The sequence below is a fragment of the Chlorocebus sabaeus genome, chromosome 12 (genome assembly GCF_047675955.1).
Source record: "Chlorocebus sabaeus isolate Y175 chromosome 12, mChlSab1.0.hap1, whole genome shotgun sequence".
Classification (NCBI taxonomy): domain Eukaryota; kingdom Metazoa; phylum Chordata; class Mammalia; order Primates; family Cercopithecidae; genus Chlorocebus; species Chlorocebus sabaeus.
Window position 1 is genome coordinate 112,936,192 of NC_132915.1, and position 67,164 is coordinate 113,003,355.

Here is a 67,164-nt window from a genome sequence, read left to right on the forward strand (position 1 = left end):
CAGCTGTCCAAGGCAGAGGCTGGGCAGTGCCCTCTCCCCACCGGCTCCTGCAGCTCAGCCTGGGCTCTGGGAGTGGGGGAAGGGGTTAAAGACCCGGAGCAGAGGAGAGACTGGAGAGGGGCTAGTTGGGGAGAATCGGCCTCCAGCATCTTCCAGCAAAGCGTCTCCCTCCCACCCACACTGGCCTGCGGCCTGCGGCCATTCCCTAGACACCCACTGCCACCCACCGGGCCAAGTGGAGGCTGGGTGTGGGAGAGCTGTAGCCCTCAATGCCCTGGGGGGCTCAGATGAGGAGGGGGCTGAGAAGGGGAGGGGCCCTAGATGGGGAGAAACAGAGAAGCCCTGTTAGACCAGGTACCTTGAGGAGGCTTGGTTCACATGCGTACACATGCTTGTATGAGCGTGCACACACGGGCAGACACACGCACATACACACGCACACATTCTAACACACACATATGCACATGATTGCACACATGCATGCATGGTCACACACACATGCATGCATGGTCACACACACACACCCATGCTCACACACTAGACTCCCGCATGCTCACACATATACACATGCACATATGATCACACATGCAAACATACACACGCACCCATGTTCACACGCATGCTCACACACATACACACGAACACATGCTCACACATGCACACATACACATGCATACATGCTCACACACATGCTCACACATGCATGCATGCTCTCACAAATATACACACACATGCATGCTCTCACACACATACACACTCATGCATGCTGTCACATACACACGCATGCATGCTCTCACAAATATACACACGCATGCATGCTCACACACACATACACACGCATGCATGCTCACACACATACACACACATGCATGCTCGCACACACATACATGCTCACACATGCACATACACATGCACCCATGCTCGCACACACATACACACACACACATGTATACACACATACACACATACATGCTCACACACACGTATACACACATACACACATACATGCTCACACACACACATGCACTCATGCTCACACAGACACACTCATTCACTCTCACACATATGACTGTTCCTGGGGATGTGCTGCCCCCCTGTGGCTGCTGCCAGCTCCACGTCCAGCCTGCTCAGCTGCCTGGTCCCAGGAGGGCCAGTAGTGATGCCTGGGGCGGAGAGGGCACTCAGCCACCCAGGGCCTGGGGCACCAAGGTCTGGGTAAGGGCAGAAGCCACCGAGCCCCTGGTTTACTCCTCCCCTCAGTCCCCAGCACAGTCTGGGCTGGGACCCAGAGCCCTGGGTTCCCCAACAAACCTGCCCGTAGAGGGAACCCAGGCCCCTTTAGGACAGAGCTCGAGACCCCACCAAGGACTAAAGAAGGAAAATTAAACATAAACGAGGAAGAAAAAATAACGAAGACACCAGTAGACAGAAATGAAGTAGAAAGCAGACAAACAACAGAGAAAATCAAGGAAAGCAAGAGCGGCTGATTTGGAAAGATCCATAGAACCCACAGATTTCCACTTGGACGAATCAAAGGAAACGAAGAAAGGAAACCAGAAATCAGCACTGGCAGGAAGCAGAGGAGGCGCCATCTCACCTTCCACAGACACCGAGAGAGTGAACGTGTCAGGAAGAAGAGGAGGCGCCATTTCATTTCCCACAGACACTGAGAGAGTGAACGTGTCAGGAAGGAGAGGAGGCGCCAACTCACCTCCTACAGACACCAAGAGAGTGAACGTGTCAGGAAGAAGAGGAGGCGCCATCTCACCTCCCACAGACACCGAGAGAGTGAACGTGTCAGGAAGAAGAGGAGGCGCCATTTCACCTCCCACAGACACCGAGAGAGTGAACGTGTCAGGAAGAAGAGGAGGCGCCATCTCACCTTCCACAGACACTGAGCAGTGAACGTTTCAGGAAGGAGAGGAGGCACCATCTCACCTCCAACAGAGACCGAGAGAGTGGACGTTTAAGGAATGAGAGGAGGCACCATCTCACCTCCCACTGACACCGAGACAGTGAACATTTCAGGAAAGAGGAGGTGCCATCTCACCTCCCACAGACACTGAGAGAGTGAACGTGTCAGAAAGGAGAAGAGGCGTCATCTCACCTCCCACAGATACTGAGAGAGTGACCGTTGAGGAATGAGAAGAGGGGCCATCTCACCTCCCACAAACGCTGAGACAGTGAACATTTCAGGAACGAGAGGAGGCGCCTTCTCACCTCTCACAGATACCAAGACAGTGAACGTGTCAGGAAGGAGAGGAGGCGCCATCTCACCTCCCACAAACGCTGAGACAGTGAATGTTGCAGGAAGAAGAGGAGGCGCCATTTCACCTCCAACAGAGACCGAGAGAGTGAACGTTTAAGGAACGAGAGGAGGCGCCATCTCACTTCCCACCAACACTGAGACAGTGAACATTTCAGGAAGGAGAGGAGGTGCCATCTCACCTCCCACAGACACTGAGAGAGTGAACGTTTCAGGAATGAGAGGAGGCGCCATGACACCTCCCACAGACACTGAGAGAGTCAACGTTTTGAATTGAAAGGAGGCACCATTTCACCTCCCACAAACACCGAGACAGTGAACGTTTCAGGAAGGAGAGGAGGCACCATCTCACCTCCCACAGACACCGAGAAAATGAATGTTTCAGAAACGAGAGGAGGCGCCATCTCACCTCCCACCAACACTGAGACAGTGAACGTTTCAGGAAGGAGAGGAGGCACCATCTCACCTCCCACAGACACTGAGAGAGTGAACGTTTCAGGAATGAGAGGAGGCGCCATGACACCTCCCACAGACACTGAGAGAGTCAACGTTTTGAATTGAAAGGAGGCACCATCTCACCTCCCACAAACACTGAGACAGTGAACGTTTCAGGAAGGAGAGGAGGCACCATCTCACCTACCACAGACACCGAGAAAATGAATGTTTCAGAAACGAGAGGAGGTGCCATCTCACCTCCCACCGACACTGAGACAGTGAACGTTTCAGGAACGAGAGGGGGCGCCATCTCACCTCCCACAGACACCAAGACAGTGAACGTGTCAGGAAGGAGACGAGGCACCATCTCAACTCCCACAGACACTGACAGAGTGAACGTTTTAGGAACGAGAGGGGGCGCCATCTCACCTCCCACAGACACCGAGGCAGTGAACGTGTCAGGAAGGAGATGAGGAGCCATCTCACCTCCCACAGACTCCAAGAGAGTGAATGTTTAGGAATGAGAGGAGGCGTCATCTCACCTCCCACAGACACTGAGACAGTGAACGTGTCAGGAAGGAGAGGAGGTGCCATGTCACCTCCCACAGACACCAAGAGAGTGAATGTATCAGGAACGAGAGGAGGCGCCATTTCACCTCCCACAGACACTGAGAGAGTGAACGTGTCAGGAACGAGAGGAGGCGCCATCTCACCTCCCACAGACACTGAGACAGTGAATGTGTCAGGAAATAGAGGAGGCGCCATCTCACCTCCCACCGACACTGAGAGAGTGAACGTTTTAGGAACGAGAGGGGGCACCGTCTCACCTCCCACAGACACTGAGAGAGTGAACATTTTAGGAACGAGAGAGGGCGCCGTCTCACCTCCCACAGACACCAAGGCAGTGAACGTGTCAGGAAGGAGATGAGGAGCCGTCTCACCTCCCACAGACTCCAAGAGAGTGAATGTTTAGGAATGAGAGGAGGCGTCATCTCACCTCCCCCAGACACCGAGACAGTGAACGTGTAAGGAAGGAGAGGGGGCGCCATTTCACCTCCCACGGACACTGAGAGAGTGAACGTGTCAAGAACGAGAGGAGGTGCCATCTCACCTCCCACAAACGCTGAGACAGTGAATGTTGCAGGAAGGAGAGGAGGCGCCATTTCACCTCCAACAGACACCAAGAGAGTGAATGTTTAAGGAACGAGAGGAGGAGCCATCTCACCTCCCACCAACACTGAGACAGTGAATGTGTCAGGAAGGAAAGGAGACGCCATCTCACCTCCCACAGACACTGAGAGAGTGAACGTTTCAGGAATGAGAGGAGGCACCATCTCACCTCCCACAGTCACTGAGACAGTGAACGTTTCAGGAAGGAGAGGAGGCGCCATCTCACCGCCCACAGACACTGAGACAGTGAACGTGTCAGGAAGGAGAGGAGGCACCATCTCACCTCCCACAGACACTGAAACAGTGAACGTTTTAGGAACGAAAGGGGGCGCCGTCTCACCTCCCACAGACACCAAGGCAGTGAACGTGTCAGGAAGGAGACGAGATGCCATCTCACCCTCCACAGACCCCGAGAGAGTGAATGTTTAGGAATGAGAGGAGGTGTCATCTCACCTCCCACAGACACCGAGACAGTGAACGTGACAGGAAGGAGAGGAGGTGCCATGTCACCTCCCACAGACACCGAGAGAGTGAATGTATCAGGAACGAGAGGAGGCGCCATCTCACCTCCCACAGACACTGAGACAGTGAACGTGTCAGGAAGGAGACGAGGCACCATCTCACCTCCCACAGACACTGAGACAGTGAACGTGTCAGGAAGGAGAGGAGGCGCCATCTCACCTCCCACAGACACTGAGACCGTGAATGTGTCAGGAACGAGAGGAGGCGCCATCTCACCTCCCACCACCGACACTGAGAGGGTGAACGTGTCAGGTTTATTAACAGTTTTATGACCACAAATTTTCCAACTTAGATGACATAGAAAAATTCCTTGAAAGACACCAATGTCAGATCTGGCAGAAAAAGTGCTCATCACCAGAATGGCTGTAGATCTAGTAAAGAAATTCTATTTATAGGCCGGGCGCGGTGGCTCAAGCCTATAATCCCAGCACTTTGGGAGGCCGAGACAGGCGGATCACAAGGTCAGGAGATCGATGCCATCCCGGCTAACACGGTGAAACCCCGTCTCTACTAAAAAATAGGAAAAAAAAAAGCTAGCTGGGCGAGGTGGCGGGTGCCTGTAGTCCCAGCTACTCGGGAGGCTGAGGGAGGAGAATGGCATAAACCCAGGAGGCAGAGCTTGCAGTGAGCTGAGATCCGGCCACTGCACTCCAGCCTGGGCGACAAAGCAAGACTCCGTCTCAAAAAAAAAAAAAAAAAAAAAAATTCTATTTATAACTAAAACCATCTCACGAAGACAATTCCTGGCCCACACGGCTTCCCTGATGGATGCAACCAAACATTTAGGGAAGAAATAATATCCATTCTACACAGACTCTTCCCAGAAATGCAAGTTTCCTAGGTCACCGTTACCACAAACCCAAAACCAGAAAAGATATCACGGGAAAAGAAAATTACAGGCCAACTTTCCTCATAGACATAGACACAAAACAGTTTCTAGAATACTTGCCTTAAAAGTAAATAGAGGCCAGGTGAGATGGCTCACGCCTGTAAACCCAACATTTTGAGAGGCCGAGGCAGGCGGATTTATTGAGGTCACGAGTTTGAGACCAGCCTGGCCAACATGGTGAAACCCCGTCTCCACTAAAAATGCAAAAATTAGCCAGGCGTGGTGGTGGCAGGAACTTGTAATCCCAGCTACTCGGGAGGCTGAGACAAGAGAATCACTTGAACCTGGGGACAGAGGTTGCAGTGACTGAGATTGTGCCATTGCACTCTAGCCCAGGCAACAAAGTGAGATTTCGTCTCAGGAAAAAAAAAAAAAAAGTAAATAGAAAAATGTTTAAAAAGACAGACACAAAAGTTGTAACGAAATCTTAGTAGATCAAATTGCACAGTGTACAAAGAGGATAATACATCAAGACCAAGGGGAGTTTATCCCAGGAAGTCAAGGGATCCAGCTTTCTTTTTTTTCAGACGGAGTCTCACTCTGTCACCCAGGCTGGAGGGCAGTGGTGTGATCTCAGCTCAGTGCAGCCTCTGCCTCCCGGGTTCAAGCGATTCTCCTGCTTCAGCCTCCCGAGTAGCTGGGATTACAGGCACCTGCCACCACGCCCAGTTGATTTTTGTATTTTTAGTAGAGACAGGGTTTCACCATGTTGGCCGGGCTGGTCTTGAACTCCTGACGTTAGACGATCCTCCTTCCTCAGCCTCCCACAGTGCTGGGATTTGAGGTGTGAGCCACCGTGCCCAGCCTGGTTTGTTTGTTTGTTTGTTTGTTTGTTTGTTTTGAGATGGAGTCTTGCTCTGTCGCCCAGGCTGGAGTGCAGTGGCGCGATCTCGGCTCACTGCAAGCTCTGCCCCGTGGGTTCACGCCATTCTCCTGCCTCAGCCTCCCGTGTAGCTGGGACTACAGGCGCCCGCCACCACACCCGGCTAATTTTGTGTTTGTATTTTTAGTAGAGACGGGGTTTCACCGTGTTAGCCAGGATAGTCTCAATCTCCTGACCTCGTGATCCGCCCACCTCGGCCTCCCAAAGCGCTGGGATTACAGGCATGAGCCACCACGCCTGGTCGCCTTTTGTTGTTTTAACACCAGTGACCCTATATTTATTCCGACAACTTTCACATTCATGTTAACAGAATAAGAAGAAAATCCATGTAATCCCCTCAGGAAAAACCATAACAAAATGCGTCATCATTCATGGTGCAAACTCTCAGCAAACCAGTAATGGAAGGGAGCCGACTAAACCGGCAAGACCATGTATCTGAAACCATCGCTGAAGTCATGCCTGACGGTGAAAAGCAGAAGGCCCGGCGCCAAGGTGGGGAACAGAGCCAGGGGGCTTCTCTCACCACTTCCCTCTGCACCGTGCAGGAAGTCCCAGGGCAATAAGGAAGGAAAGGGAAAGGAAGACGTACATGATCCGGCATGTAGAAAATCCTTTTAAGGCTGGGCACCATGGCTCACGTAATCCCAGCACCTTGGGAGGCCAAGGTGAGAGCGTCTCTTGAGCCCAGGAGTTGGAGACCAGCCTGGGCAACATAGCAAGACCCTGTCTCTATAAAAAAATATATATAAAAATTAGCCAGGCATGGCGGCACGCACCTATAGTCCCAGCTACTTAGGAGGCTGAGACAGGAGGATTTCTTGAGCCTGAGAGGTCGAGACTAGCCTGGCCAGCATGGCGAAATCCTGTCTCTACTAAAAATACAAAAATTAGCCAGGCGTGGTGGCACATGCCTGTAATCCCTGCTACTCGGGAGTGGAAGACTGAGGTGGGAGGATCACATGAACCTGGGAGGTGGAGGCTGCAGTGAGCCGAGATTGTGCCACTGCACTCCAGTCTAGACAACAGAGAGAGACTCTGTCTCAAAAAAAAAAAGAAAAAAGAAAAAAATTGAACCTTAACTTTATTTCACTCTGCACAAAAATGAAATCAAGATGAGTCACATAGACTTAAACATAAAATCCAAGACCTTCTGGAAGAAGGCGAGAGAAAATCTTCACAATTTGCGGTAGGCAAAGACTTCTTTCAGGTCACAAATCACCAGATGTACAAGAAAAGAAATTGATAGCAAAGTAAATTTTTTTTTTTGCTGATCAAAAGACACCATGAAGAAAATGAATAGGCAATCCAGAGACTGGGAAAAAATATTAATTGTAGATATCTCTGAAAAAAGATTTGCATTCATGGCCGGGTGTAGTGCCTCACTCCTGTAATCCTAGCACTTTGGGAGGCCGAGGTGGGCGGATCACCTGGGGTCAGGAGTTCGAGACCAGCCTGGCCAACATGGCAAAACCCTGTCTCTACTGAAAATATCAAAATTAGCTGGACGTGGTGGTGAATACCTGTAATACCAGCTACTTGGGAGACTGAGGCAGGAGAATCACTTGAACCGGGGAGGCGGAGGTTGCAGTGAGCCGAGATCTTGCCACTACACTCCACCCTGGATGACAGAGTGAGACTCCATCTCAAAACTAAATAAATAAAAAATAAAAATAAAAAAACATAGAAAAGTGCTCAACATCTGTAGACACCACAGAAATGCAAATTAAAATTATAGTGAGATGCAGCCAGGGGCAGTGGGAGGCCGAAGCAGATGGATCACAAGGTCAAGAGATCGAGACCTTCCTGGCCAACATAGTGAAACCTGTCTCTAAAAATACAAAAATTAGCTGTGAATGATGGCACGCGCTTGTAGTCCCAGCTACTCGGAAGGCTGAGGCAGGAGAATTGCTTGAACCCAGGAGGCAGAGATTGCGGTGAGCCGAGATTGCGCCACTGTACTCCAGCCTGGCAAAAGAGCGAGACTCCGTCTCCAAAAAAAAAGGAAAAATTACAGTGAGTTGCCAGTACATACTGGTTCGTCAATGGTAGCAAACACATCTCACAAATGTAAGATGTCAAATAATCAGGGAAACTGTGTGCAGGCTGTTTGGAACTGTCACGAGACAACGTTGCAACAAATGAAGTTTAAAAATCTTAACTAGCTTTCATTCATGATTCTAAAATTGGCTCAGAACCAGGACAAATTTGAAGACCCCGGGGCTGCACGTTTATGGAAACGGAAGTGACGCGCAGAGGCAGTTTCAGTGGTGGCCGCTGGGCGCTTTGCCTTGAAATCAGCGGCCACTGGCAACTGACAGGATGGCAGCTGTGGTGACCTGGACCCAGTCCCTGTGACTTCAGGCCAGGCCAGGCTGCAGTCTGCAGTAAGGACTCATGCCCCAGACCTCCTCGGTGAAAACTTAACAGGACTCTAGGGTTCATTTTGAAAGCTTTATGTAAAAAATGGTGGCTCACGCCTGTAATCCCAGCACTTTGGAAGGCCGAGGCAGGTGGATCATGACGTCAGGAGTTTGAGACCAGCCTGACCAACATGGTGAAACCTTGTCTCTACTAAAAATACAAAAATGAGAGGCCGGGCACTGTAATCCCAGCTACTCCGGAGGCTGAGGCAGGAGAATCACTTGAACCCAGGAGGCGGAGGTTGCAGTGAGCTGAGATCGTGCCACTGCACTCCAGCCTGGGCAACAGAGCAAGACTCTGTCTCAGAAGCAAAAAAAAAAAAAAAGAAGAGAAACCTTTATGTAAGTCTAAATGTATTCTGAAATTAAAAGTTGATGGACAAATCTTTAAAACGTAGCCTGCAGGCCAGGTGTGGTGGCTCAAGCCCGTAACCCCAGTACTTTGGGAGGCCGAGGCAGGCGGATCACGAGGTCAGGAGATCGAGACCATCCTGGCTAACACAGTGAAACCCCATCTCTACTAAAAAATACAAAACAAAACTAGCCAGGCGAGGTGGCGGGCGCCTGTAGTCCCAGCTACTCAGGAGGCTGAGGCAGGAGAATGGCGTGAACCCGGGAGGCGGAGCTTGCAGTGAGCCGAGATGGCGCCTGCAGTCACGTGGGGGAAGCCAGAGGAGGAAGATGAGTGAAGCCCAGCTCCGCTCCTGGGAGCTGAAAGCACAGGTATCAAAACCCCAGCCCGGAGCTCGGCGGCACACCTGGCCCTGCCTTCCCCAAGTGCTCAAGACAGGATTTTCCATCTGTTTTATTTTTTAAATGTTTGTTTGTTTGTTTGTTTATTGAGATGAAATCTCTCTGTGTCGCCCAGACTGGAGTGCAGTGGTGCCATCTCGGCTCACTGCAACCTCCACCTCCCGGGTTCGCGCCATTCTCCTGCCTCAGCCTCCGGAGTAGCTGGGACTACAGGCGCCCGCCACCACGCCTGGCTAATTTTTTATATTTTTAGTAGAGACAGGGTTTCACCATGTTGGTCAGGCTGGTCTCGAACTCCTGACCTCAGGTGATCCGCCTGCCTCAGCCTTCCAAAGTGCTAGGATTACAGGTGTGAGCCACCACGCTGGACCCATTTATTTATTTATTTATTTGTTTTTTGAGACGGAGTCTCGCTCTGTCGCCCAGACTGGAGTCCAGTGGCGCTAACTCAGCTCACTACAACCTCCACCTCCCAGGTTCATGCTATTCTCCTGCCTCAGCCTCCTGAGTAGCTGGGACTACAGGCACCCGCCACCACGCCCGGCTAATTTTTTGTATTTTTAGTAGAGATGGGGTGTCACCACGTTAGCCAGGATGGTCTCGATCTCCTGACCTCATGATCCGCCCGCCTCAGCCTCCCAAAATATTTATTTATTTTTTGAGACGGAGTTTCACTCTGTCGCCCAGGATGGAGTGCAATGGCGCCATCTCAACTCACTGCAACCTCCGCCTCCCGGGTTTAAGCGATTCTCCTGTCTCAGCCTCCTGAGTAGCTGGGATTACAGGTGCCCATCATCACGCCGGCTAATTTTTTATATTTTTAGTAGAGATGTGGTTTCACCATCTTGGCCAGGCTGATTTTGAACTCCTGACCTCAGGTGATCTGCCCAAAGCGCTGGGATTACAGGTGTGAGCCACCCACCCTGGGCCATTTATTTTTTTAGGAACTGTTGTACTGTTTCCCACAGTGGCTACATCATTTTACATTCCACATCACACAAGGGTTCCCATCTCTCCACACCCTGAACAACATTTGTTACTTTGTTTTTGTTTTTGTTTTTGAGACGGAGTTTTCCTCTTGTGGCTCAGGCTGGAGTGCAATGGCACGATCTGGGTTCACTGCAACCTCCACCTCCCAGGTTTTGTTTTGTTTTGTTTTGTTTTGTTTTTTTGAGATGGAGTCTTGCTCTGCCGCCCAGGCTGGAGTGCAGTGGCCGGATCTCAGCACACTGCAAGCTCCGCCTCCTGGGTTTACGCCATTCTTCTGCCTCAGCCTCCTGAGTAGCTGGGACTACAGGCGCCGCCACCTCGCCTGGCTAGTTTTTTGTATTTTTTTTAGTAGAGACGGGGTTTCACCGTGTTAGCCAGGATGGTCTCGATCTCCTGGCCTCATGATCCGCCTGTCTCGGCCTTCCAATGTGCTGGGATTACAGGCTTGAGCCACCGTGCCCGGCCCACTGCCCAGGTTTAAGCAATTCTCTTGTCTCAGCCTCCGAGTAGCTGGGATTACAGGCGCCGCCACCACACCCGATTCGTTTTTTGTATTTTTTAGTACAGAAGGGGTTTCATCATATTGGTCAGGCTGGTCTCGAACTCTTGACCTTGTGATCCACCCATCTCAGCCTCCCAAAGTGCTGGGATGACAGGCGTGAACCACCGCGCCCGACCCTGGGGTGCTTTCGATTACATCATTTTTCTCATCATAGGTTCCATTCTCCTGCTCCTCCGCATGTGTGGCAGGTCCTCTTCCTTTGGACGCCAGCCCTTGTGAATTTCACCTGCCTGGGTGCCGGGGACTTTTCTCTTCCCGGAAATCTTGAGCTTTGTCCTGGACGTGCGGTGAAGTGATCTGGAGGCAGTTTGATCCTTTCTAGTCTTGCTTTTATGGCTTGGTAGGAGGGCTCAGAGCAGAACTTGGGCTCAGGCTATCGTCCCCCACCGAGGTAAGCACTTCCCAAGGGCTTCACCCAAGGCCCCGTGAGTTAAGAGATTGTCCTGCTTGGCTGATGGGGAGAGACACTGTCCTCAGCCCTGCATGAGACGGGTCCTGTTCCCTCTCATCCTTCCAGATGGTTTTTAACCAACCCTGGGGAGTTTCCTTATGGGAATCCACAGGGCAGTCCTCTTCTGGATACTCCAGGGGTCCTGTCCAGGTCTTCGGGGTCCCTCCCTGTGCGACGCTTTCCACTCTGGTACTGTCTGTGAACTCGAGCCACCTTGGCCTCTCCAGCCTCGGGGGTCCTCTGGGACCTGTGTGGGTTCCTCCTTCCCACCCGTAGCCTGGACTGCCCTCCAAGGCAGTGAGCGCAGGTGACTAGAGCACGGCTGTTCCCGTCACTCAGGGTCACCGTCCTCTAACGCCTAGTGTCCCGTGTCTTGGAAGCCACGTGTCTGCGTTTTATCTGGTTTTGTTTTGCTTTTTGGCTGTTTCGGGTAGGAGGGTAAGTCTATGACAGCTCACCTCAGCTGGACTGAGAAGTTTTTCCTAGAGTAATGGAAATATTCTCAATGTGGTTTTGGATGGTGGCTCCGCAGGGTCTGCAGCGGACATACTCCCTGACCTCATACGATCCGGCGATTCCGCAGCAGATCCTAGGACTCGTGGCCTCCACCATCGTGGCAGCCAGTCCCTGTAATAAACCGCTTTCTCTGCTTACACACATCCTATTGGCTCTGCTTGTCTGCAGAGCTCTGAGGAATACAATGAGGTCCCCAGAGTGCCAGATCCATAGACGGAAAGTAGGAGGGAAGGTGCTGGGCTGGGGTGGGGTGTGGGGAGCTGGCGTTTCACGGGGACAGGGCTTCAGTTTGTGAAGACGAAGGCGTTCTGCAGATGGGCGGTGGGTCACACAGCACTGGGAAGGTGCTTAGTGCCACTGAGCTGTGCACTTAACCATGGTCAAGATCATAAGTTATGTGTATTATTTCTGTGATTTTTACCACAATAAGAAAACACCCAGCTGGGCATCTTGGCTCACGTCTGGAATCTCAGCACTTTGGGAGGCCGAGGCAGATGGATCACCTGAGGTCAGGAGTTCAAGACCAGCCTGGCCAACATGCTGAAACCTTATCTCTACTAAAAATACAAAACTTAGCCAGGCGTGGTGTCGGGCGCCTGTAGTCCCAGCTACTCGGGAGGCTGAGGCGGGAGAATCGCTTGATCCTGGGAGGCAGAGGTTGCAGCAAGCTGAGTTCGTGTCACTGCACTCTAGCCTGGGTGACAGAGCAAGATTCTGTTTTGAAAAAAAAAAAAAGAGAGAGAGAGAGAAAGAGAAAGGAGGGAAGGAAGGGAGAGAGGGAAGGAGGGAGGGGAGGCTCATTGGCCGGAACTCCTTGGCTCCTGTGGCTGGGCCGGGGTGGCTAGGGAGAGACCACAGCAGGCCTCAGCCGCATCTGGGGGTCAGGAGTTCTCTCCACTGCAGCCGGAGCTGCCTGCTGAGGTTTGCGAAGCGGCGACTGCCTAGCGGATGCTGCTGCAGAAATGCCAAGTGTCACAGCAACCGGCAAGATGGCTCCATCCTCCTCATTCTCCCACGAGGCGGTACATCTGGCTGCCTGAGCTATCCCGGACTTGAGCTCTGGCTGCAAGGGAGGTTGATAAAGGACATACTTAGCATGCCAGACTCCTCAGTAGGAGAAGGGGCTCCAGGAAGGGGTGGGACAAGTGCTGAGTGCCGAGTCCCTGCAGCGGCTCCGTGGCTCCAATGGCTGGATAGGAGACCAGGGCTTAGTGAAAGGACACGCACCAAGGTCAGAGTGCCAAGGTCAGAGTGCCACGCCAAGGTCAGAGTGCTGATAAGATGCAACCCCCGGATTTTTCCCCTGGAGCCAGGGGCTCAGCCACTGCTGCCCAGAAAGCAGCACCAAGGGGGCCCAGCAGGTGATAATTTTCTGTAGAAAAGAAAGAAGTGGCCTGATTGGTTCCTCATGCCTAAGATTGGGCCTCCAGGCCCCTCAGCCTGGTGCCCTTGAGCATCTGTCCCTGCCTGACCTGGGGCTGTCACTCACCCACCAGCTCCTCCCTGTCTGCTGTGCTGCACACGCCTGCCCCACACACCAGACAAGACCTCCTCTTTTCCCCACGTTTCCCATGGATGTTTGCACACAAAGCTCAGTTCAGGGCCTATTAACTAAAAAAAATTAAATTATTTTATTTTATTTTATTTTATTTTAAGAAAAGGTCTCACTCTGTCACCCAGGCTGGAGTGCAGTGGCACAAACACGGCTCCCTGCAGCCTCCTCCCAGGCTCAAGCGGTTCTCCCACCTCAGCCTCCCAAGTAGCTGGGACTACAGGCAGGTGCCACCACACTGGCCAATGTTTCCATGTTTTTGTAGAGATGGCGTCTTGCTTGCTGCCCAGTCTGGTCTCAAACTCCTGGGTTCAAGCGAGTCTCCCCCGTCAGCCTCCCAAAGTGCTGGGATTCCAGGCATAAGCCATCACACCTGGCTGTGTTTTTTTAAATTTTAAAAGCAATGTGTGCACCTAGTTTAAAAGTTTCCCCAAGACAGAGAGAAAATAGCAACTCCAACTCCAGAAGTGATCACTTAAAATTCTTTTAGCCGGCCGGGCGCGGTAGCTCACGCCTGTAATCCCAGCACTTTGGGAGGCCGAGGCAGGCGGATCACGAGGTCAGGAGATCAAGACCATCCTGGCTAACACGGTGAAACCCTGTCTCTACTAAAAATACAAAAAATTAGCCGGGCGCGGTGGTGGGCACCTGTAGTCCCAGCTACTCGGGAGGCTGAGGCAGGAGAATGGCGTGAACCCGGGAGACGGAGCTTGCAGTGAGCCGAGATGGCACCACTGCACTCCAGCCTGGGCGACAGAGCCAGACTCCGTCTCAAAAAAAAAAAAAAATTATTTTAGCCAACTTAGCTCTTCTAGCCAGCATCACCTCCCTATTGGGAAATAATATGCTGATCGTGCAGGTCCTTGAAGCCTCCTGTTGACTTCCTACCAGAAGATGAGGATCTCACTGTCCCATCTTTCCCAGACCAGTGCATGCACTTCTCCCCTCCCACCTGATGACAGATCCCAAATTCTTCACACAGGTAGTCAGCGCTTGCATTAATATAACTATGTAATTGTTCACACTTGAGCCAAATACTATATGATAAATGCATTTCCTTTTTACAACTTTTTGTTTTTTCCTGGAATTCGTAACTACTTCCTTTTTCACTTAGTTAGAATATTGGTTAAGTTACTGAGGCAAAGAACCAAAACGCCAGGAATCTAAACATGATACAGCTGGTTTCTCACTCACATGAAAGTCCTGAGGCTGATGGGCTTTCCTGCCACTCTCAACACGCAGCTTCTGGCTCAGGATCCAAGGGGCTACTCCACCTCTCACCTCTCCCTGCCTGCAGGAGGGAGGGAAGGGTCAACAAGACAGTGACCCTGGCCGGGCACAGTGGCTCACGCCTGTAATCCCAGCACTTTGGGAGGCTGAGGCAGGTGGATCACAAGGTCAGGTGTTCGAGACCAGCCTGGCCAATATGGTGAAACCCCGTCTCTACTAAAAATACAAAACTTAGCGTGGTGGCAGGCCCCTGTAGTCCCAGCTACTCAGGAGGCTGAGGCAGGAGAATCGCTTGAACCCAGGAGGTGGAGGTTGCAGTGAGCCGAGATCACACCACTATACTCTAGCCTGGGCGACAGAGTGAGACTCTGTCTCAAAAAAAAAAAAAGAGAGAGAGAGAGAGAGAGATTCTTCCTTTTTTTTTTAAAGTTATGGGACCAGGTTTGTTAACAACGTATGTTATGAGAACAGTTGATTGCAGTCTCACCGTGAAGGCAAAAACAAACAAAAAATGAAACCCAAAGGATATACAGAAATAACCCTGTCCACCAAATAAACTGAATGGTGTTCATAGCTATATAACCCAACTAAGTAATCTTTCTCCCCTCTTTAGCTTTTATGCACCACCTGCCATTCTAGATATTATCAATCACACTAAACAATATTAATAATAAAAACCAAGGCTGGATGTGGTGGCTCACACCTGTCATCCCAGCACTTGGGAGGCCAAGGCAGGGCACCTGAAGTCAGGTCAGGAATTCGAGACCAGCCTGACTAACATGGTGAAACCCCGTCTCTACTAAAAATATAAAAATTAGCTGGGCATGGTGGCAGGCACCTGTAATCCCAGCTACTCGGGACGCTAAGGCAGGAGAATCACCTGAACTTGGGAGGTAGAGCTTGCAGTGAGCCGAGACTGCGCCTTTGCAGTCCAGCCTGGGCAACAAGAGTGAAACTCCATCTCAAAAAAAAAAGGAATAAAAGAAAAAATAAATAAAAACCATCCACTTTCAATCTGATAATCCTGGGCAGAAAACTAGACATAGTTTGGACCAGATCTTTGAGAAAAATTCATATACACCAAATTAACTAGTTCTGTTACAAAACTGCTGTAAAAATACACATCATCACGAAACATACAGAACTTTAGAATCCAGCTAAGAGTGGAGAAATACTGAATTTCTTAATTTATCTGGAGGGGGCTGTAAATCCAAAGGTAGAAAGGCGTTTCAGCATTCTGGCGTGTTCAGAGATTCTAGTGTCTAGTATCCCTCGAACACACAAAGACCATTTTGAAAGTGGTTATGGCCAGCAAACCTCAGGGTGGGTTCTCCCGGAGAAGAACCCTTTCTTTTCATGGGAAGATCTGGAAGTGACAGCTCCCGCTCCTGCCCTGGTCCGATTGGCCAGAACGTGGTCACAGGCTAAGTCAGAGGCTGCAAGGAGGCTGGGAAACATGGTCTTTAGCTGGAGAGCCTTGAACCCGGTGAAACTCCTTTTACCGTGAAAGGGGAGAGTACAGCTTGGGTGACAATCAGAGGTCGCCGTGGCATGGGTGGTCCTCCCCCAAGCTCTCCCACGGAGCCACAAGGCTTGTCCCCGTATTCCCTCACCCATCAGGTCACCACTCCTTTCCATTTCTTTTCTCGAAGGCATCTCCTGGCCTCCTGGAGACCTTTGCCCCTACCCCCCTCTCCTCTGGACTGGCCACGCTGAGAGCCTCCCCTCAGCTGTGACTCTGCCACTTCTTCTTCTCAGTCATCACGGGATGCCCCCTGTGCATTTTCCACCTTTGAATCCCAGAGATTAGGGAGCCGGTCCCTCTGCAGAAGAGCAGGGGGGCCTACCGCCCCTGCAGAACCCCCTCACCAGCCGCAAAGCCAGCAAGCAAACCCTCACCCCAAAGCGTCTGGCATCCCCTGGTCGCCTCAGGGCAGCCCAGGAACCATAGCAGTGGCTGGGACAGCCCAGCCTGCCTCCCTCCCCAACGTGCAGGCCATGCCACTGTGTGACTCCAAGGATTCAGGAGTCAGGGGGCCAGAGTCAGCAGCAGGGCTTTCCCTGGAGGCTGTGCCCAGAGCTCCCCAAAAGGTGGAATGTGGTGACAGCAGTGCCAGCTGGCTGCTTTCAGGACCCTGGCAGTGACCCCGCAGGCAGGGCCCCCGGGACAGCCCCTGGGGAGCGCCCAGCCTTGCAAGTGGGGAGGGAGCACAGGATCCCAGGGTCCCAGGCCCCACTTCCCAACCAAGCCTAGGTCCTCTCCCCGCCCCTCTCCTCCAATCTTAAGCGCCTTTGGAGAGAAGCCACGCAGGGCGGGATGCACAGACTGTCAGGGTGGGAGGGATGGGTGTCCCAGGGAACCCGGCCCAAGGCTGGCAGCAGCGGGGGGGCGAGGCCGCCGGTCCGGGGCAGCGTCCGCGGGGAAACACTGCCACACTGTGGGCATTGGGGGAACTGCAGTCGCCGCCCCATGTGCCGGCTGCAGGGGGGCGGGGGTGGGGCCCAAGTCAACGGGCACGGATCCCCGGAACCCCTCAGCCTTTGTCCCAGGGGAAGCTCCTCACATCCCTGGTGCCAGGGCCCTGAGAGCCTGTGAGACCAGGGTTCTCCCTGCCCAGACTCTTCCTCCAGGCTAGAGGGAACAATGGGGGTGACAGGCACTGACCACCAGGCAGGCAGCAGCAGGGCGGAGCCTGGGGTATGAGGACGCAGAGGTGATCGGGTGCTGAGCCCTCCCGATGAGCTCAGCTCGGGGGTGGGAGCCCCTGACCCTTTCCCAGGACTCTGAGTCGGCCTTGGAGAGTGTGGTGTTGGGCCCAGCCACAGAGGTCAGCAGATGGCGGGCGGCTGGCGCTGGGGCCCCGACTGTGCAGGAGGGTCAGGCCCCGGCACACCCTGGCATTTCCTGTGCAGACCCAAATGGGTGAGGTCAGCTGAGAAGGGAAGAGGCCACAGGGGACTTCCTCCATCCTCTCAAATTAGTGGAGGCAGGGCCCCAAGCCAGGCCAGGGCCTAGGTGGACGTGCTCTGGATGTGGCAGCCTCTCCTCTCCCAACCCCCAGGGAAGCAACTCTCAGCGACAGCCCCAGCCCCGGCGGATGGGTGGGAAACTGAGGCACAGCCAGATCCACAGATGACAATGGGCCCGGTCAGTGACCGCGGGTGGCCCTGCGCTCTCCCGCGTGCAGGTCACAGGCTCCAGCCACGGCCAACAGAAAATGACTCTCCCGGCCTGGCTCACCCACTCTCAGTCAAGGACGCAAAGGTCCCTCCTACAGCAGGGCCAGGACCTGAATCGAGCCACTGGGCTCCGGGAAGCCAGAGAGAGCCCTGTCGCCACGGAACAGGTTAGAGGGGCGCAAGCCTCTGCGGGCCTCTCCCACGTCCCCCACCCCCCGTGCTTCTGCAGAAGTGGGGGTCTTCTCGGGCTCTGGTGCCTTCCCACAGCAGGTGTCATCAGGGCAGGAACACAGTCCCCACCACCTACCCATGGGTTTCACATGCTGGGGGCAGTCATCACCCCAACCACGACAAGCCAAGAGGACTGGATGTGGCCCCAGCACCCCAGCAGCAGCCGTGTCCTCCCAGGGAAGCAGCAGGGAGGTAGCGTGACTTACGCCTGGAGTGGAACAGGCTGCAGGGCCTGCTGGGAAGCCATCCCCAGACCCCAGCTCAGTCCTCCGGCAGATTCACTCCGAGGAAAGTGGTGTCGGTGACCTGGCCGGTGCTAGGCCCCCACGCCCGCCCACCAGCATTCTTCAAGTCTGCACGTCCGAGGGCAGGAGGGAGCATGGACCCCGGCAGCCCCGCCCTAACTGGGGTGGCCCCACATCCACCAGTGGGCAGCTGGGCCCAGTCCCAGCCATCCCCTTCAGGAGCCAGCACAGCGGGAGGCCCCCTTGTCAGCCAGAGCCTGGGAGGATGGCAGAGCCCCAGGGGCCGCCCCTGGCCTGAGTTTGTGTCTGGCTCCTCACCTAGCTAGAACCTGACCTTGAGAGGTCACTGTCGCCCTGGGCCTCAGTTTCCCCATCTGACAGGTGGGGAGAGCGTTAGCACCCACATCACAGCGGCGCCACAGGGCAGTGCAGCGTGAAATACTCAGCTAACCCTCCAGACCCCAGAGGCCAGGCCTCCCCGCCCCGCTGCCCCTGCCCCTGCCCCATCCTGCACATCTGCCCCCACCTGGCTCCCCTCGCTCCCCTCGGCGTCCCGCTGGGTGGGGGCCTCCAGCGCCTCCGGGCTTCCAGGCAGGAAGGCGGCCGAGAGGAGCGTTTCCGCGCAGGCTGCTGTGCTGGGAGTGCAGCCCCTGATAAGGACACGCATGGCCGGCTGCACGTCCGCCTTTTGTCCCTGGCTCCCACCAGCCCTTCCTGCTCTGGCCTGCAGGGTGGGGACTGAGGGCCCAGCTGCAGCCCTCCCCCCACCCCCGCCTCCACTCTGCCCCTGGCTCCACAGCCCGTGGGGTCCTGGCTGCCCTGGGGGAGTTTGAGGCCCCCAGTAGCAGCAACGGCTGGGGCCCTGGACACACTGGGGGTGTAGGAGCTCTGGGAAATCAACCCCGCGGGGCTGCTGAGGCCAAAAAGATTCAACAGCCCCAACCCAGGAGGGCCAGACGTTCTACTCTCCCTCCCCCAGTTTCGGCTGCCAGGAGGGTCCCCACCCAGGGTCCCTCGGAATCCTGCACAGGCCTAGGCACAGGCTCCCTCCTGGGCTGGACCGACCACGGTCCTGCTTGAGGTCCTGGAGAGGCGCTGGCCTGGCCCAGCCCATGTGCCCCACGGACGCCCCTGGCTGCTCCTCCGGCATCTGTCTTGAAGTGCCAGCCCAGCATGAGCCCAGCATCAGTGACTGAGGGGCATCCATCCTTACCCCTGACTGCCCATGGTGCCCAGGCAGCAACCTCACAGCCGGTCTGCTGAGCTGGGCTGAGGAGAGGTTCCACCCACCTCAGAAGGAATCCATTCCCATCCCCTAAACTCCAGGAGCTGCCCTTGGCCGAGGAAGGAGGGCACGGGGCAGCCTGAGCCCAGGGTGGCAGGGGCTGCACGGTGCCCAGGATGCCTGGCAGGAGAGAGACCGCAGCCCAGAAGGCTTCCCCTGCAGGACTGGGGGCCCCTCAGTGCTCACACCTCCCACTGGCTCCCAGGGCCCCCTACAACATGGCCCACGTCTCAAGGGATTGGAAGGAGCCCCCACAGAGGCCATCGGCAGGGACTAGAGTGCAACCCAGTGGGGCGTCGACCAGTGTGATCAAGCACTCAGCCAAGATGGTGGGAAGCGTTCAGGTCTGAGCATTTCTTCTTTTTTTTTTTTTTTTTGAATAACACCTTTATGGCCGGACGCAGTGGCTCACACTTGTCATCCCAGCACTGTGGGAGGCCGAGGCAGGCGGATCACCTAAGGTCAGGAGTTTGAGACCAGCCTGGCCAACATGGTGAAATGCTGTCGCTACTAAAAACACAAAAATTAGCCAGGCATGGTAGCAGGCTAATTCTCCAGCTACTCAGGAGGCTGAGGCTCGAGAATCGCTTGAACTCGGAACGTGGAAGCTGTGGTGAGCCGAGATCACGCCACTGCACTCCGGCCTGGGCCACAGAGTGAGATTCGGTCCAAAAAAGACTTCAGAGGAGACCCTGCCCCCTGGTGCTCTGTACATTCTTCCCCTAAACTGGGATCAACTTCCTTGTTTTAAGTAAAAGTTGGGCAGATGGAATTAAGCCCTCAGAGCATTCAACTTATTTCATAATTTTCAGAGCCAGCCGGGCGTGCAGGAGGGAGAACTTCCCTGTGGATGTCCTGTGTTCTCAGGATGTAGAGAACCCTCATCGGCCGAGGGGGAAGTCACTTCCGGATCCACAGATGGTGTGTGAGTGCATGGCGAGCGCCTCCAGGACACACTTACTGTTCTTTCTCTCTGGCCAGACGCCAGCCAGACCCTGTGTGTGCACAGGGTGCTGCTCTCTGCAGCCACCTGCGAGGGGTTCCTGCGAAGGCCAGCACCTCAGTGAAGAGCCGGGGGCTGAACTTGAACTCACGGCTACCGGAGTCAGGCAGTGCTTTTTCACCTCTGCCCATGATGTCAGAGCTTTTCCCTAGCAATGTTTAAAAAGTTACTTCTGCCTGGAAAAAAAATGGGAAAAATGGCAAATTATATTACGTATAATTTGATAATTTTAAAGAATTAATGATGTCATTATTACTCAAACCCATTGAATTGTACGTTTTATTATTATTATTTTCCTTTTTCTTATTTTTTTTGTTGTTGTTGAGATGGTGTTTCATTCTTGTTGCCCAGGCTGTAGTGCAGTGGCGTGATCTCGGCTCACAGGTTCAAGTGATTCTCTTGCCTCAGCCTCCCGAGTAGCTGGGATTACAGGCATGCGCCACCACACCAGGCTAATTTTGTATTTTCAGTAGAGACGGGGTTTCTCCATGTTGGTCAGGCTGGCCTTGAACTCCCGACCTCAGGTGATCTGCCTGCCTCGGCCTCCCAAAGTGCTGGGATTACAGGTATGAACCAGCGTGCCCTGCCTATTATTATTATTATTTTTTTTTATTTGAGATGAAATCTCCCTCTGTTGCCCAAGTTGGAATACAGTGGCGCGATCTCAACTCACTGCAATCTCTGCTTCCCAAGTTCAAGAGATTCTCCTGCCTCAGCCTCCCGAGTAGCTGGGATTACAGGCATGCACCTACATCACCTCCCGTGCTTACCTTTGTTGTGATGAGCAATTTTCTTTCTTTTTTTTTTTTGAGGCAGAGTCTAGCTCTGTCGCCCAGGCCATCGTGCAGTGGCGCGATCTCGGCTCATTGCAAGCTCCGCCTCCCAGGTTCACGCCATTCTCCTGCCTCAGCCTCCCGAGTAGCTGGGACTACAAGCGCCCGCCACCATGCCCGGCTAGTTTTTTATATTTTTAGTAGAGATGGGGTTTCACCATGTTAGTCAGGATGGTTTCAATCTTCTGACCTCGTGATTCGCCCGCCTCGACCTCCCAAAGTGCTGGGATTACAGGTGTGAGCCACCGCACCCGGCTTTTTTTTTTTTTGAGATGGAGTCTCGCTCTGTTGCCCAGGCTGGAGTGCAGTGGCCAGATCTCAGCTCACTGCAAGCTCCGCCTCCCGGGTTTACGCCATTCTCCTGCCTCAGCCTCCCGAGTAGCTGGGACTACAGGCGCCTGCCACCTCACCTGGCTAGTTTTTTTTTTTTTTTTTTTTTTAGTAGAGACGGGGTTTCACCGTGTTAACCGGGATGGTCTCGATCTCCTGACCTTGTGATCCGCCCATCTCGGCCTCCCAAAGTGCTGGGATTACAGGCTTGAGCCACCGCGCCCGGCCTGTGATAAACAATTTTCAAGAGCACAGTGTCTTTATTCACTAGAGTCGCAGAGTGTCCCATAGATCTCGGCATGGACTCCTCAACTGAAACTTTGTATCCCATAGATCTGGGCAGCCACTCCTCAACTGAAACTGTGGCCTTCAGCCAACGTCTGCCCACCCTGTCTCCGCCCACCCCTGGGAGCCACTGCCCACTTTCTGCTTTTAAGTTCCACTATTTCACACTCCACATATGAGTAAGAGCCTGTGGGATTTGTCTTTCTGTGCCTGGCTTATTTTACTTAAGATTGTGACCTTAGGTCAGGCACAGTGGCTCACGCCTTTAATCCCAGCACTTTGGGAGGCCGAGGCAGGAGGATCACCTGAGGTCAGGAGTTCAAGATCAGCCTGGCCAACATGGTGAAACCCCATCTCTCCTTTAAAAATACCAAAAAATTAGCCGGGCGTGGTGGTGGGTGCCTGTGGTTCCAGCTGCTCAGGAGGCTTAGGCAGGAGAATGGTGTGAACCAGGAGGCGGAGGTTACAGAGAGCCGAGATTGTGCCACTGCACTCCAGCCTGGGCAACAGAGTGACTCTGGCTCAAAAAAAAAAAAAAAAAAATTGTGACCTCCAAGTTCACACATGTGATCACAAGTGACAGGGTCTCCCTGCTGAAGGGCGAACGGTGCCCCGCTGTGTGTATCTGCCACACTTATTTATCCATGCGTGCACTAACTTCCTTTCTTGGCTATTACGAAGAGCACACCATGCCCGTGGCCTGCAGGCGTCTCTTAGACACACCGATTTCATTTCCTTTGGGTCTAAACCCAGAAGAGGGATTGCTGGGTTACATGCGATGTTTAATGTTTTGAGGGGCCTCCACACTGTTTGCTGTGCCACTCTAGCCATTTTTAGGTGTCCCTCAGGGGAATTCTATTCACAATAGGGTGCAATCACCACCACTATCTATGTCCAAAACTCGTTCGTGCTCCCAAATTGAAACTCCATGCCCCTCAGGTGCATATCCCTGTTCTCCCCTCCTGCGGCCCCTGGTAGCCACTAAGCTGCTTCCTGTCTCTATGGCTCTGCCCACTGTGGACATCTCTTGTCAATGGAATCACTCAGGGCTCATCCACGCCACAGCTCCTGCCACGGTGTTATTCCTTTTATTTATTTATTTTGAGACAGAGTCTTGCTCTGTTGCCCAGGCTGAAGTGCAGTGGTGTGATCTCGGCTCACTGCAACCTCCACCTCCCGGGTTCAAGCAATTCTTGTGTTTCAGCCTCCCAAGTAGCTGGGATTACAGGTGCAAGCCACCATGCCTGGCTAATTTTTGTATTTTTAGTAAAGACGAGGGTTCTCCATGTTGGTCAGCCTGGTCTCGATCTCCTGACATCAAGTGATCCGCCCGCCTCAGCCTCCCAAAGGGCTGGGATTACAGGTGTGAGCCACTGCCCCTGGCCTAGTGTTAATTTTTTGTTTGTTTGTTTGTTTGTTTTGAGATGGAGTCTCGCTCTGTCACTCAGGCTGAAGTACGGTGGTGTAAACTCAGCTCACTGCAACCTCCGCCTCCCAAGTTCAAGCGATTCTCCTGCCTCAGCCTGCTGAGTAGCTGGGACTAAAAGCACACACCACTACACCTGGCTAATTTTTGTATTTTTAGCGGAGATGGGGTTTCACCATGTTGGCCAGGCTGGTCTCAAACTCCTGACCTCAGGTGATCCACCTGCCTTGGCCTCCCATAGTGCTGGGATTACAGATGTGAGCCACCGCCCCAGGCCTCGTTCCTTTTTTTTTCTCTTTTTAATACTTTTTGTCCCTTTTTTAATATTTAATTGAGACAGGGTTTTGCCAAGTTGCACAGGCTGGTTTTGAACTCCTGAGCTCAAACAATCCACCCTCTCGGCCTCCCAGAGTGCTGGGATTACAGATGTGAGCCACCGCCCCTGGCCAGAGCTTCATTCCTCTTTACCACTGAGCAGCGTTTCACCGTGCCGGTGGGCCTCGGCTTGTCGATGCACTCATCCGTGGATGAGCATCCGGGCGTATCCGCGTCTTGGCTCCTGTGAGCCTGCCGCTGTGTGTACACTGCACGTCTGTTTGAATCCCTGCTTTCGGGGAATGTACCCAGCGGTGGAGTTTCGGAAAGTGTGGTAATCCGATGTTGAGTCTTGTGAGAAGTGGGAGAACCTTTTCTTTGTTTGTTATTATTTTTAATTTTTTTTCCAAGCTCTTCTCTCTGAAATTAAAACGTGTTCATATAAACTGTGGCCCTAAAGTCGGGCGTGGTGGCGTGTGCCTGTAATCCCAGCTACACGAGAGGCCGAGGCACGAGAATTGCTTGAACCACAGAAGTGGAGGTTGCAGTGAGCTGAGATTGCGCTGCTGCACTCCAGCCTGGCTGATGGAGTGAGACCCTGTCTCAAAATATCAATAAATAGGCTGGGCGCGGTGGCTCACGCCTGTAATCTCAGCACTTTGGGAGGAAGAGGTGGGCGGATCACGACGTCAGGAGATCGAGACCATTGTGGCCAACATGGTGAAACCCCGTGTCTACTAAAAATACAAAAAATTAGCCAGGCGTGGTGGTGGCACCTGTACTCCCAGCTACTTAGGAGGCTGAGGCGGGAGAATGGCGTGAACCCGGGAGGCGGAGCTTGCAGTGAGCCCAGATCGTGCCACTGCACTCCAGCCTGGGTGACAGAATGAGACTCCGTCTCTAAATGAATGAATGAATGAATGAATGAATGAATGAATGAATGAGTGAATGAACGAACTGTGGCCCACCCAGACTGTGGACTCCTATGCAGTAGGACCAAGTCACAGACACACACAGCACAGACCATCCCTAACCCATTGCGGCCACGCGCGGTGGTTCACGCCTATAATCCCAGCACTTTGGGAGGCCAAGGCAAGCTGATCACCTGAGGTCAGGAGTTCGAGACCAGCCTGGCCAACATGGTGAAACCCTGTCTCTACTAAAAATACAAAAATTAGCCAGGCATGGTGGTGCGCACCTGTAATCCCAGCTACTCAGGGGGCTGAGGCAGGAGAATCACTTGAACCAGGGAGGTGGAAGTTGCGGTAAGCGGAGATTGTGCCGCTGCACTCCAGCCTGGGCAACAGAGTGAGACCCTGTCTTTAAAAAAAAAAGCCATCGTGCTGGGCACAGGGCACTGGCCACTTGGCTCCCACAACACAAAGCTCCCAGGAGGGCACATCAGGGCTGCCGGGGGCCAGGCAGAGTATGAGGGGCTTCAGAGGGGTGGGAAACGTTCTATCAATCCTTTGCAGTGAAGATTACATGGGGGGGGTGCTCATTTGCCCAAATGCATTAAACTGTCCACGTAAAGAGGGTGCCTCTCAGAGGACTTTAGGGCAGAGATGTCTGTGCCCGATACTGTCCTGGCGGCCACGTGCCCTCATACACTTGCCCAGACCCTGAATGTGCTACACTGAGTGACCCCAGTTACACCGTGGGCCCCGGGTGACTGTGACATGTGAGCGCAGGTTCACCCACGTCACAGACGGACCGCTCCGGTGATGGGGGGCGGTGCACGTGGGGGCGGGGGCTGTGGCGTGGGACCTCTGTACCTTCTCTCAATTTGGCTGTAAGCCTACAACTTCCCTAAAAAATAAAGTCTTTTTATTTTTTTTATTTATTTTTGTGCAGCTCTCTTTTCCTTAAAATAAAGGCTCTAAAAATGTGTGATTCCACCTCCCCAAGGCTGAGCGAAAGCACCGCGTCTGTCCCTGTCTTTCCCGGGGGCCGGCAGGGAGTGGGTGCCCGGCAGTGACTCAGCCCTGCAGCCTCCCAGCTCTTCCCCGTATGCCGGCAGGTGACGTGGATACCTCCGTCCCTCGTGGGGTTTGTGGAGAGCGTTGATCAGCGCCAGCCCTCGGAACAGAACCTTCGCGAGGCCCCGCAGATGCCGGGCGCTGGGCTGTGGTCTTGGTGCTGCTTCTCATCAAATCCACTGGCTCTTCGAGAGGAAGCATGTCACAGCCCAGGTCAAACAACAAGCAAGAAAATCACTCTTCGTTTTGGAATTGTAAAATAAAATAGAAATTATCCTCAGGGTAGAGTGACCTTGCTGTCCTGCCCCAGCCACCCCCCACTTCCCAGCACCTGCACACCCCCCATACCCTCCGCCGAAACCCAGCCCACCGCCCCCGGGAGGACTGTGGAAGAGGCCGGAGAACGCATCCCCTCTGGCTCCCGGGGTGGGGGCCTGCTGTGGGTTGGCTGGAATCAGCCCCCCTCCCCCACGTCCTGGGTCCCTGCAGCCCTGCAAGGAAGACACCCAGCCACCCCTCATGCCAGGGAAGCCGGGGCCAGGCCAGGGAAGGGCCCAGGAGGGTTCGCTCTTCCTGTGGCATGTTGTTTAAAAATCCCTGCTGCTGGCCCGGCACAGTGGCTCACGCCTGTAATCCCAGCGCTTTGGGAGGCCGAGGTGGGTGGATCACGAGATCAAGACCATCCTGGCTAACATGGTGAAACCCCGTCTCTACCAAAAATGCAAAAAATTAGCTGGGCGTGGTGGCGGGCGCCTGTAGTCCCAGCTACTCGGGAGGCTGAGGCAGGAGAATGGTGTGAACCCGGGAGGCGGAGCTTGTAGTGAGCTGAGATCGCGCCACTGCACTCCAGCCTGGGCGACAGAGCGAGACTCCGTCTCAAAAAAACAAAAAGAAAAATCCCTACTGCAGGAGTGGTGGGGGGAGTTGGCTGGGGGTGTGGACTGTGGTGCCACTGTGGCCAAATTTGTGCCACCTGGTGCTCAAATTCCAGTACCAGGGACAGGAGGTGGGGAGGGCAGGAGCCAGGCTCCCTCAGAACGAACCAGTTGCCCTCCTGCTCTGCCATGGGCCACTGCGGGGGTGGGCAGCCTGTGGCCCGTCTGAGCTGCAGCTCCCTCCTGGAGCAAACGGACCCACTTCCCAGTGTGTTGCAGATGCCCTGAAGGACCCAACACACCAAGTGGAATGTGGATGTCCTGGATAGAGTCTGGGCACAGATTAAGATTTAACAAGGAGGACAGAGGCCCAGAGAAGATGGAGGCTTGTCTGAGACAACCCAAGAAGCTGGGACCCATTTCCTGTACCCAAGGAGAACCTGGACCCTCAGCCCAGGCCGGAGTGCGGATGTCCGCCATGCTGGCCAGGGCTGGTGGGCGGGGCCTGGCCTTCCTGGGCCTGGTCCAGTTGGGGGCTGGGTTCAGTTGGGGGCTGGGGCAGGAGGAGGAGGCCTGGCTGGGGCTGCAGGTGCTTCCCAGTCATGGAGGCCAAACGAGGATGTCCCAATGGTCGGGCAGCTGCCTGCCCCCTGCCCCATCCACAGGGCCAGCAGCCCCAGGAGGAGGAGACAAGGCCCCTCTGTGGTCCGACCCCTGGCTGGAGTCTGCAGAGAGGTGCATCTAGCCTTCTGTGGCCCCTTGGACAGAGGGGCAGAGGCTGGCACAGCTCTAGACCCCTGCCAAGCCTGCACCCCAGGTCCTGGCCCTCATGGCCCCTCAGAGAGGAACCGGGACAGCTGTCTCAGGAGCTGGGAGAGGTTGGACTCTAGCCTGGACCCCTGCCCCCATCTGCTGGCCCAGCCGGGGACACTGGCTCCTCAGTGCTGGCACTCCCACCTGGCCGCTGGGCACTTAACTGCCTCTCTCTCCACCTGCGGCCTCCTATCTGGGGAAGGCACCGGCCTGGCTCTGGGGTCAGACAGCCTGGGCTCGAATCCTCACTCTGCCTCTCACCGCTGGGGGGCCTCAGGCAGCCCCCACAAAGTGCCCCTACCTACAGAGGGCCAAGGGACCTGCCCATAGGCTGTGCAAGGGTCCAGGAGAGTCTAGGGGAGCGGAAGCCGCTCTGGCCCAGGACACAGAGGGTCCCTCGAGTTCACCACTCCATCCTCCCGCGTGTGGGGTCCTGGCAGGACCCCGGATGTCTCTGCCCCTCCCCACCAGCTTCTCCAGCCTCGCTGGGGTTGGAGCAGGCATGTGAGCAGAGAAGGTAAACGGGGCAGCTGTTGCGGAAAACAGTCCACAGCTCCTCCAGCGATGAAGCATGAAGCACCTGGGGACCACAAGACCCAGAAGCCCCGGGACCAGCTGTCCACCCGGGAGGAAGGTCACATCTCCTCACAGACACATGTACACGCATGTTTGCGGCAGCACCATTCCCAGCAGCCAAGAGGCAGACACATCCCCCGTGTCCGTGGACAGATGAGTGGGGAGACAGGACGCATGTCCACACCATGAAATGTTCAGCCACAAAGAGGCTCAAAGTCCCAACACACATCACAACACGGCTGGGCCTCAGACACATGCTCAGTGCGAGAAGCTGGACACAAAAGTCCACACGTGGTGTGACCCGTCTACGTGAAATGTCCCGACCAGGTGAATCCAGAGACAAGTGATAGGTTAGTGATGGCCAGGGCCGAGGACAGGGACAGAGGGTGACGGCTAGGGGACGGGATCTTTAGGAGGTGGGAAAATGTTCTAAAATCCACTGTGGCAATGGCCACATAGCCCTGTGGCTCCACGAAACCCACTGAGCTGTGCACTTTAAATGGGTGGATTACCGTCTCAGTTACAGCTCAGTGAAGCTGTGAAATTGAAAAGAAGCACCCTGGCCGGGCACAGTGGCTCACCCCTATAATCCCAACACTCTGGGAGGCCGAGGCAGGCAGATCACTTGAGGTCAGGAGTTCGAGACCAGCCTGACCAACATGGAGAAACCCCATCTCTACTAAAAATACAAAAAATTAGCCAGGTGTGGTGGCACACGCCTATAATCCCGACACTCTGGGAGGCCGAGGCAGACAGATCTCTTGAGGTCAGGAGTTTGAGACCAGCCTGACCAACATGGAGAAACCCCATCTCTACTAAAAACACAAAAAATTAGCCAGGTGTGGTGGCAGGTGCCTGTAATCCCAGCTACTTGGGAGGCTGGGGCTGAAGAATTGCTTGAACCTGGGAGGCAGAGATTGCAATGAGCTGAGATCACGCCACTGCACTCCAGCCTGGGCGACAAGAGCAAAACTCTGTCTCAAAACAAAAAAACAAAGAAAGAAGTCCCCGGCCAGCCTTCAGTTCTCTCTGAGCCTCGGCCAGGCCCCTCCCCGGTGTACCTGCAGGAAATGACCCCCCAGCGCCACACACCTGGCAGGGTGGAGGGAGCACGGGCTAGTGGCAGCCTTGCCTCTCAGGCTGCTCCAGGCCAGGGTCAGCCCTACAGGGGTGACTTGGGAAACCCAGTCTCGAGAGGTGAGGCGGTGCCTGGGGTCACACGGCTGGCAGGAACGGCCAGGGCTGGGCTGCTGGGGCCCGCACGGCCCTCCCGCCTCCACCAAAACCCACTGTGTTTATTCAGGGACGTGAAGGGGTGCCCAGGTCCAGCAGGCAACAAGCCGAGCAGAGCCTGCAGTCCCAACAAGACGGCCAGGGGAGCTCGGCACCCTCAGTCCCCCAGACAGGCCTCTTCCCCTCTCTGGGCCTCAGTTTACCCATAGGTGAAAGGAAGGCACAGTCAGATGGTCCCTAAGGCCCCAGGGACCCAGGCCAGCCTTGCCCTCCCCCACAGCCCCAGCAGCGGGGCATCTGAGCCTTTCATCAGGAAAAGGAGACTAAATTTATGCCTCAGGCCCCCTCTGCGCTTGGCAGGGCAGAGGTCAGGCTTCCGGCGGCCCCCACCCCTTGACGCAGTTCCCCTTCCCCTCTGGGGGGTTCTATTGTTCTCGAGGGCTGGTTCCCAATCTCCCCAAACACTCACTTCCTGTTTCCTGACCGAGAGGAAACAGAGATTCCTGACCAGGCAGATGCCTTTTTTTCCCTTTCTCTCTTTACATTTTTTAAGGGTATTAAATAATAATAATAATATGACGGCAGCCTCGGTGCTGAGGAGCGCGGACTTGGGGGCTGGAGGAAGCCCAGGGCCACCTGCGTGGGGCTCTGTGGACCCTCCTTTGAGAATCTGCTGGAAGCTACGGACCCCCTCCTCCCTCCCCACCAGGGAAGGGCCCAGGCACAAACTGTCTGCATTGTGACTGGGAACAGGGAGACCCCGGGACCCTCCCCAGGACTCCCAAGACCCTCCACGCCCTGATCTGACATGTGGGGAAACTGAGGCAGAGAAGCCTTCAGGGCACCTGTGGTCCCTGGCCCTACCAGAGCTCTATGACAACCCCACAAGAGAGATGGGCATGAAGCCTCCAGGGAGGACCCCCCACACCCTTCCCAGAAGCCCACAGACCCCAGAGGCACGGGCTTCTCCAGGGGAGGGGCCCCCAGCCACTGTGCCTTTCGGAGACTGGGGTCCCTGTGGCTCTGGGTTCCTGTCCAGCCCTGCCGGGGAAGGCCTTGGGAGCTTGAGCAGCCACTCCCATGGGGCCTCAGTTTCCTCGTCTGTAGATGGGGTCAGATCATTGCCTCCACCTCGCAGGGCTAGGGCAATGGCCCCGAGAGGAGACACCCAAACCCAGCACCCTGCTCACAGGCCTCTCCGTCTCTCCCACTATTTTCTCCCCTAAAGGCTTGGAGCGCCTGGCCACCAGCTCTCCCCACGCGGGCAGGCGGGGAGAGGACAGGGCAGAACTGCCGCCCCTCCACTGGCTGCCCCATAGGCCCCGAGCTCTCGGGAACTTCTTCCGTCGCGGGAGATGAAGCGTTTTTTCCCTTGATGTTAACAGCTGCCCCATCTGTCGGGCCTGGAAAATCACAGCCCACTGAGTGGGGCTTCTGTGCCGCATACCAGTGCCAGGCGTGAGGGCAGACTCAGGGGGCCGGCAAGTCCCCCTTCCTCAGCCCCATGGGAACCTCAGCAGGGGTGGGAAGTAACCTCCAGGGCCTGCAGGAGTCAGATCCCAGACGCTGGACACTGGGACCAGCCCCCCTCATGGCGCTGAGGACCCCGATGGGTCATGCGAGGCCCTGGCAGCCGCATGGGGTGGGGACTCCGAACTCACTCAAGGGGGTCACATGACCCTCCTTCGACAATCTGCTGGAAGCTACGGACCCCCCCTTCCTGCCCCCAGGGAAGGGCCCAGGCACAAACTGCCCACCCCGTTACTGAGAAGTGGAGACCCCAGGACCCTCCTCACGGCTCCCAAGACCCTCCATGCCCTGGTCTGACACGTGGGGAAACTGAGGCAGAGAAGCCTTTAAGGCACCTGTGGTCCCTGACCCTACTGGAGCTCTATGACAACCCCGCAAGAGAGAAAGGCATAAAGCCTCCAGGGAGGGACCCCCACACCCTTCCCAGAAGCCCACAGGCCCCAGAGGCACAGGCATCCCCAGGGGAGGGGCGCCCCGCCCACTGAGGGGCTCCATCTGAGGCTCACCTGCTCAATGGGACTTCCTCAAGAGTCAGCCCCGACCACCAGTGCCCACCTCGTGAGCTGCCAGGTAGCACCCAGTGTCCTTCTGGGGATCCCTCTCCCAAGCTCACTCCCCAGTGGCGGCCTCTTCTCTCTCCTCCCCTCCAGACTCCCCAGGTGCCACCAGGGACATCCACCAAGCCTGCAGCTCACACAGCTCCCCGAGGCCCACGCTGTGCTCTCACCCCAGCCAGATATCTCCCCTGTGAAGCAAGTCTCTCCCTAGGGACGGATTCTGCTGTTTAAAAAACAAGATTTTCTTCACCTTCCTATATGAACAAAAATAACAATACAGCAATACCACTGCAAAATCATCAGAATGGCTAAAATGAAAAAGACAACAGCAAGCGCTAGCAAGGGTGTGGGGTGGCCGAATGCTCCCGCGCTGCTGGCAGGGGACCTGAGAACTGCTGGGCATTACCTGGCTTCCTGCCCCTCCTGGGACTGGGGACCCCCCAGGGACAGCATAAGGGGATTGCGTCTGTCGGCAAATCTGCCAAGAGATAACATGAGGATGTTCAAAGCTAAGCCCCCAGGCTGGTAACAGTTCCGAGGCACCAGCAGTGTGTGTGAAGAACAGGGAGGTCTGTTCTTCCAGGGATGCCTCCAGCACCTGCTGCCAGCAGGGGCACGCCGGTCCCCTGGGGCGTGGCCAAGGGGCTGTGTCTCCTGCCCGGGCTGCCGGCCCCTCTCAGGTTCACTTTCCCATTTCTAAGCCCATGTCTCTCTGCAGCTCAAGTTTGCCAGACCACCACTGGTTGACACACCCAGCACAGTGGGGGACTCCACACCTTCTGTGCACCTGCTCCGAGTCACCTCTCCCAGGTCCGGGCCTCTGCCCTGTGGAGCGGGCACCCTGGCAGGGGCACGGAGCATGGGCAGGATTGGACTTTGTGCTGAGTGTGGTGGTGCCTTGGGAGGAGGTCACACGACCCGATGTCTCCCTCTGCAAAGCTCCCTGGGCACTGGGTGTGAAGGGCAGTGGCACCCAGCAAGGCCGAGGAGGGGCGACTGTCATCCAGGCAAGAGGTGGGGTGGACCGGACCAGGGTAGGGGCAATGTCAGGAGAAAGGGACACTCAGATGCAAAGCCGGTGGGGACCTGTCAAGAAGCCAGCCCACAAGGCCATGGACACCTCCACGCCGTCAGCTGCAGAAGTGGGCGGCCGCAGGAAGGAAGACAGGAGCAGTGAGGGAAAGGGTGAGGGGTCCCCTGGGAGACCCCCGAGGCTCAGGGCTCAGGCCCCTGGGCTCCAGTCCTGGGCCTCCATTTTCCACCCTCAAGCAAGCGGCTTCCCCCCGTGAGCCAGCTACCTCCTCTGGAAATGGAAGCCCCTCAACTCAAAGGGTGTCAGGGGCTGGAGCAGGCAGGGAGAGGAGAGAGGAAAGACGGGACGCTCACTTCTGCCTGCCCACAACCTCACTCAGGAGCAGACGGCTCCTCTGCCTGCAGGCACCCCTGCCTGGCAGCTCCCTCCAGCCCCCGTCGGGTCTGGGACGTCCTCTGATGGGAAGGTCCCACCACATCTGTGGCTGACAGAGTCAGCCTGTCCAAGGCCGGGGGGCGCTCGGGGTAAACAGGAAACCCCATCCCTCCGGCACTCTGCTTCATTCCCTCCTCCTGCACCTCCTGCAGCCCGGCTCCCACGGCCGTGCCTGGTGCCCCTCTGTCTCGCGCCACCTAAGATGCCCAGGCTGGCCTCCGCCAGGGGCTTAGTCCACCCTCTCCTGGGGCTGCAGAGGCCAAAAGCACCCTGGTGAGGGGTTCAGGAGGCCCAGGAGGGCCCGGGGGGCTCCGCCAGGCCCCTCCACGCCTCTCTGCCCAGCCAGCACGCTCTGGGAAGGTAAGGCAGCCCTTCTCCTTATAACTAACCTCAGAACATTCCCAGGTGGCTGGAAGGCCACTGGGACAACCTGGCCCTACTGACAGGAGAGCCAATGGGGAAACTGAGGCTTGTGTGGGGCACAAAGCTGGGACCAGAGCTCCAGCTTCCTGCCCCTGCCAGGCCTCCACCTCTGATGCCACCCCAGGCAGGGTGAGGCCCCAGGCTCCAGACCTTCCAGTGCCCAGATGAGGACAGCTGCAGGCCTTGGGGTGGCTGCCCTCTCCCACCAGGTCTCGCCCTCTGTGCTGGGCCCCCGAGGTGAGAGGAGGAGGCCAGAAGGCCTGGCTTTTGTGGGGCTGCAGCCTGGGCAGGAGGCACTGCCGACTTCTGAAATGATTCCCTGCTGCAGGTCTGTGTGCCATGATCCCAAACACACGCCAGCAGAGAGAGCAGCAAGGACAGGGAAGGGGGCACTCCAAGGACAGGAGGGTGAGGGAGGGGCCCGCCTGCCCCCTGCTGAGCCCCTGGGCCTTGGACACAAAGTGTGCTCCACTCATACCAGAACCCAGGGGCAGCCCCAACCCCCTGCACCCCCAGTACCCTCTGGAGTCCAAGAGGGTATAGACAGAACCCACTTCTGTCCCCTGCCAACTCCTCGCCCCTCCTGTCCCTACTGGGCCCCTGGCATTAGGGCAGTACCCCAGTCCGCCTCCTGTACCTGCCCCTGAGGCTCCGGGAGCCTGAGAGAGTGGAGTGCCCCTCCTATGGTGGCTCCAGGAGACGGGATAGGGCAGAGCTGGCTCTCTGGGCCTGAGCCCAGGCCTCCTTCCCTCGGGGAGGGTCTGGTCTTGACCTGGGGAGGGGCTGGGGGCAGGGCAGAGCTTGTCGGGGGGGTTTGCAGTGAAGAACAAGTTGGCAGCAGGCCGGGGCTAACCCCCCAGGCTGTCACCAGGAGTCTAGTGCCCGGAGGACAGCCTGGGGAGGACCCAGACTCTGCCCTTGCCCCCTGGCCTGTAAGGACAGCAGTGAATTCACGGGAAGGACCCCATCGGACCAAGCCTTAGCGAGACTCGTGCACTTGGCTACTCAGCTACTCCTGCCCCGAGCTGTCCCCTGGCTAGACAGGTCTGATGACAGGGGCTGCTCCAGGTTGGGACATAGGACAAGCTGGGGTGGGGGACATGGGGCTCCCCAAGAAGAGGAAGGAAGGGTGAGGCGGCCTCCTGTGTCAAGCATCCTAGCCCTGCCCAGCCTCCAGGCTCATCTGGGCCGGTCACTCCTCCCTCTGGGCCTCAGTTTCTCCCTCTGTACACAGAAGGGGTTGAATGTAGCCCACCCCACGCTTGTAGGTCCTTCTACCCGCAGGCCAGCACAAATCCAGGGGCGTGCAGGTTGGGGAGGAGGGGGCAGGCCGCAGGGACGCAGACAGAGGGCAAGAGGGCGCCTCCTGGGATGGGGACACAAGCCTATTGGGCCCTATATGCAGGAGTAGCTGAGTAGTCGAGTGCACGAGTCTTGATAAGGCTTGGCCTGCTGGGGGCCTTCCCGGTGACTTGACTGCTATGCTTACAGGCCAGAGGTGAGGGCAGAGTCTAGGTCCTCCCCAGGCTGTCCTCCTGGCACTGGGCTCCTGGTGACAGCCTGGGGGGCTGGGGCCAGCCTGCTGCCAACTTGTTCTTCACTGCAGCCCCCTCCTGACAGCTGGAGGGACAGGCTGGCCAGGGCAGGAAGAACCACTGGAGAGAGTCAGGGGGCCGAGGGAGGCACAGGGCAGCTGAGGGTGCGGCCAGCAGGGTAAGGACCAGATCCCAGGGTGGCCTAGTGTGGAGGAAGTGGGGAAATGGGGTTCTGCCTATCCACTCCAACCTCGGGGCAGGGGCCACCTCTGGATAGAGGCCCCTCCTGCTCAGACCAGCAGTGCCTGGGTGCCAGGAGCGCCCCCTTCAACCATCTCAATGACCACGGAGCAGGTGCAGAAACTGAGGCCTGGAGAAGAGTGAGGGCCTGCCTGGCTGAGGCCCTGAGCCCCGACCACAGCCTGGTGTCCAGAGTAGACTCTTCCTCTGGCCATGGGTAGAGGGGAGTTGGTCCCTGCTTGAGGGGGAGGTGCATCACGTGTGGGCGAGGTTTCCCAGCTGCCCTCCAAAGTCCAGTGGGGAATTTCCCCAGCTGCCCCAGCCTCCCTTGGCCCAAGTTGTCCAGCTGAGTGGGGCTGGAGAGGTGGGGACACACTGACCGCCCAGGGCCAGGGAAATGGGGGTGTCCCAGGCATCAGGCCGACAGGGGCTGACCCCAAAGCAGGGCTCACACCCCACGGACAGCGGGGTTGGGAGAGACCCTGCTGTCCTGGATTTCCAGGCATGCCCTCCAAAGCCACCCAGCTCCCTTCGGCACCGTGTCCCCTCCCACCCAACCCACCGTTGCCACAGCGGCTCGCTTGGCCTGAGGTTCCCACTGCCAGCTGAACAGGGAAGCTGAGGGTCAGACCTGGGGGCTGGGACCCCAGGAATCTGATAGAGCACCCCCTGTGATCACCCACAGTGTCCCGCACCCCCGGCCGCAGTCTGCTGCCAGCCCAGAGCACCCCTGTGAAGTGGGGCTGAGGGCATTGGGCCTGCTTGCCCATCTCCAGGACAGGGGCTCACGATCTCACTGGCAGTTCTCTTAGGGGAGAGAGCTTGGACTCCATGCCTGCCGCCTCCCGTCACCCCCTCACCATGGCAGACCTTGGGCCTCAGGGACCCACAGAACAGGCTGTTCTCAGACCACTCAGCCTGTCTTGCCACCCCAGTCCCTTCCGGCCAGGCCTTGCCACTCGCCACCCCTCACTGGTCAAGGCTCCAGTGCAGCTGGTCCCTGCCTTAGCCTGGGGCCCCTCCAGGCTCCTACGCTGTGTCACACACATCTGGGGGTGTCCTGGGGGACAGCCCAGCATCCTGTGGCCCAAAGATGCAGCAGCTCCCTTCTGTCCAGCCACATGCAAGCGTGACCTGTGGATCTACAGTCCCGGGAGGGCCCTGGGCTTGTGTCCTCCATCCCACGCTCTCCCCAGAGTCTCCAGCAGGGTCCAGCCCTGATTTCTGGCTGTTTCAGGGCTAGACTCTGACGGCCCATGGGACAGCTTCCCCACCCCCGGGGCAGTTTGTCCAGGCCCCCTCACACGGTGGCCCCCGCCCCCCTTAGGCTCCTGTTTGTCCGACGACACGTCCCCGTTATCAGCGGAGAACACACACAGGAAGTCCGGCTGGGAAGGGCCCATCCCAATCCCGATTACCCGGGACGGAGCATAAAAAGCCGCCCTTCCTCGCCCGGGGGGAGCCTCCCTGCACCAAGCCAGCCCAGCACGGCTGCAAGGGAGGCTCTTGTGGACAGGCCAGGCAGCTGGGCCTCGGGAGGTGCCTCCAGGCGGTCAGTGGGCCTACGGCCCCAGCAAGGGCCAGGGTCCATCCCCAGTCCCAGGACACAGCAGCGGGCCACCATGGCTACGCCTGGGCTCCGGCAGCATCAGGTATGGCAGGGGTGGCCTTGGAGGGGCAGGGAGCGGACAGGGCAGGCCCCCCTTGCCCCTCACGCCCGCTGACCGTGGCGCCTGCTGGCTGCTCCGCAATCTGCTTCCCAGCGAGGTCACAGGGGAGGGGGTCCCGGTCTCCTCCCCTTCTGCACAGAGGAGGCCACTGAGGCCCCTGGGCCAAACGCCTGCTAGTGGGTAGCTCAGTGTAGATCCCAATCCAGTCTGCTGACTCCAAGTCTTCACCCCCAGCTGCCCTTCCCCTGAACTCCACCCTCTGGCCTTTCTCTCCCTCCTCGGAGCAGCCCCTGGGGTTGGCAGCAAAGTTCAGCTCAGCTGGACCCGCTGTGAGGGACTTAGTGCTACATCTTGGGGTGTCCCAAGGGCTGGGGTCTCCTCAGCTTCTCCCTAGCAGTGGGGTCTGGGGAGGGGAATTGGCCCCGAGGGAGAGGAACCCCAAAGCCAAATCTGTAGCCAGGATGAGCGGTGTGAACCCAGGGTGCGGGACGTGGGGCTCAGGCTTAGGGATGACTTGGTAGGGTGTCGTAGGCAAATAGGTGACTCTGTGGGCCCCCCGTGGACCTTGGAGAAGCCCTTGTTCTCCCTCTCCCCAGCCCCATGCAGAGTGGCTGAAGCCCCATCCCAAAACCCCCGGAGTCATAGTGGGTCCCAGAAGGCCCCACTTTTTGTCTCATACGTCCACACCAAGAAGCCTGTCTGAGAACCCCCACTTTCCAAATGGTGGGGCCCAGCCAGGACGGGGATAGCGAGGGCTGGCTCGGGGCAGCCCTGGAGCTGCCCTTTCTGCTCCATTGCCTCTTCCAGATTCAGGCAGGAGACATGGGGAGGTAGGTCAAAGGGTTAAGTGACCACAGCTCCAGAGATGAGGCCAGGGGCAGAGGACAGGGCAGGGTGGCTCTGCCCCCCAGAGGCCCCCTAGGCTCCACTCTGAACACTTCACTGCCGGGGGCTGGGTAAGAGCCCCGCGTGGGCTCAGGGTGCCAGGAGGCCTAGGACTCCAGTCAGATGAGGAGTGCTCCCTGACAGCAGCTGCTCTGGCCGTCCCTCGGACCACGTGCCAGGGGTTTCCAGGGCCCCTGGTCCAGAGCAGTGGCCACCGGATTGCAGGGTGGAGTGGCCTTATTTTGGGGGCTCCTCTCCAGGGACCTGGGCCCCTCCCTTCCTCCCATGCACCAAGGTAGGACCAAGCTGGTGGCCCTCCCCAACCCATCTGCAGGCCTCTCGCCCAGCACCCTGGGTTTTGTGGACGGACCTCCAGCTCTGCTCACAGCAGCCTTTCATCCCCACGCCGGGGAGTCCAGGGCTGGAGGCAACAGCCCCATTTTACTGAGGCCAGGGGCTGTGGATCCGAGACGACGATCAGCTCGGGACAGGATGGGGTCGGGGTAGGTACAGGATGGAGGCCTGTAGGCCTAGTGCAGGTGGAGGTCCCACAGCAGCACCAAAGGCTGGACCCGGGCCATCCCAGCCCCCGGACATCAGGGTGACCAGGACTGTGCATAGGCACTAACCCACACCTCCTCTCCAACCACAGCCCCCAGGATCAGGGAGGCACAGGTGGCCCCCACCACCCGGAGGAGCAGCTCCTGCCCCTGTCTGGGGGATGACGGATTCTCCTCCGCCAGGTGAGTCCCGGAAAACCCCTTGCTCCCAGGGAACACGTCTCACACAGGCACCCACGCTGGCTACGAGACAGGGCGCTGGCTCCTGCAGGGGTCTGAGGGGCTGCTGAATTGGGCTGGCCCAAGCCCCACGTGCGGCGCCCGCAGTAACAGCTGCAACAATTGTGTTGTGGCCATGACCTTACCATCACTAGATCCCAGGGCTGTTTAGCCCCATCTTACAAATTTGGAAATGGAGGCCTGGAGAGGAGAGGTGACCAGCCCAGGGGCCTCCGGTGTGAGAAGACTCCCTGGGGGCCTGTGTATTTTCTGGGAGGAGAGTGTTCCGCGATGGCCCTGACTGTCCTGAACACAGCAGTGACCCAGTGAGCCCGGTGAGGCTGCCTGATGCCTGAGAGAGGGCCAGGTGGGGGCCGGCACAGGGGCCCCCAACCTAACACGCTAAGGCTAGGAGGGAGGCCTGGGCTCTGCCATGTGGTCTTGGAGGAGTCCTGGGTCTTTGGGCCTGGGGTGGGGATGGTCATGATGCCCACTGCCTGCGAGGCTGCAAGACCGAGCTCAGTGCTAACTAGCACCGGGTGCCTACCGCGCGGTCCCCCAGTGCCTGAGATAGGCGTCCCGGGGTGATTTTCAGCCTGGGGGCTTGAGAGCTAGCAAAGGGCCCGTAGCCCCATCAGTGTGGGCGCCCTGGGCGGCCTCTCCCGGCTCCTGGTAGCCGGGCTCGGTGGTCGTACATCCGCTCAGCGAGCGCCCTGCCGCGGGGACTCGGGCCCTAGGATTCCCGGAGGGGGGCTGGGGTGCCGCGGCTCAGAAGAGCTTTTGCGTCAGCCCCGGGTTCCAGCGGAGTCACTGCCCGCCCGCCGCGGGGCCTCAGTTTCCCCGTCTGCGCAATGGGGGCGGGGCGGGGCAACGGCGGGGCCGCCAGGTGGGGCGGGGCCGGGGGCGGGGCGGGGCGGGGCTCGGGGCCCCCACGGCGCGGGCTCGGGCGGCAGTGTCGGCGGCGCGTGCGCGCCCCGGATCCGGCGGTGAGTGCGGAGCGAGCGGGGCGCGCCGGGGTCGGGGTCTCCTCGTCGCCCGGGCTGGGGCGAGGGCTGGACCCGCGGAGCCCCCGGGGACGGGGGACCTGGCCCCGCGCGGAGCCGGGGGCGGCTCCGGGACGAGGCAGCGCGACCGCGGGGCCCAGAGGGGGAAGCGGGCCGGGGCGTCCGCGGCTGGGTCGGGCCGGGCCGGGAGAATGGGCCCAGCGGCCCCGGGAACCGGCTCCCCCTGCCGGCGGCTGGCGGGCGGCGCGGCGGAGAGGGCGGGGGGCGCCGCGGCCCCTCATCCTACCCGGCCCGACCCAGCGCCTCGGGGCCCAGCCCCTGCTGCCTGCTCCGCCCCCCCAACCCCGGAGCCGGCCGCGCGGCTGGGAGGGGGCGGCGGGCAGGTCCGTCTCGCTCCGCCTCTGCGCCCTCCCTCGTGGGCCTCAAGGTCTCCAGCCCCGCTCACGCCGCGAGGGGTCCGCCAGTGCCTGCGGCGCGGCCAGGCCCCTCCCTCTGCGGACCCGGCCTCCCGTGGGTGGGGGCTGCGGGGCTGCTGCCGGGCAGGTGGGGAGGGAGCCCGTGGGCGCCGGGGGCACGGGGACCGGACTGCTGGTCCACCTGGAGCCTTCGCACCCTCCCCGCCCGGCACCCCTGGGTCGAGGCTGTGGCCCCCCAAGGAAAATGGGGCTTGCAGCGCCAGCTTGCAGAGCGCCACGGGCTTCCTCTGGCCTCGGGAAAAGCATGACTTTCAAAAATTGAGTCTCCACTTCTCAGCACCGCTTCCTTTCCAGACGACTCTCAGGAATTGTGGGGGGTGCTGTGCGAATATGTGTGGGGAGCAATGAGGTCTGGGAGATTCGCCTCCCCCCAGGCCTGCCCTGGCATCTCCCTGCCCACCCCAAGCCACCCGGCCGCTGCCCTACCTCTTCCTTCCCTCCTCCCCAGTGTCACCTGTCCCCCCACTTTGAGTCTTGCTTTGGGGTCGCACAAGGCCCAGCCCCTAACAGTGTCCTTCACCCAGGGCCCATCCCCAGAGTTAATCTCCAGCCAGCTCTGACCCCTGGACAAACTCCTGCCCGAAAACTGCTGTGATGTCCCCACTGCCCCCCAGCTAAGTCCCCGCCCCTCAGCTGCCCAGGACAGCCTCTGCCTAGTTGGCAGCCTCTGCCCTGCCCTCTTCTCTCCAGTGCACGGAGAACAGGAGGTCCAGGAAGGACCCCCAGCCACCCTCCCGCTGGGACTGGGTGATGCCGTGGCAGCGCCCGGTGGAAGCAGATGTGGGTGGGAAGACACCCAGTGGGGCTGGCCAGCAGCGACTGAGGACAGTGTGACTGTTTATAGGACTGGCCGTCAGAGCCAAGGAGGGGCCTCAGAGATCCTATTCTTGTGTCTGAGGAAACTGAATCCCAGAGAAGGGACAGCCTTACCCCAGCCTCTGCCCCTGAAGCCTGGCCTTTCCCTTCCGGGAGCCCTGGAGTGCCTCGGAAGGAACCCACCTAGCCTTTGGGAAGCACCCTTGAGAGGCCCTGGGTGGGACCCCAGAGCATGGCAGGGGCTCACCAGCTCTCCAGACCCCTGGCTGTGTATAGGACAGAATCCCCACCCCCGGCATTGTCACAGACCATTAATTCTGGGCTCTCTCATGCTCTCAGGAAGCCTCACCGGGCCCCTGGCTCCTGTGGCACAGCCAGGAGGGGGTTGGATTCTGGCTCTGGTGACACTGTAGGGGGCTACTGCCCACCCCCAGGTGTGCATCTGTCACAGCCACTGTCCCAGGATCCTTGGAGACTGATTGCACACGTATCGCAGCCTGGGAGGGACCCCCTCTAAAATGAAGGCTGCCCCTCTGGTGGTCTTAGAATGTGTGCACCCCCGAACAGTTCCTGCTGGCTTGCAGCTGCCGGCCCATCCCCCGGGGCCGGTTCCACACTCAGAAGATGAGAAACCAAAGCCCAGAACAGCTGAGGCCAGCAAGTCCCTAGTGAGGCTGGATCCCAGCTCTGCCCGCGAACACCCCGTTTGCACAGACTGGGGTGCAAACTCACCCCTGCCCTACTGTGAGGAGGGCCCTGGAACCAGGCAGGACAGGAGAAACTGGGCCCCCCGTTCCTGGAGCCATCCTTCCTGGAGCCTCGGGCGTCCAAGACGTCCAGCAGGATCCACTGGATTCCTGTACCAAGAGCTCTGGACAGCGTTGCCCCCCTGTGGTCCCCAGGCTGTGGCCCCAGCTGTTTGTGGCTGGCGAGGGTCTCGATAGCTGGAAGAGGGGGGCCAGGGGAGGAGAGAGTGGGCACCACCGTGGGGCTCTCCCACTGGTGGAGGCTCCAGCGGAGATGAGCTGGGCAGGCCTCATGGAGCAAGTGCAGACTGCACCCGTGGCCTGGGGGCAGAGCATCTTCGGGGAGACTTAAGGGTCATACTTTGTGCCCCAGGCCACCCAGAGGAGAAGGCCACCCTGCCCGGAGGCACAGGCCATGTGGGGCTCTCAGGAGATGCTACTGGTGTGGCTTCTGGTGTTGGCAGCAGGCGGCATGGAGCACGCCTACCGGCCAGGGTGAGCCAAGCCCTAGCCTGTGAGTGCGGAGGTGGGGTGACCAGGAGCCCTCAGCCCGTCCTGGAGGCAGCCCTCAGCACCTGTGGGGGACTCCCTGAGGACTCTTGCAGAAAGTCCTGCCCCAGCCACATGTCCCCATCATTCTTGGGTCCTGTTCTGGGACTCCTGGGCTGATCCCTTGTCCACCCCCACAGCCGTAGGGTGTGTGCCGTCGGGGCTCACGGGGACCCTGTCTCTGAGTCCTTCGTGCAGCGTGTGTACCAGCCCTTCCTCACCACCTGTGATGGGCACCGGGCCTGCAGCACCTACCGGTGAGTGCCCCACCCAACCGAGCCCACCCAGCCCCAGCCTCTCAAGGCCAATCCCCCAAGTTGCCCCCATCTGCCACACATCAGCCTGTCGGGGGTGTGAATCCTGGGGCCTAAGATGGGAAACTGAGGCCAGAACCATGAGAGGGCTGACTGAAATGGGTGACCCAGGGCGGTCCGAGCCAAGGGGTTCCATGGTCACCTCCAACATCCTAATCCTTGCTCTCGTCCTGACACATCTCAAAGGGCAGCACCTCTAAGGGCATCCCCATGTTGAGAGGGGTCGCCCATCCTGACTGCACCCCTCCACTTCTGGGGGATTAACCCCTCCCTGCCCTGTATCCCTGGCTGCAAGGTCCCATCTCCACGGAATGGTGCCCGACTCCCCACTCCACTGGGCAGCCCCTCCACATGACGGCCCCCAACAGGCACAAATCAGACCCTGAGAGGTCCTGTGTGCCCACACAAGGGGCTCACACCCCCCAGTCTCAGCCTCAGGCAGAGTCCTCCTTCCTGGGTGTGGGAGATCCACCCCCTGCTGGGGGAGGGGCCTGGGAATTCAGTCTCCTGGAGGTTTAAGAAGTGCTTCGATGCCCACAGCCCACACTCTGCCATGACCCGATGCAGGCCAGGCAGGCCCTCGCCTCTGGGCCTGGATGCCCCCACAGGAGGAGGCCAGATAGGTGGGGGCACACACAGGCCTGGCCACTGCCTCTGCTCCATGCAGAACGTGGTTGGGCCTTCCTGCTGTGGCTTGAGTCCTGGCCAGCACCGGAAGGCCCAGGCAGAAACGGCTGTGCAGTGACCCCTCAGTGCCACTTGGGGAGAATACCCCTGGGGACACGCTGGGGTGACTGTCCACTCTGAGAGGGGACTCTAGCTGCCCAGTGGGTGGCTAAGGGGGAGTAGGATGCCCCTCTGAGCTGTCCCGCCCACCCCACAGAACCATCTATAGGACCGCCTACCGCCGCAGCCCTGGGCTGGCCCCCGCCAGGCCTCGGTACGCATGCTGCCCCGGCTGGAAGAGGACCAGCGGGCTTCCTGGGGCCTGTGGAGCAGGTGAGGGCTACGCCCCTCGGTGCCCGGTGTTAGTCAGAAGGGCGACCATTCCCCAGTCTTCCAGCGATGCTCCTGCTGCTTTTCTTGAACCCGGAACAAAACACCACCTTGCCACAGAGCACCCACTCCCTAGCAGCTGCCCCCACAGGGCGCTGGGGACCCAGCTGAGCTGGTGACCAGCCTCCCCCACCCACAGCAATATGCCAGCCGCCGTGCCGGAACGGAGGGAGCTGCATCCAGCCTGGACGCTGCCGCTGCCCTGCAGGATGGCAGGGTGACACCTGCCAGTCAGGTGAGGCTGGCTCTACTCTAGGGGACCTTGGAAGGGGCCTGGGCACCTTCTTGCATGTCCTGGGGTTACTGCTGGCCCATGAGTGAGTGATTGTGAAGGGAGCTATGTGGGCAGGACCCCTCCCACAGGCATGGCCGCCTGACACCCCATTTCCTGCAGATGTGGACGAATGTAGTGCTGGGGGGGCCGGCTGTCCCCAGCGCTGCGTCAACACCGCCGGCAGTTACTGGTGCCAGTGTTGGGAGGGGCACAGCCTGTCTGCAGATGGTACACACTGCGTGCCCAAGGGAGGGCCCCCCAGGGTGGCCCCCAACCTGACAGGTAAATTCAGCCCTGGCTGGGCCTGGCCTGGGGAGGTGGGCAGGCAGTGGACATTGCCACGTGGCTCTGTGTTAGGCATGGTGAGGGGCACTGGAACCTGGGTGGAAGGCGGTGGGGGCTCCCTCTCCAGGGAGGGAAGATGGGGCGGGAGGACAGGTGGGTTCCTGAGAACTGGGGGCAGGTTGCCTGGAGCCTCATGGTCAGCCAAGAAGGCGGAAGTACCTGTCCGCGTCCAGTGCAGCATTCTGGAAGACGCCACGCCTCTGCTGGTGATGGGACATTATTACTTTTGGTACGCGCTGTGACACTTCAAACTCGTACCGTGAGTAATAATGCGCTGTCCACAGCACCGCATCGAAAGCGCCGCTGACACCACAGCTCCGACCTCCCTCAGTGTGGCCGGGACCCTGAGCAGCTATGCAGAGCCATGCGCCCCGTTGTACTTAGGTGGCACAGCCCTGAGACCTCTGCCACCACCAGGCAGGCGTCGGGGCCGGCAGAGGCCTGGATCTGAGTCTTCGGGCTCTGCCTCTCCCTGGAGACAGGAGGGAGCCTGGGGGTGTGGGTGGGGAGCCGGCCGACCCTGACCCAGCGCCTGACTCTGCCCCCAGGAGTGGACAGTGCGATGAAGGAGGAAGTGCAGAGGCTGCAGTCCAGGGTCGACCTGCTGGAGGAGGTGAGGCCTGGGGTGGGGCAGGTCCTCGTGACAGCAGAAGCCCAGGCCAGGATATAGGCTCCATAGTCTCCTGGGACATGGTCGCGACCCACAGATGGCTGGGGGTGGTCTGAAAAGGTCCTGGCCCTGGGGAGGCAGCTTCCTTGCTGCTGACTGCCAAGGGGGCCCTGGCCTGGATCCATGCCGGGCAGAGGCAGCCAGACACTGACCAGGACCCCCAAGGCTGGAGGAACCAAGCGTGTCAGGCCCCCAGACCATACACACAGCCTGAACCCAGACGAGACTTCCCCACCCCCCCCACCACCTTTGTCCCCACCAGGACAAAGAGCTCTTGCCAGTCTTCCCACTGGCCAGTGGTCCAGCCGTCCCCCTAGTTCTGCCGGGGACCCCAAGGCTGGGACCACCCGGCCAGCCTGATGCCCCGGGCACCCACTCTGCCGCAGGCTCTTCTGGTACGGCAGCCCCCTCTAGTGGACACCTGGAGCCCTGCCGCAGGGGCTGGGTCTGGAGGCTTGTGGAGCCCTTCCCCGGGGGGTCCTCCCTAGACCCTGGTGGAGCAGAGAGGGCGGGGCCAGCCCAGAGTCACCGCCCTTCTGCACCCGCAGAAGCTGCAGCTGGTGCTGGCCCCACTGCACAGCCTGGCCTCGCAGGCACTGGAGCACGGGCTCCCGGACCCCGGCAGCCTCCTGGTGCACTCCTTCCAGCAGCTGGGCCGTATCGACTCCCTGAGTGAGCAGATCTCCTTCCTGGAGGAGCAGCTGGGGTCCTGTGAGTGCCCCCCACCCTCCAGAGCCCTCGTCCCGGGTCTGCGCCCCGTTGGCCTAGAGGGCTACCCAGGCTTGGGGGTCAGGGGTGACCAAAGGCCAAGGGGTCAGATCTGGCTGGGCGGGGAGGCTATGGGGAGCAGTGACCTCTGACCCTAGCCTCATCCAACCCTAGGCTCCTGCAAGAAAGACTCGTGACCGCCCGGCGCCCCAGGCTGGACTGAGCCCTTCACCCTGCCCGGCAGCCCCCATGCTGCTGGGCGACATGCTGGGGGTCCAGACACCACTTCGGGGTGACTGAGCCTCAGGGTGACTCAGTGGGAGGCCAGGCAGGGCCCTCTTCCTCTTCCTCCTCCCCTTCCTCAGGAGGCTCCCAGGGCTCTGGCATGGGGTGGGCTGGGGTCTTCTGTGTCAGTCCACCCCTAGCCAGCCCAACGGCATCCCAAGGCCAGGTGGGCCCTCAGCTGAGGGAAGGTACGAGCTCACGAACTCGCTGCTGGAGACTGGGACCCATGGCACAGGCCGGGCAGCCCGGAGGCTGGGTGGGGCTTCAGTGGGGGCTGCTGCCTGACCCCCAGCAGAATAAAAATGAAATGTGAGCTGCTGTGTCAGTGGATGGACTCGGGGCCCGGGGGGGGAGGGCTCTCACCTCCTGGCCACCCCACCCAGACCCGCTGCCAGGTGCCGGCTGGCAAAGGGGGCCAGGTGGAGCTGGCAGTGGGGTGGGGAGGGCACTCTAAGGGAGAGGGGCTGGGCAGGTGGCTTCTTTGAGGCCACAGAGAGCTTTGTCCTGGGGATGTGTTGGCCCCAACCAGAGGCCAAAAAACAAATCTCTGGCCTCCTTCCCAGTAGCCTGAGGATCCTGGCACACCTGCCCCAATTAGGCGACACCCCCCAACCATCGATGGAAGTATTAGAGGGTGATGTGGGCCCACCCCTGGAAAGGGAACACGGGTGGGTGGCGGTGCCTCCACCCCAGGCTCTTAGGGAGAGCAGCTGGGAAGACACAGCATGGGCTCTACCACCCTGGTCACCCTGCCCGCCCTGTGAGTGACCACAGCTGTCCAGCCACTTCCAAGAGTGTGTTTATAAAAAAACAGCAACGGATACAATGCTGACTCCAGAGTCCTCCACGCCGGCAGGAGCAGCAGGTCCCACTTCCCGGCTCCCTGTGGCCCAGGGTGCATGAGTCTGGGACTCCCGGCCCTCCAGGCACCTTCTCTCCCTGAGAGCCTGATGCAGCTTGTGGGCTGGACCGTGGAGCCCGACTGCATCCGAGTGGGTCCCAGGTGGCCAGAGCAGAGGGCTGGGGCAGTGAACGTTGAGCCTTGGGGTCCTCCCGTCTGCTCCTGGGCTATCCAGGGGCCTTGTGGCTCAGTCTACCTGCCGGCCACAGCCTCAGGCCTCATCCTCATCATCCCGCTCTGAGGTGCCGTGGGGGTGAGTCCCTGCCCTCGAGCCTGGGGAGGGTCCAGCTGATCCCCCTGCAGCGGATGCCAGGGGCCCATGTCTGAGGCCAGTGACAGAAGGGACCTTCCTGCTTCCAGGGCTGAATGAGAGCTGGGGGAGCCGGACACAGTGGTATTTGGAAGCCTGGGTGGGGGTCCCCTCTGCCCATCCTCCAGCCATTGGCTTCCCACCTGCCCTCCCCAGGTCCTGCCCTGCTGTGGTCTCGGCTACTGGGCCAGCTGCACGCCAGGCCCCGCAGTGGCCCCGTTCTCCTGGGGGGTCTTGGAGATGTGGAGGAAGGTGGTTCTCATGGCCCGGTGGCAGGTGTCCACGAGTGCAGGGACATCCGCCTCGGTGAGGCCGCTGGTGGGGATGGCTTCCAACACCTGCACTGTGACTGTTCCTGCCGGGGGAGCAACAGACCTCAGCGACCTGTGGGGAGCTGGGGCCCACCTCAGCCTGCTGCCCCGGCCTCACCTCTCCCCGGCCCCCATAGCCACTCCCTGGGAAGCCCCTGAGGCCAGGTCAGGCTCTTCTCCTGGACTCCCTAGCCGTGGTGGGTTATTTTAATTGCAGTAATGTTGGTGCAGTAAAACCCATAGCTGCCTGGCCTTCATGCCACGGTTTCGACAAGTCTGTGCTCCCGTTACTGCCGCCAGAAAGCCCCCCTTCCCGATCACCCCTGCCCCACTGCCTGGCCTCTGCGCTTCATATGGGGGGCTGTGGGAGAGATGGAGCTGGGTTCCCCCACTGCTTTCCAACTTTGACCCCACTGTCCCACCTGGGCACCAGGTACCCACGTTCTGGGAACTGGCTGGAAGGGGCAGAGGCTGTGAGCCTCGCCGCCTGTGCCCTTGGGTTGCCTGGGCTCCATCTACCCCATGCAGGCATCAGTCTGGACGCACGGGCTCAGAGGCCGCCCTTCAGCCCTGGAGGAGGCCACCTCAAGGCCCCCAAGCTGTGTGCACAGCTGGGGTCCATCCGTGTGAAGTCGGGCACCCAGGCTACCCTCTTGGAGCCTCAGTTTCCTCATCTGAAAAATGGGCCCAGCACCACCCATCTCACAGGGTCACTGGGAAGGGTGACCGCCATGAGACCACGAAGCCCAGAGCTGGGACTCCAGCCTGAGTCACTCATTCACCACATGGTCACCATGTGGCCACGCCACGGGTGCCACCCAGAAATGGGAACGATGAGGGGCCCGGGGCTCTGTGACCATAGGGTCAGGCAGGGCCTACACCCCGGGTGCACACATGTTGGGGTACCTGAGGTGAATAACTTCTTCTTGGTGTTGTAGAAGGAGGAGAAGGAGGAGTACACCACGGGGACGATGGGCACCTGTGGGCAGGGAGACACGTGGCTGAGGCAGCCCTGGGGACAGGCCGGGCACACCCCAGGCTGCATATGGTTGGGGAGCCCTGTCCTGTGGCCCACCTGCCCCTGCCTTCGCTGCTGCCATGGGTCCTTGTGGCTGTCCTGCCCTTGGGACCTGGGATACCTGTCCTGCTCTGGTTGGCCCAGAGTTGCAAAGCTCATCCTGCAAATCTTTACTTACCTCCTCTAGGAAACCCTCCTGAGCTAGCACTTACTTGTCTGGTTCACGCCTGTCCCCGTACTGGATGTGTAGCTAGCCAGTGGGGCAGGGCCCTGTCCGATGTAGGAGGAGGTTATGGCGCTCTTCCCTGCCCACGCCTCCCTCCCAGTCAACTCTCCATCCCAGGAAGCTAGTGAGGGAGGCAGCTCTAGCCGGGGAAGGGGTGGAGCCTGCTGGTGTTCCTGGAAGCCACGGGGGGTCAAATCCAAGGGCACTTGGGGGTGATCATTAACCTGAGGCAGCCAGGGAACCTCCAGGGGGCCGAAAAGTAGGCTGGGGACTGGAGGCAGGGAGGGAGGGGGCCAGCAGGTAGGTGGGGACTGGGAGCAGTCTCCTGGCTGCCGCCACCCCCAGCCTCCCCCATCACAGCCGCCCATCTCCCTTCTCTCCCAGAGCCGATCCAGCCGTCACTCCGCCCCCAAAGGGAAGTGACATCAGCCCCAGGCTAGGCAGGTGTGTCCTGCACCTGGGCAGGGCTGGGATCACAGCCCAAGGATGCCCGCCCAGCCCAGTGCCTCCGGGGCTCCCCAGGCCTCACAGCCTTAGCTGGGAGCCTCCGGAAGGAGGGCCCCCTCCCACCCACCTTGCACAGGGTCAGGCACCGGGGGCCACTACAGGCCAGTGTGAGGGAAGGAACTGAGACCCCGGCCCTGAGTGAGACCCCACCCAGGTAAGGTAAAAGCTCCTTCTCCTGACGCAACTCTCCCCAGCACAGCGGCAGGGGCAGGACAGGTGCCGTGGGATTGGCTATACCCTGGCCTCTCCCAGACACCCTAGGACGCGCTGCACCCCTGGAGGCTGGGGACCAGGAAGTCCAGAGTCTTCAGGTGCCGCTCACAATGAGCTCCACCCACCCCAAGCTCTGGCCCGACCCACCGCCACACCAAAAGCCTGGCTTGTCCAGACCCACTGCCCATGCCCTGAAGCCCACCCCAGCCAGGCACGGGCCCAGAATGAGCCTCCTGAGAGCCTGGCGGGCAGAGGCCAGCGGCCCGGCTTCCCACCCCTCTACCTGCCCAGCCTCACAGGCCACGTCCTGGGTGCTCACCAAGGGCAGCTGGTCACTCAGGGCTCTGTGTGGGCGAAAGCCTAAGGGGCTGCCCTCCCTGGCCGGTCAGGGGCCAAGTGTGGGAAGGGGCAAGGAGGCCCTGTCCCCAACTCAGTGGGAGGAGTCCCTTGCCTGCCAAGGGTCCTCAGCTTGGCTGGGTGGTCACCTCCTGCCTTAAGCCAGTCTGACCCCGCCTCTGCAGCCTGCACCCACCCCAGGAGGGCTGGGCTCGGCCTACCTGTGCCTGGACTGCCAGGTAGAAAGCACCTTTCTTAAAAGGCAGCAGGTCGCCGTTGTCGTTACGAGTACCCTCGGGGTAGATCCACACTTTGAGCTGCAGGGAGAGAAGAGCCTGGGCTGACCTCACGTCCAGGTCACCCCAGAAAGGCCGCGCTCCCTCCCCTCCGAAGAAGCCCCACCTGTGAAGCAGCTGGCGTGGGACCCGACCTGAGGAGCAAGGATGATGTGGGGGTCTTTTTTCTGCCAAAACCAAGTCACAGGCTGGTCCCCACCTGACCTGGCCCGGGCCCCACCCCGACCCCACCCAGCCCCGGCCCTACACACTCACGTTCTCCCTGACCATGCGCTCGCCCAGGTCGGCCATCACCGTCATGGCAGTGCTAGAGCGCTGCCGGTTGATGAAGAAGACGCCCCCGAGGTACATGATGAGGCCCACGGGGCCCAGGAAGAGCAGCTCCCGCTTGGCGATCTGCACGCAGCGCTCCGGAAGGACCTCCATGAGGCCTGGGAGACAGAGAGAGAGAGAAACAGGGAGAGGGGGAGACAGTCGCTGAGCACCCACAGACCTGCCTGGGGCCCTGCCTTCTCCCTGGCTACCTGGGCGGGTTGTGTGGCCTCCGAGCCTCTGTGTCCGGCCCTGAGGGAGGGACTGAGGCCAGGCTCACCCAGGCACAGGCAGTGTCTTGTCCTCTGTGTCTTCGTCCTCGGGACCCCGCCCCAGCCCCGCACAGCCCCAGCTCAGCGGGCCCCACTCAGAACCCAGAAGCCGCCCCGGATGCCCGGCCTACCCATCATGTCCAGGATGCTCTGGTGGTTGGAGACGATGACGCAGGGCCGGGCCTCCTGCAGCCTGTGCTGGTCCCGCACCTTGAAGCGGAGCCCGTAAAAGTACTTGAAGCTTCGCACGAACCAGCTGATGATGCTGCAGGGGAGGCCACCGTGAACACGGGCCCCGCAGATCCCGCAGCCGAGGCTGCGGCGCGGAGGCCTGGGGGTGGGGTGCGGAGGAGGCCGGGGAGAGGCCCTCCTGGCGCAGGGCAGGAGACCGAGAGACACACGGGAGGGAGCCCCTGAAGGCACAGAGTCCCGGGCCCGGTTCACCCACCTGGACGGCTGCCCTGCCTCCATCTCCCCAACAACAGGGGAAAACCCAGAGCCTCTGGAACTCGGATGCTAGGAGGATGGGCAGGTGCCCACTTCCAAATCCACGTCCAGGGACCTGCCCAGCCCTCAAACACCCCACAGGGGACCCAGCCGGAAAGGAAGCGGCACTGGCTCTCACGTCCACCATGAAGGACCCACGTCAGGGAGAGCAGCCTCTGCACCCCTGCAGAGGAGATGGGGCCCCACACACCCTGGGGAAGGTCACTGGCCCCTTAAGGCAGGGCCACATCAGGAAGAAAGCGTCAGTGCCAGTGGACACCTCTGAAAGGACCTCTGAAAGGCTCTTCCAGAAAACAGCCAAGACCGAGTCCTTCTCTCACCCCTACCCTACAGAATCAGGCCGGGTTCCCTTTCCCCATGAATAGGCGGCGGGGGGCTTGGGGCTTGTCTGAGTTCACTCCAGGAGCAGGAACAGAGCCAGGGTCCCGGCCACCTGAGCACCGGCCCCAGCAGCCCCCACTCTGGCAGGGGCCCAGCCCACTGGTGGCTGTCCTTGGAGCACCTGCGAACGTGAGGTGGCCTCGTCCAAGCAGCCCATCATGGTTGGGACCAGGGATGTCCAAGGGACACCCGAAGTCTCTGACCAGCTCCAAGCGCCCCAAGCCTGTGCCCTGCTGTGCTGCCAGGAAGCTCTGGGCATACTCCAGATAGGGTACCTGCCCATCACAGGGCAGCCGGCAGGGATGGAGCCAGGAGGACGGAGCTCACCCCAAAGCTCCAGCAGGGGTGGATGACCAGGGGCAAGGCTGTGCCAGCGCTGACCGGGGGGCTCCCAGTGCTGCTCCCCTCTCCATGCAGAGTAGTGCCCCCTGCCATTTGATCCCCCAACAGTCCTGAGGGCCCCCCGCTTTGTGCAGATGAGTCTGAGTAACTGCTCCAGGCCACAGAGCAGGGTTTCAAAGCCGAGGCCTCCTCTCAAAGCCACACTGGCGGGGATTTTTGTTGTTTTAATAGGGTCTTGCTCTGTCACCCAGGCTGGAGGGCAGTGTCACAATCTCACTCCAGCCTCCACCTCCTGGGCTCCTCCCACCTCAGGCTGCTGACTAGCTTAGGACCACAGACGTGCGCCACCACACCTGGCTAGTGCTTGTATTTTTGGTAGAGATGGGGTTTCACCGTGTTGACCAGGCTGGTCTCAAACTCCTAGGCTCAAGCAATCTGCCCACCTCGGCCTCCCAAAGTGCTGGGATTACAGGCCTGAGCCAACTCGCCCGGGCTTTAAAAAAAAAAAAAGACAATCGTGGTAAAATACACGTAACATAAAATGCATCTCCTTGGCCTTTTCTGGGTGCACGGTTCACAGGCGCTGGGCACATTCGGTGTCCTGCAGCCATCTCCTCCCTCGTCTCCAGAATTGTCCACCTTCCCCGGCTGACGTCTGTTCCCATACGACACTAACCCCCCCTATCCCCTCCCTGCTCCTGGCCCTGGCGCTCTGCCCTTCCATGTGTGAGCCCAGGCCTGTGGCAGCACCACCTCCAGCGGATGGGGCAACGCTCATGATCCCGGTTGCAGATGGGGAAACTGAGTCAAGGGGGGCCTAATGGTTAATTCTGATGATGAGTCCAGCCGTCCGTCCCTGGACTTAGAAGCCTGGGGCCTCCTCAGATCTGCCTTCCTCAGCCAGCTCCGGAGACGTCTCTCCAGGCCATGCCGGCCACCGCCCCCTCCCACCCAGAAGGCGTGCCCGGGCTGGCAGTGCCCGCACGCTCAGGGGAACTGCAGGGCTGTTTTGCCTCCACACTCATCTGCACGATCCAGCTTCCCAGACCCCTGTGACGCTCCAAGACAACGAGGAGGCAATAGCTGGCAGTTCACCAACAGAAAACACGGAACTGTCTGGTGCTAGCAAGACGGTCGCGTCACCAATCAAAGAAATGCAAACGGAAACAAGAGACCGTCCTCATCCTTCCCCCAACACAGATTAAAACACCTGATAACAGGAGGTGCCAGCCAGGGCATTGGGAACGGGCCCAGCACCTGGCAGGAGTGGGGAGTCGCACAGACACAGATGCTTCCAGAGGGCAGGTTGGCAGGCCCGGCCAGAGCCCTGAGGAAACCTGGCCCCTCTCCTCTCAGAATCTTCCAGGAATTCGCCCGACGCCCGGAGAAGCCTGGGGTGCTCAAGTGTGCGGTGAATTAGGAAAACCTGAAAATGCTTCAATGTCCACCGGTAGGGAGAGGGAAAGTAAATTAGGGTCCGTTTCACAGCCAGCCGTGACAGAGGGAAAGGACAGGGCAAGTCCACGCTCACATCCTGTGAAGGGCACGCGTAAGATTTCTAGCAGCAGCCAAGACGCACCTGCAATTCCAAAGCTAGCTGCCTGCAGAAGTCTCGGGTCACATCTGAAAGGGACAGTGGTTCCCTCTGGTAGTGACATTGGCCAGTTCCATCTTTTATCTACTTTTTTATTTTTGAGACAGGGTCTCACTCTGTCACCCAGACTGAAGTGCAGTGGTGTGATCTCGGCTCACTGCAACCTCCACCTCCCAGGCTCAAGCAACTCTCATGCCTCAGCCTCCCGAGTAGCTGGGATCACAGGCGTACGCCACCACGCCTGGCTAATTTTTTGTATTTTTAGTAGAGATGGGGGGGTCGCACCATGTTGGCCAAGCTGGTCTTGAACTCCTGACCTCAAGTGATCTGCTTGCCTCGGCCTCCCAAAGTGCTGAGATTACAAGCGTGAGCCACCACACCCAGCCTTTTTTTTTTTCTTTTTCTTTTTTTCTTTTTTTTTTGAGACAGTCTCATTCTGTCACCCAGGCTGGAGTGCAGTGGCACCATCTCGGCTCACTGTAACCTCCGCCTCCCAGATTCAAGCAATTCTCCTGCCTCAGCCTCCAAGTAGCTGGGATTACAAGCACACGCCACCATGCCTGGCTAATTTTTGTATGTTTAGTAGAGATGGGGTTTCGCCATGTTGGCCAGGCTGGTCTCAAACTTCTGACCTCAGATGATCCTCCCGCCTCGGCCTCCCAAAGTGCTGGGATTACTGGCATGAGCCACCACAGCAGGTCAGCTGGTTTCTTAGTGTTGACAACTGCATCTTGGTGATGGAAGATATTAACAAGGGAGGACTAGTGAGGACCATATGGAGTCCCCCTGTAATATCTCTGCAACTTCTCTGTAAATCTAAAATTATTAAAAAATGAGATGTTCATTTATTTATTTATTTATTTTTTTGAGACAGAGTCTTGCTGTCACCTAGGCTGAAGTGCAGTGGCGTGATCTCATCTCACTGCCATTTCCACCTCCCGGGTTCCAGCAATTCTCCTGCTTCAGCCTAGCAAGTAGCTGGGACTACAGGTGTCCACCACCACGCGGGGCTAATTTTTGTATTTTTGGCAGAGATGGGGTTTCACCATGTTGGCCAGGCTGGTCTCAAACTCCTGACCTCATGATCCGCCCGCCTTGGCCTCCCAAAATGCTGGGATGACAGGAGTGAGCCAGGCACCCGGCCCTCTTCTGTTTTGATTGTGGTATAACATGCACCACTTAAACATTATCATTTTACCCGTTTCTCAGCGCATGGTTCCATGGCACTCAGCGCATCCCCTGCTGTGTGGTCAGCACCACTCTCCAGCTCTAAAACTTACCTTTTTTTTTTTTTTTTTTTTTTAAATATCTAAGCTGCTTAGGGGATGGATCGTGCACTGATACTTCTCTCAACTGTGAAAGACACAGGTTACAAATCCCCGCCCAGCAGGCAGCACTGAGCAGACGCTCTGTCCTGCCGCCCACCACCGGCCCCTGGTCCTCAGGCCAGAAAGATGGACGGACGGAGGCTGCCCCAGGCCAGGAGGAGGCTGTGGCTCTCCAGAACTCTGCAGCCCACTGTGTGGCTGGGGGAGAAAGGTATACCCTGGAGGCGGAAGAAAGTCCAAGTTGATGTCCTCAAGGGGACAAAGGGCCACCTGCACCAGCCACGTGGAGCCACTGCACTTCCTCCCCTACATAGTGTCCCATATATAGTTCAGAGCTTTCTGAAAGCTGGTGGGGAAGTATAGACTCTCACTTTAAAAGTGGTTCCTGGCTGGGTGAGGTGGCTCACATCTGTAATCCCAGGACTGTGGGAGGCCGAGGCAGGCGGATCACCTGAGGTCAGGAGTTCGAGACCAGTCTGGCCAACATGGTGAGATCCTGTCTCTATTAAAAAAACATAAATTAGCCAGGCGTGGTGGCAGGTGCTGTAATCCCAGCTACTCAGGAGGCTGAGGCGGGAGAATCACCTGAACCAGGGAGGTGGAGGTTGTAGTGAGTCGAGATGGTGCCATTGTACTCCAGCCTGGGTGACAGAGCAAGACTTCATCTCAAAAAAACAAAAGTGTTTCCTCAGAGAGGAAGGGCCTGAACCTTGTAAGCCCTGCAGAAGCTCCTGCAGCCAAGGACACCCCCGGGAACCCGGGCAGAGAAAAATCGCCTTCTAAGCACAGAGACCCCCTGTACCTCCTGTGTGCAAAGCCCCGAGACAAGGGTTCTACATGAGTCACCCTTTCGTTCTGACAGTAACACCCCAGGGTAGGTACGATCATAACCCCCCTCTTCAGATGAGGAAGCTGAGGTTAAAGGTTCAGCAAAGTTAAGTGACTTCCCCAAGGCCACACAGCAGGGAAGCCAGAACAGGCCTGAGGGCCCCCTCGGAACCCTGCTTCTGAGCTGGCAGAGTCGTGCTGGGGCGGCGAGGACCCCCATTAGGACTCTAGGAGCTGATCCTGAGGCTCCCTCCCTCCCCCAGGCTCCGCAGCCCCCTCAACCCCTCAGCAGGCTGGGAGCTTGCTCCGGCCTCCCCCAGCAGGAAGCTCAGAGTGGCCAGAGCAGCCACTGTCCCCAGGCTTCCCCGACCAGCTTGTCCTGTCCTGTGCCAAACACCCTGCCTCACCCAAACTCTCCTGCCACCAACCACAGGGGGACCAGAGGCTGCCCTGTCCTTTCCCCAAAGCCTGGGGCACGTGTCGCTGTGCTGGTCCAGGACACAGTCACACAGACCCCAACTCCAGGTCCTGGACTCCCTGCCTCCCCAGGGTACCCCAGCAGGGGCAAAGCCAAGGTTGCTGGAAGCCTGCAGCTTGGGGAACCCTGCTGGCCGCTGCAAGGCAGGCCAGCAAGGCAGGAGGCCCAGGAAGCAGCCCAGTGCCCAAAACCAAGCAAGGCTGAGCCCAGACTGGGCCCTTCTGGTGGCATTGGAGCAGCGGGCTCCTGCTAAGGGAAAGCCCAGGTCCTGCCCCAGTCTCTTTCAGGAGCCCTCAGACTGGAGCCTACCGGCCTTGAGCGAAGCACCATAAGAGACCCCTCTGGGGTCTGTAGGAATCCAGCCTCCTCAGACCACCTGAGCTCAGCCCCCGGACACCTGCCTCCCACACCCAGACTCTGGGCCAGACGGGGATTTGGATCCCATTTCCCTTCATGCCAGCTCTGGCCTCGGGCAATGCACTTGACCCCCCAGGCTCATTTGGAAGGGTGTACGGGTTTACACTCCATAAGACCCGACACCCGGCGCGCCCTCGGGCCAGGACAGGACCTCCACCAACAGTGGCTGTGACGAGGATGACACAGGAGGGAAAGAATCCAAAATGGGCGGGCCTGGGTGTGGTGGCTCACGCCTATGACCCCAGCACTTTGGGAGGCTGAGGCAGGTGGATCACTTGAGCCCAGGGGTTTGAGACCAACCTGGGCAACAGAGCGAGACCTTGTCTCAAAAAAACACAAAAATCCAAAGTAAATCAAAGCGAAAGGCCCCTCAATGTGCCTAAGTCCCACCAGCAGTGGGTTCAGGCAGCTGGGAGGCGGGTCTAGGTCAGAGCCCAGGCCATTGGCCAGGCTGTCCTCGTGGAAGGTCACTCGCTGACCCTTGCCCTGGTCCTGGGCTTGGACACTCCCAGGAGACCCAGCAGCTCTCTGAGCCAGGACTTGCCCATCCTCAGCTGTGTGAACTCATGCAGGGCAGCCTCCCCCAACCCCCGGGGCTCGATGGGGCCACACAGAGCCACAAGGATGCTCCAGGGACAGGGGCCCCAGCGAGGAATCTGGTGTTTTCTGACAAGTGTCATCCGAGCTGCAGCACAAGGCAGGACGGGTCCATAGGGGTGGGGGGTCCAGCCCACACAAACACCTGGACGTGGGCGGTCCCCAATGACTCCTCAAAGGGGATGTGTGGGAGTGCAGGTATAGTGGGCTGAAAGGAGGTGGGGCCAGAGAAGCCCTCCCATCCCTCAATCAGGACAGCTCCAATTTCTGGGCCTGCAGAGAGACACCTGGAGAGCTCTGGAGAACCAAGGTCACAGTCTCCCTTGGGACTAAGACCCCAGTGCTGTGGTGACACAGGGCTCCCCGACGGCACTGTCCCCACCGGACATCTGTCAGGGGACCCAGGACTGTGCACTGGCCAGCAAATCTGAATCAAACCTTGCCCGACATCCCAGTCCCCTGTGCGTTCTTCCCACACCGGGCGTGTGGCGTGGGCACCCGCTCCACGGGACAGGAGCCGCCCTGCAGCCAGGAGCTGTCACGACCACTAGGTCCTGGCCTCCAGATACCAGCAGAGCATGGGGTTCAATTCGGGGAGCATCCTTAAGAGGAAGGGCACCCCTTTTCTCTCTAGGACACTGAAAATGGTAGGAACGTAGGTCAAAGGAGCCGGAAACTAACTGCTGTTTCCCTAGGCTGCCCATCTGGGCATGAAAAAGTAAACTTCTCTGTGGGTTAAGCTGCCATCTTTAGGGTTTTCTGATCCTGTAGCTGGACCCAGCTGTAGGACACAGAGGGGCTCTGGGCTTTGCTTTCCTCTGTCAAATGGATGTACCAGGGCATCGGCCCCTGGTGAGGAAACCTGCCCTGCAGCTCCACCCTAACTGTGCACACAGGGAAGGGCTCGGGGCACCCCCTGCCTGGGAGGGGTCCATGGTCTCAGCCCCAAGCCCGGTGGGAGCAAAGGCTGCCTCAGCGGTTCTAGTCCCATCACCGACCCTCAGTTGCTTATCTCAGCCTCAGTGTCCTTATTTATAACACGGAGCACATGCGAATCCCTGTTCCCGAGGCTGGAGACACCCCTGGCGCACAGCAGGAACAGAGGCCAAGTATCCCCTCCCTCCCTTCCAGCCCCCGGGGGCCCTTCCCTGGAGTGACAAAGCGCCTCCTCTTCATCTGCCTTTCTCGCCCCTCCCGACGGCCCCCACGGAGTGAATGCATGTTCACAACAGCCCCACTCTTAGCCATTGCTGGGAGTCTTGGGAGCCCGTGCAGAGGTGTGGGGAAGGCAGCCATGGAGCCCCAGGCCTCTCCTCCAGACCGCCCCGCCCTCCGGCCCTCCCTTCTCTTCAGGGACCAAAGCTGGAACAAAGCACCTGCTGTTAGCAGCCAGTGTCCCGGAAGCCACTAGTCCGCAGGCCTGAGCCTGGGTGCTGCTCTGGAGAGGTAAGGGTGGCAGGAGGGTCCCATCCAAGCACCATGAGAGGCCCCAGGTCCCGAGGACACCCGGGTTAGTCAGAATCTCCAGGCTGAGATGGGGACAGGGCTGAGTGGGCGAGTGGGGCAGCAGGGCCAGTGCCAGCTAGCCCAGCCAGCCAGGTCCATAGAAAGGGCAGCAGGTGAACTGCGATTTGGCCCCTGGGAAACATCCATGAAGTTCAGGCAGAGGCTCCTGCAGAGCAAGCCAGGCTCTCACAGGAGGAAGCTGACGATGAAGAGGCCCATGGCCTGGGGCCTAGCTCAGTAGTGGGGTCTGCTCCAGGGTCTCCTAATCAGGTGCAGCGTCACTTCTGCTGAAAGAACAGGACCCTGCCCCTGTCTGTCCGCAACCCAGGACACACCCGGCCCAGGATGCCCTGCTGGCGTCAGAACCACACATGCCATTGCCTCGGGGTGGGGGACACCCCCACAAGGAACCCACAGACTGGCCCCTCCTCAGCTGGGAAAGCTGCACCCTCGCTCCTACTCTGAATCACCCCAGGGGCTGAGGGGGGCCCTTCACAGAGACCCCTGCCCACAGGGGATCTCAGGGCCAGAACCACAGGTGAGGCCTTCAGATATTCCAGCACAGGTGCCCAGAGCCCAGCCCCCAGGAACTCCCTGTTGCTGGAAACTGCCTCCTCCCTGAAGGGCGCTCCACTGGGGAAGTCGGCGCCAGTCACCACCTGGGCCAGCCCTGGAGGGTGCGCTCCCCAGGACCCCGGCCTGGGCCACCCGGCGCACATCACCACCGGTCACACACACGTCCGGCTGAGCAGCTACCAGACCCTTCTCGGACTCTCCATGCTCACCACCAGCCCCAGGGTCCTTCTTCATATTCCTGGAGCTTCTGGGGCTCCGTGGGAAGCCATGGTGGGGGGGGGGGGGGGCGCGGTCCATGAATGTAGGCCTGTTCCAGAAGCCTCAGCGCCCTCCCAGGACTGGCAAGGACAGCGAGTGTGGGGAGCTGGCAAACCCTCACCCACTGCCCCTGGAACCACGGGGAAGGGGGCCTCTGGGGCCGCAATGCCCCCACCTCAGGACATTGCAAAAGCCACCGGCTGGGCAGTCCAAGCAGGGCAGAGAGAAATGTAGCAACAGCCTGGGGATGGCTAACAGGGAGAGGGGGCAGGCAAAAGCCTTCTCCGGCAGCCACCCCGCCCAGCAGCAGCCAGCCCCCGCCGTCCTTGGCAGCCCAGTCTGCACTCTGGCCCCCAACCCCAGCCTGGCAAAATCAAGCTCCCACCTTCTGGAAGGCGTCCAGGGGAACATTTCAGCCCCGCCAAACCCTAGTCCTAACTCTTCCTTCCCTTCGCGTGGAAGCTGGACCCCCAGAGCTGGAGGCCAGCGTCGCGCTCCCCAGCACGGTAGCAGGTCCCCTCCGGGTCCCCCACCTCCCTGCGAAGAGGAAGGGGTGAGAGGGGAACCCGCCTCACAGGTGCGCCCATCACCAGGCCGACGGGCAGGAGGGCGTCGGAGGGAGGCCGAGGGACGCCCCACGCCGCCGTGCGCCCCAGTGAATGGCCCTGGGGCAAGTCCCCGCAGCCCTGGCCTCGGTTTCCCCGCTCAGGAAGCAGGGCTGAGCCTCTCCCAGCGCGGCCCGGCCCCCTTTTTCTCCGAAAGCCGCTCCGCCCCCGGAACCCCACGCCGGGCTACAGGGACGCGGCGGAGGCCGAAACCGGTGTAGACGCCCGGGGCCAGGGCGGTGGGTGGGGTGCTGGGCACTGTGACGCCGGCTCCGGGACCCCCTGGCTCCGGGACCCCCTCCCGTGCCCGCCGCCGGCCCAGGCGCGCTCTCCCCGGAGCCTCGGAGCGGAGCGGGGCGGGCCGGGCGGGGCAGGAAGGAGGGAAACCCAGAAGAAAGTTAGGGAAGCGGAAGCGGCGCGGCGGTTCCCCGGCCCCTCCCGGCGGCCCCCGGCCTTGCCTCATGTTCTCCACCGTCCGGCCGCCGTGGCGCAGCAGGCAGACGAGCGAGGCCACGGCGGACATCGCGAAGCACAGCGCGCAGTACAGGGCGACCTTGGCGTAGAACTCGGCCGCGCGGCTCAGCTGCACCAGCAGCAACAGCAACAGCAGCGCCGCGGCCAGACACGGCCACAGCTCCATGGCCCGGCCCGGCCCGGCGCCCGACGGCGCGGCCCAGCTCACTCCCGCTCCCGCTCCCGCTCCCGCTCCTCCCCGGCGCGCTCAGGCCCCTTATTGCGAGGGCGGCGCGGCGGGGCGGGGCGCGGGGTGGGGCCAGGAGCGCGCGGCAGGGAAGGGCTAGGTGAGGCGCCCCGCCCTGACACTGTCCCCAACCACGCCCCGACACGGCCCCCTCACCAGGCCCCGCCCAGACACGGCCCCCCAGCCCCTCCCGACATTGTCCCCAACCCCTCCCCGACACGGCCCCCCCGTTCCCGCCCTGGGTCACCCGGCCCGTCCCTCCACGGTCTCTCCCCTCAGCCCACTGCCAGGTCACCGAGGCTCTGGCGCTCTGCTCCCACCCTCCCGGTCCCACGGGACCCCCCTATCCTGGCTTCCCGGTCGGTCGGTCTGTGGCGCTGACCCCCACGGTCTGGGCCTCCTGCCCCGCCCGGTGCCCCCTCGCCCCGCTGCCGGGGCAGCCACAGGCTCCTGCGCGTAGAACCACAGCTCCCCAAGGGCGTAAAGGCAGCGGGGACTCGACCGCTCGTGCCAGGCCGGTGGCCACGCAAAGGGCCGCTTGAACCGCCCCCGAGTGACCAGTGGCCACCTGGCCGAAGGCCTGGCTCTTAGGGTGCCCTCGGGCCCCTGTGGGGAGACTCTTGGGGGCCGGCAGGCAAACTGGGGCATGTTTCTGCGCGGGACTGGGATGCACCACACTGGGTACCAGAAGTAGCCTTGTCACCAGGGACACTCCCGGGGCAGGCAAGGTGGGTGTCAGGTGGCAGCGTTCACATCCGCTTGGCAGCACGGCCAGCGTGGCGGGGCAAGGTGCGGCTGGGACAAGGGCAGCAGTCACCTGGCCCAGCCCCCACCCGGCGTCCCACCTGAGGGAGCAGATGGAGATTGACAAGCAGTTTCCTGGCCGGGCGTGGTGGCTCACGCCTGTAATTCCAACACTTTGGGAGGCCGAGGAGGGCGGATCATGAGGTCAGGAGATCGAGACCATCCTGGCTAACACAGTGAAATCCCGTCTCTACTAAAACTACAAAAAATTAGCTGGGCGTGGTGGCGGGCGCCTGTAGTCCCAGCTACTCGGGAGACTGAGGCAGGAAAATGGCTAAACCCGGGAGGCGGAGCTTGCAGTGAACCAAGATTGCACCACTGCACTCCAGCCTGGGAGACAGAGTGAGACCCGGTCTCAAAAAATAAATAAATTAAAATAAATTTAAAAGACCGGGCGCGGTGGCTCAAGCCTGTAATCCCAGCACTTTGGGAGGCTGAGAAGGGCGGATCACGAGGTCAGGAGATCGTCGAGACCATCCTGGTGAACCCGGTGAAACCCCGTCTCTACTAAAAAAATACAAAAAACTAGCCCGGCGACTAGCCTGGCGAGGTGGCGGGCGCCCTTAGTCCCAGCTACTCGGGAGGCTGAGGCAGGAGAATGGCGTAAACCTGGGAAGCGGAGCTTGCGGTGAGCTGAGATCCGGCCACTGCACTCCAGCCTGGGCCACAGAGGGAGACTTCGTCTCAAAAATAAATAAATAAATAAATAATAGAAAAGCAGTTTCCTGGGGTCCCTCCTCATAGGGACTCTTGGGTTTGCTGCAGTTGCTGGAGTGCTGGCCGCCATGTGCTCTAAGGGGTCAGTAGGGGATTACAGCCCCTCTTTTTTCAGATGCAGAGTTGAGCCATTAAAACATTTCCCTGAATATTGTAACCACCCCCCAAACTGTGCTGAGACAATGACAAATACAGAAACTGCTCTTCAAATGAATGGGGAACTGCAGTCCTGAAGGACGTGGGGTCTCGCTGCCTAGGCTCAGCAGTCCCTACCCAAGTGGTCCCAGCTTTTCTTGAAAGTGGAGACGCATCCTTTTGCCTTAGGCCTGTGGGCATCTTACAGCAAAACCCAGGAGAGCATTCTCCAGCCCAGTCTCCTTCCAGATTCATTTGGGCTTCATCTGGAATCAGCTTGGAGGGCCTGGTTTGACCTATTTCCACTCTTGGAGCCGGAACTGTGCACCCCGCAGCCCGGAGGTCTGAGAGCTCCGCTGCTGTGCCTGGGAGGTTGAGAGGTGGCTGCTGAGGGCTGCTGGGTTTTCACCTCCCAGGGCAGATGTGGTGGATGCACCCTGCAGCCAGGAGTGCCACTGCTGGAAGCTGGGGGATGTGGGGTTGGGGGCTGAAGTCCCAAGTGGACTTCCTGGAGGGGTGGAGCTTCACAGCACTTCAGCTGGAGGCTCTGTCCCGAGCCTCCCAGGTCCCGAGCAGGTTGTACCCTGGCTGTGGAATCCAGTCCTCACAACCCTCAGGCCTGTCCAGGGGCTTTACGTGCCAGCCCCCTTCTTGTCCTTTACCTCCCAGCCCACTGACCTTTCCAGGGTGGCCGCCATCTTCCCGCACCCCGGGGTGACTGTGTGTGTGTTGGACGCCTCTCCCTCCTCTCCTCCCTCCGGCATGGAGCCCGTGGGGCCTCGTGTGTTTTGTGCACCATGTATGACCAGCACTCAGGCCAATGCCTGGCACATAGCAGGTACGCAGCACACACTTTCCATAGCAGCAAATGCATCCCCATTTTACAGAGGGAAAACTGAGGCTCTCAAGGGTGAACACCAGACAGGCGGGACTGACTGGTGGAAAGAGGAAAAGAGCGAAGGTTCCTGCCACGGCTGGCGGGAGCAGCGCCAGGGCAGCACACAGTGACCCTGTTGCCTCTCCAGACAAGTGCGGTTTTGCCCACTGCTCTCCTGAAGAGGATGTGACCCAATTTCACCTCCTCCCTCTTCTCTGCACCTTGCAGAAGGGTTGAGAGAAATGTCCACTTTTCCTCCGACAAGATCCGAGAGGAGGCGGGCTGGGGACTCAGGAAGCGATGAGGAAATATTTTGTATTTTAATATAATGCCACATTTGGGAAGCTAACACATTCTTTGTTTCTAGAAGTAAAGCTCCAGAGAATCTTATGGGCTGGCAGAGATGCCAAGAAAAGAGATTTTCTTTTCTTTTCTTTTCTTTTCTTTTCTTTTTTTTTTTTTTTTGAGATGGAATGTCGCTCCGTCACCCTGGCTGGAGTGCAGTGGCGTGATCTCAGTTTACTGCAAGCTCCACCCCCTGGGTTCAAGCAATTCTCCTACCTCAACCACTTGAGTAGCTGGGATTACAAGCACCCGACACCACACCCAGAGATGGGGTTTTATCATGTTGGCCAGGCTGGTCTCAAACTCCGGACCTCAAGTAATTCACCAGCTTCGGCCTCCCAAAGTGCTGGGATTACAGATGTGAGCCACCTTGCCCGGCCTAGAAAAGAGATTTTCTCTAAAATGAGTGCTTCTCTCCTAGGGAGGGCTGGCGTGGGCTCTGCTGGGTTTATCCCAAGGGTGTCATGAGGGACTGGGAGCCTGTTTCTGTTGTGTAGGGATGGCCAGTGGCCTGTCTGACCCTTGAGATGCCCTCAGCTACCAGGGGCAGGGGGTGCTGGGCCGGTGGTGGCCATGCGGCTGTACCCACCCAAGGACAGCTGAGAGTCCTCCTGGGCATTTGCTGGGACCCAGCCAGACGGCGCATGACACCAGGTGACAGTGAGAGCTGAGCTGGCTCCCGGGGAGCCCACGGCCCAGGAGCGGGTGAGGACGGAAGGACCAGCCAAGCCTCTCCAATTCCAGGAAGCAGAGATGAAGCCAGCGCTGTGTGGCCCAGGAAGGACTGGCGGAGCAGGGCAGCCAGGCTTTGAAGACCAGTCCATCTGGCTTTACACCCTGAATTAGCCAAGGCACCAGAGCCTCGGTTTCCTCATCTGTGAATTGGAGACGCGATGCTCACTGTGCTCAGCGTGTGACCGGAGGCAGCTTCTGCGCCAGCAGGGCTCGTGGCCCTGCCTAGGCCTCTCCCCAAAGACTTGCCCCGGAGAGACACCGGGACGAGAGCCAGGAAAGGGGAGAGGCTCTTGGTAGCTGGAGACACTGGGACGTGTGGCCAGGGGGCAGCCACAGCACAGCTGGGCCTCGGGATGGTCTCCTCAGGGGCTCCTTCCGGGGAGGACATCAGAGCCAGGCCTGGAGGCTGGACGGAAAGGCCGGGCTATGCCGGGATCTCAGCCTGCACAGAGCGACTGAGGTCCAAGCCGGGCATGCCTGGGGCTCTCGGGCAGAGTGTACCCGGGCCGACGGGTTGTCCGGCCCCTGGTGGGTGTGCTGGGCGCAGTGCCATTCCCACCACCTGTAAATAAAGCAGCCTGTGAATCTTTCATGGGCTTGTGCTTAAAAATAGATGAGGTGAGCCCTCTGGGCTGGCTGCCCGGGCCTCTGCAGCAGGCGGGGCGGTCCACACTCTCCCCCGGGAGTCAGGGAGGGCGGGTGAGGGCCCCGAGGGGCGCTGGCCAGGGCACGTGGGACCTGGGGACATGTGGCCCCAGACGTGGGAGCCAACAGGAGGTCACGCCTTTGGATGTCCCATCCGGAGCATTTAGATCCCAGGCTGGGGTGGGGCTTAGGGGCAGAGCGCACCCCACAGGGTCCTTCTCCTGCCAGGAGGATGTCTGGGCTGGGAGACAGAGGACAGAGGTGGATGGAGAGGACAGGGGCGGGAGGCATCAGGAGACATAAGGGAGGAGACAGCCCAGGGAGGAGGGGCCCACACTGCAGTAGCCCTTCCCTGCCCAGAGCAGCTGTGCCCTATGCACAGCCTCTTGCACCCAGGACACCCGTGTCTAAGTGGTGCATCTGAGGAACAGGGAGCCGGGGCAAGTTGGGCTACACCTCAGGAAGCACCAGAGCAGACGCAGAGCTCCGGCCTCTGACAGTGCCATGGCTGGAGCTCACACAGGACCAGGGAAGCCCAGAGGGTGGGGTGTGCGTAGTCCGAGAGAGGGGTGTGGTGCAGGGCGGAAGAGCCCAAGGTCAGGGTCAGGCAGCCCAACCCAGCCAGGAGACCCTGGGTGACCTCGGATCGGCCCTGCCTCTCTAGGCCTCAGTTTCCCTTTCGTGCAGGGAGTGTGTGATGATTCAGTGGGACCCAGGCTCAGGACGGCCCAGGCCAGCCCAAGCAAGGTAGGGACGAAGGCCCAGCCAGCAGCCTCGGCCTTACCCATGGCTTTTTACTCACTGCTGAGAGTGACGTCCAATCAGGCCCACGGCCTCCAAGACCCCTCCTCTCGAATCTCCCCTAGGGCACAGGACAGAAGCAAGTGCCCCAGAGAATGGGCCGTTCAGGAGCCCCCTCCACTGCCAAGGCGGCCCCACCTGCCACAGCAGGCTCTGCTCCCTGAGCCCCTCCCAGGGCCTCCCGACTATGGGCGGGGCTTGGAGCAGCTGATCCCCCTGGGGCAGAGGGGCTGAGGTCCCAACCCCAGCAAGCTGGGGAAGGGAGGCCTGGGCTGCAGTCAGCTCCTCCTTTCACCCTTCCCCCGAATACCTCCAGAGCACCCATTTCCCGCCCGCGGTCGTGTCCAAGGGCTTGGCTCTTGCAGGGTGGCCTTGGCTCTGGCCCTGCGCCCTGCCCATGACGCGGTCGGAAGGGCCTTCGGCAGCACCAGTCCAAACCTTAGCAAACCCAGCTGGGGGCTCAGACTCACCCCCCAATTTCGGCAGCGATTTCACCTTTCCACAGGATCATCCTCTTGGCAAGGTGAGGCTGAGGCTGGGGGTTAGGGGCTCAGCACCACAGTCAAAGCCGAGGCCTGAGTGCCACAGGCCGTGACCTGGGCAGGTCCCTTCTCCTCTGAGGGCTGCAGTCCCCTCTTCCACCAAATGAGAGAAACAGCAAGACCTCAAGACGAGGCTGCAGTTTCCTTCGGTGAAGTGTCCGAGGGCTGGCTCTGGCACCTGCAGTGGCTCCCAACGCCGGATCCTTCTCAGGCTGAGTGCCGCACTCTCGGCCACCCGGGTGGTGCACACAGTTTCCAGGGAGTCCAGGCAGCTCCCAGTGGACCTAGTGTCTGTGTCCTCCTCTGAACCATGCCAGGCCTGGGCCGTGGGAATTTGTGCTGCCGTGTGGGGCAGGGGCCTGTGTCCCAGGGCCATGCCAGGCCTGTGCTCCTGTAGGCAGAGGCAGGTGGGCTTCCCTCCCCACCCCACCACCCACCCAGGGGTTCGCTTCCAGCACCCTCTTCTCTGCTCCTGACCCACGGCACGCGCCCCATGGCAGGTGCCCCATTGGTGAGCGAATGTGTGAAGGAGGGAGGAATCTGCCCTTCCGATCCCAGCGGCAGTGTGGACTGTGTGGAGTCTGGAGCCCTCAGTCGTCAGGGGCCACATGGGAGGCGACTCACCGAGAGCCTCTGGATGTCCTGGGAAGGAGTGGCCTTCCGGGATGGCAGGTGGGCTTCAGCCAGGGCCAGGGGCAGCCTCCGATATCCAGACACGGCAATGACTGGGCCCCAGTGAGGCAGGAGGAGAGGGTCTGGAGCCTGGGAACCTAAGTCCGATTGACACCACTTCCTAGAACAAAATCAAATGGAAACACATCAGCTACGACAGGAAATAGCCTCTCCGTTTACACAGGGCATAGACCAAGTAACCAATGGAAACCTCTGGAGCGTATTTAGACCCCAGGCAGTTCTGTAACAGGGCTCCCGAGCCTCTGTGCTCAGCCCCGCTCCCACTGTGGAGTGTGCGGTCATGTTCAATACATCTCTGCCTTTACTGCATCCTTCTTCCATTGCTTTGTGCATTTTGTCCAATTCTTTGTTCATGACGCCAAGAACCTGGACACCCTCTGCCGGACATGAGGCTGTGCTGATCTGCCCTCGGCTCAGCCGGTGTCTGCCCCACACTCTCCATTTTCTTTTCCATCCCAGAAGGTTGGGGTGTC

At 59.2% G+C, this 67,164-nt stretch overlaps 2 protein-coding genes across 3 annotated transcripts; one reads left to right on the forward strand and one right to left on the reverse strand.

The window, feature by feature from the left end:
- Positions 1–36,459: 36,459 nt before the first annotated feature.
- On the forward strand, positions 36,460–45,891 carry EGFL7 (EGF like domain multiple 7). Of its 2 annotated transcripts, XM_008005606.3 has the most exons (10): positions 36,460–36,653; positions 38,209–38,299; positions 41,751–41,872; positions 42,067–42,183; positions 43,124–43,239; positions 43,436–43,531; positions 43,691–43,852; positions 44,464–44,528; positions 45,134–45,296; positions 45,468–45,891. In XM_008005606.3, exons 3-10 carry the CDS (start codon positions 41,793–41,795, stop codon positions 45,488–45,490), a joined length of 822 nt encoding a protein of 273 aa, XP_008003797.1. In that variant the 5' UTR covers positions 36,460–36,653; positions 38,209–38,299; positions 41,751–41,792; the 3' UTR covers positions 45,491–45,891. The 2 variants fall into 2 exon arrangements, with proteins under 2 accessions (XP_008003797.1, XP_008003798.1); XM_008005607.3 differs by lacking the exons at positions 36,460–36,653; positions 38,209–38,299 and adding an exon at positions 39,254–39,321.
- A 469-nt stretch (positions 45,892–46,360) lies between these two features.
- AGPAT2 (1-acylglycerol-3-phosphate O-acyltransferase 2) lies at positions 46,361–60,448 on the reverse strand. Its single transcript, XM_008005605.3, has 6 exons — positions 60,156–60,448; positions 50,412–50,545; positions 49,952–50,127; positions 49,622–49,717; positions 48,007–48,079; positions 46,361–47,144 (listed from the first exon to the last, which is right to left on the reverse strand). The coding sequence occupies exons 1-6, from the start codon at positions 60,335–60,337 to the stop codon at positions 46,969–46,971; spliced, it is 837 nt and encodes a 278-aa protein (XP_008003796.1). The 5' UTR covers positions 60,338–60,448; the 3' UTR covers positions 46,361–46,968.
- Positions 60,449–67,164: the final 6,716 nt, after the last annotated feature.

What these genes read in the sequence shown, in the direction of transcription:
- AGPAT2 (XM_008005605.3), bottom strand. Translation starts at nt 60,337, where the DNA reads ATGGAGCTGTGGCCGTGTCTGGCCGCGGCGCTGCTGTTGCTGTTGCTG. An exon ending in CGGACGGTGGAGAACATGAG is followed by an intron (nt 50,546 to 60,155) that starts GCAAGGCCGGGG and finishes CCTCCCCTGCAG; the next exon opens with CATCATCAGCTGGTTCGTGC. An exon ending in GAGCATCCTGGACATGATGG is followed by an intron (nt 50,128 to 50,411) that starts GTAGGCCGGGCA and finishes TCTGTCTCCCAG; the next exon opens with GCCTCATGGAGGTCCTTCCG.
- EGFL7 (XM_008005606.3), top strand. Translation starts at nt 41,793, where the DNA reads ATGTGGGGCTCTCAGGAGATGCTACTGGTGTGGCTTCTGGTGTTGGCA. An exon ending in GAGCACGCCTACCGGCCAGG is followed by an intron (nt 41,873 to 42,066) that starts GTGAGCCAAGCC and finishes CCACCCCCACAG; the next exon opens with CCGTAGGGTGTGTGCCGTCG. An exon ending in CGGGCCTGCAGCACCTACCG is followed by an intron (nt 42,184 to 43,123) that starts GTGAGTGCCCCA and finishes CCCACCCCACAG; the next exon opens with AACCATCTATAGGACCGCCT.